At 30.8% G+C, this 72089-nt stretch overlaps 5 protein-coding genes and 1 pseudogene across 5 annotated transcripts; 4 read left to right on the plus strand and 2 right to left on the minus strand.

The window, feature by feature from the left end:
- Window positions 1-11244: 11244 nt before the first annotated feature.
- On the plus strand, window positions 11245-12853 carry LOC108840872 (GATA transcription factor 18). The gene is made up of 2 exons (XM_018613684.2): window positions 11245-11861; window positions 12280-12853. The coding sequence occupies exons 1-2, from the start codon at window positions 11370-11372 to the stop codon at window positions 12637-12639; spliced, it is 852 nt and encodes a 283-aa protein (XP_018469186.1). The 5' UTR covers window positions 11245-11369; the 3' UTR covers window positions 12640-12853.
- Window positions 12854-20306: 7453 nt separating this feature from the next.
- On the plus strand, window positions 20307-20991 carry LOC108840443 (uncharacterized). Its single transcript, XM_018613270.2, has one exon. It carries the CDS (start codon window positions 20525-20527, stop codon window positions 20849-20851), a length of 327 nt encoding a protein of 108 aa, XP_018468772.1. The 5' UTR covers window positions 20307-20524; the 3' UTR covers window positions 20852-20991.
- Window positions 20992-23784: 2793 nt separating this feature from the next.
- LOC108836171 (uncharacterized) lies at window positions 23785-25255 on the plus strand (annotated as a pseudogene).
- A 9784-nt stretch (window positions 25256-35039) lies between these two features.
- On the plus strand, window positions 35040-36332 carry LOC108840561 (uncharacterized). The gene has a single exon (XM_018613399.2). It carries the CDS (start codon window positions 35219-35221, stop codon window positions 36005-36007), a length of 789 nt encoding a protein of 262 aa, XP_018468901.1. The 5' UTR covers window positions 35040-35218; the 3' UTR covers window positions 36008-36332.
- A 6231-nt stretch (window positions 36333-42563) lies between these two features.
- On the minus strand, window positions 42564-44711 carry LOC108840290 (protein REVEILLE 1). The gene is made up of 6 exons (XM_018613124.2): window positions 44477-44711; window positions 44178-44261; window positions 43980-44091; window positions 43815-43876; window positions 43374-43688; window positions 42564-43291 (listed from the first exon to the last, which is right to left on the minus strand). The coding sequence occupies exons 1-6, from the start codon at window positions 44498-44500 to the stop codon at window positions 42752-42754; spliced, it is 1137 nt and encodes a 378-aa protein (XP_018468626.1). The 5' UTR covers window positions 44501-44711; the 3' UTR covers window positions 42564-42751.
- An 11305-nt stretch (window positions 44712-56016) lies between these two features.
- Window positions 56017-61305, minus strand: LOC130499187 (homeobox-leucine zipper protein HDG10-like). Its single transcript, XM_056993176.1, has 10 exons — window positions 61183-61305; window positions 60981-61098; window positions 60037-60228; window positions 59032-59520; window positions 58757-58855; window positions 58466-58669; window positions 57417-57597; window positions 57000-57268; window positions 56791-56880; window positions 56017-56548 (listed from the first exon to the last, which is right to left on the minus strand). Exons 1-10 carry the CDS (start codon window positions 61299-61301, stop codon window positions 56162-56164), a joined length of 2148 nt encoding a protein of 715 aa, XP_056849156.1. The 5' UTR covers window positions 61302-61305; the 3' UTR covers window positions 56017-56161.
- Window positions 61306-72089: the final 10784 nt, after the last annotated feature.

Genomic DNA, 72089 nt, shown 5'->3' on the forward strand with positions numbered 1-72089 from the left:
GAGTACTAAGTCGGGTCTCTTGTGTCGGAACTCGCAAAAACTTTTGGAAACTTTGTGGGTCCCGCCGGATCCACCGAAGAACATCATTATTTGCATATGCATCATTATAAAAATCGTGAAGTTTTGTTTCTCTCCTATTGATACTACGAGCCGGTCCTTTCCCCTTTTTTCTTTGTATAAATGCATATAGCCGTTTGATTTGTTCACACTAAAAAAAAATCTTAATAATACCTTGATTATATCCTAAATTCTAAATTAAATCTCAATAAGTTAGATTCTTTGGTTCAAACATTTTGATGTACTACCAAATGTTAGCAAAAAATTTTTTGTTGATGTACTCATAAAATTGTTATTTTAGGATAAAGATTTTGTTTTACTTTTATCCCTGATCTGAAATTGCACAATTTTTTTAAAACAATGCACAATTATAATTAACAAACACATATTTTCGAATCACTTTAACGGAGAATTTTATGTGATTTTCTATTAAAATGGAAAATCTACTGTTATTCAAACATGAATATTTAAAAACTCATTTAAAAAATCATTGTTATTGAATTTGATATTTCATAAAGTATTCTGAAGTCTGTTGTTATTGAAAATATTTTTAGTTTTCGAGTTTTAAAGTTTTCAGGTGATTTTAGGGTGTTTGTGTGAAATTTCTTAGTTAAAAAATAAAAACTCAAATCTCATGATTTTAGGTGATATTCTAGAGTAGTTTAACAAAATCACATAAATCTCTTGCAAATTATTAAAATCATCTAAAACCATATTAAAAATCAAATCACATTAAATATTAAATTGAATATACCACCTTTATATTAAAAAGAAACAAAAAAATACATATATAAACCAAAAAATATCAAAAAGATACAATTTCTAGAAAAAGGTAAAAATAAGCAATATTTCTGAACTGATTTAATCCTAGAAGAAAATAACAATAGTTAATAAGATGGAATCGAATATAATGGTATGAGAGACAGCCAGTCAGCTAAAGAATGATCAGACAACATATACAAATAGCATGAGCAGATTCCGAATCTTGCATCATATTCATTTTTTAGCTGTTATTAGACCATCTCTAATGGTTTATTCTATTTTAGAGTAGATTTCACTCTAAAATAGTGTTACTCTAAAATAGAGTTTTGTTTCTCTCCAATGATTTACTATATATTTCACACTAAAATAAATATTCTTATAAATATTCTTTTCTAATTTTATGACTAATAGCTTTTACTTACAACACTTACAAATTGAATCCTTACATTTTATTTTTCAAAAAGTTTTCATAAACTATTTATCTATATCAAACATTTACTATATTAATAATTACATTATACTAATAGCATAATACATTTTACCTTGAACATCTCTATTAGTGTATCTTTTTCGCAAATGATCATTAACGAATTTCAGATTGTGAAATGAGTTTTTTATCGTATAAAATTATTTTTAATTTTAGTGCTTGTTTTCTTTAGCTAATAATAATAAATTTTAAAAACATATATATAAATATATATATTAAACATAATTAGGTGTTGTTAGCATAATTAAACTAAATAAATAGTTACAAAATAAAAATATTGAAAGATAAAAGGACTAAAATATAAATAAAAAAGTTACACACTATAATAGAGTAAGAAATAAAGTTACTCTAAATATAGAGTAAAAAATAGAGTTACACTATTTTAGAGAGAAATATAGAATGGAGTTGGAGAAAATTTTACTCTATAATAGAGTTAGTGTAGAAAATAGAGTGGGGTTGGAGATGCCCTTAATCTAGAGAGCAAGAGTTAAATCACTCTCAATCACACTTATGCTACTAATGTCGATTAAGCATATATAAACTAGGCAGAAAACAAGTCACCTCAAAAATGACGGAAAAGCATTTGTACTGATAGAAAATGACACCTTCTAACAAAGTAACCGACTGACCACCTTGTTACTGGGAAATAGGATCAACAAAACATATACTATCTTTTAAAGAGTTTCATTTTTATTTAATAAAAGGATAAGAACTCATTTGAAATTTACAAAATATATATTGGAAATGTTTGATGAAATGTTAAATTAATAGTGCTTGGAATAAATAATAAGTAAGATTAAAATGTATGTATCGAAAAAATATATATAACAATTTTGAGTTATTTTTTTTGAAACAATAATTTTGAGTTATTGACAATAACTAGACAAGTGATAATGGACAAAAATTAAAAGATATTTGTGATATTTTATTTTATAATAAATGCGCAGTTAGTTAAAATTTTAAAATAATTTTTGATTTTTTCTTGTTGACAAAAATAAATTTTTTATTTTTTACTTTTTCTTAACTCTGATTAATATGTATCGAACAATTTATCTCGTGCCGTAGTTTGATTACAGGGTAGTTTATTTATGGGCATTAGCGAAATGCTTGTTTTATTCATCAGTACATATATAACAACTCGCCGATTTATGCCCGTGTGAAACTTTGGGGTTGAGTGAGAGCGTTTTGATAAAGGGTGGTTGAGTCGCGTGAGGTATAAGTTGCTTTGCATGTATATAGTGGCGATATGTAACGCTTTTCTGTCTCGAGTTTATGTATTATGTTTCGAGTTTAGCAAAATCACTAGTAGTATTAGGCTTGGGAATGGATCGGATATTCGGGTTTTTGAAAGTATTTGTGATTTGCTTTGAATGTTACGGATATCTAATTTTCCGATTTACTTTGTTTTGGAAAATAAGGATATTCGGAAAAATGGATATCCGGAAAATAAATAGATATTTGTGGATATTTGCGGATATTTACGGATGTTTCATTTGTTTTGATTAATACAAATAATCTTAAAATTCGATACATTTTTTTTTGTAAAATATTTTTTGCATGATATAAAAGATAAAAACTAAAAGATATAGTGAATCAAATTTACATATTTTATAAATTTTTAAACTTAGTTAACATATATAATAACACAAAACTTAAGAAAAAAAATAAAATTGTCATAAATGTTTTCTCTTCCTTTTATGTAATACTTTTTACATTAGTAATAATGTGAATAGAATCTGTCAAATCATATGTTAGAATAATAATTATATAATTCTATACATTTAAAACTTTAAATATAATCAAATATACATGTATTTATATATTGACGAATCAGATCGGATATTCGCTTTCCAAATTTTTAATATTTGTGATTTGCTTCGATTTTAACGGATATTAAATTTTATTATTTATTTTGCTTTGAAAACTTACGGATATCCGGAATTTTCAGATCGAATAACAACAGATAACGAATCGAATCAAATTTAACGGATAAAATGTCCGGCTTTAAGTATAAATGTTGATTACGTACAATAATTAGTTACAAATTAATATAGTATAAATATACACATTCGTGTTTCTCTCTCTATTTTCCTATAACCTCTCTCTAAACCAAAACTCAGCCATAAAACTCGATTCCGGCCGGCGGGTGGGCTCCCACAGCCACCGCCGGTCCGGCTTTAAGTTTTTTTCCCGTTTTTCCTTTTCTTTTTTCGGCTTCTTTAGATAGTTTGCATGTTTGTTTTTTGGGTTTTACTGTTCCGGTATCGCACCGTCTGGTGGATGACCGGCTTTGCCTCTGGGGGCGTGCCGTCTCCTTCGACGGTGATCGCCGGCTTCTGTTTCCGGGAACGAAGGCTTACCTAGATTCGCGTCTCCGGCGATTCTGGTTCTCTCAAGATGGGTAGTCACGGGACCGACGACTTGTTAAAGCTCCGGCGGTTTGGGGAGAGATCTCGACAACATCGATTGGAAGCTCTCCGACAGATGGAGATCGTTTTAGCAAAGGCGTGGTGCGTGATTTGATGTTTCCCGGATGAGATTTCGTTTTGACGATGGAAGCTCTCCGGTGAAAGATTTTCGGTGTTCGAGTGGGTGCAGTGATTTGTCGACGGTGTGTTCCGGCGAAATATCAGTCGTTTCGTTCTTTTCCGGCGAAAATCCCGACCTTTGGATGACGACGTTGTGGATGGCTGATGCGTGGCTCGCGAACGGTGGAGTTTAGCGCGTGACGGTCAGGGGAAGAGACCAGGACGCGTGGAAAGACGCGTGGTTAATGGTTTGGGCTTGCGGCCCGGTTTGATAGCCCTCATGTTGGGTTCTGTTTGTGTGTGTTTGGGCCTATATGGCTTTGTGTTTTTCGGTTCGGGCTAGATCATTTTTGAGCCTTAACCCTATACAATATATTAGACGGAAAAAAAAATATATACACGTTCGTCAGAGCATCTTTTGGGAAGTGGTGGCCATCCCATTAGTCGAATTAAGTTTCGGCAATCTCAAGACGATCTGACTTTAACCTTTTATATTTACATATTGTTTCAAATGTTTTCTTACATGTTGGAAACTGATAGGTAACTTTTTATTTTATAATTCGGAGATGTCTAGTGAGTCCACAGTCAATCCTTAATCTTCTGGAGGTCTGTTTATCGGCATTAGATAGACCCTGCATACATATGTCATCTGGCTACACAAACAGATAAATCTAAATTTGACAGGTTTCGAACCCTAAATGTTTAGCGTATGTCCAATCCCGTCATACCGCTCAACCACGTTTATGTGATTTTGATAGGTAACTTGCGAAGCAACAATATAGCTTAACACTCCATAGTATATAATATGAGTATATAGACCATTCAAAATCATGATTAATCTATAATTAAATTTCAGATCAACGGTCTGGGATGAAATAAATCTGCACTTTTAATTCGGAAAAAATACATTTACAATATTTATTTCATGTATATATAGCACGCACGAAGTCATAGTTCAGTGGACACCTGATGATATACGATAGTTCTCGTGAGGAAATAACAGGTTAACCTGAGTGTATATTATTAATAAATAAGTTTGTGTAACTTCGTATGTAAAAGTTGTGGTAGCAATTTTTTTTTTGGAAAAAGGGCTTAATGATAAGAAGGTTAAGTTCTTCTGATGAAAAGGTATTTTTAATGTTTTGAAAACCATATTCTATTGTATGTTGACTCGGCATTTTAGTTGGGTTATCGGTCGGACCGGTCCAATTTGCGGTTCTACTATAGTATATAGTGGTTCTACTATATATAAAAATTATTTGATACAACTTTATATCTTTATTAGAATCTAAAATGATATGAAAATGAAATGAAAAAATCAAAATAATACAAAATATGATAAAACTAATTTATTTAGATAGATATTACAAAATAATATAAATTTTAAGAAATCTTTATAAAATTTGAAGTTTTTAATTATAAACTTGAATTTGAGAAAATTGGGTTTGATGTCAAACTCGACCACCAGTTTTAGCAAATTTGATAGATTGTTAATCGAGTTTACCGGGTTTTAACCGGTTTAACTAAAATCCGGTTTTAAAACAACTCGGAACCGGATTGAAGAGCAAGTCGCGGTCCGACCAGTTCGACAGGCCGGTCCGGTCTGGTCCGGTTTTCAAAACAATGGAATATTTATATTAATCAGGTCAAAAGCTTATCAATAGTGAAGATTCAGTCAAGTATAGTTATGGAAAATCTTAAAAATTATGAACATGATCATATATTGAAGGACACTTGAAACAAACTTAACATGTTGCTGAGATTAAGAGTTTTCTCGGCTGCAGTCTGATTTTGATTCTTCGCAAACTCAACTGACATCCTTCAAAAATATTTTTGACTTTATGGCGCGGATGGAAACCCATAGATGAGCAATACTTCAGATTCTATATCCACCGATTCAATCTGCAGAACAGAGGCGACATATTGAAAGCGAATCAATGTCTAAGACTTCTTCCAGGATAAAAACGACATCTTTCTTTAGTTTTTTCTGTATAATAAATTTCAGTATTTTTATTTATGAAATTTTATTTCTAATATTAACTTCTACATTTTATTTCTAAATTTTAGAATTTATTTTGAAACATATTAATTTTAATTATTCTGAAATTAAACTAGTGTCTATTTATATATCATTAAAATCGTTAAATTTTGGTATAATTTTATCTTTTTAACATTATTTTACTGTAAATTAAATAAATTAATATTATTGGGTAAAAATAAAAAGGAACACACACTAGATAACCAATTATAATATAACATGTGTTATGTGTTAGAGTGAAGTCCAATTTATTTACTTTTAATTAGTTGAAAAGATTCAACATTTGTGAATCAAGGGTGATTTTTTTTATTCAACATCTACCTGATTTAAAAAGTTGAATAATATATATAAGATATGTCCATTGATCGTCTTACTCCCTGTTCAAAACTACGTTAGGTGTAGTCGGCGGGGAGTCCGGACCTAACGAGTTATCAAGAAATTAGAGAGTATTCAGAGACTACGCTAGTTTTAATATAATTTAATATATTTATAATATGTTTAGATAATTTAAACATGATTACACAAGTTTTTAAATATAATTATACAAATATTTTTATATAATTTTAAATAGTTTCATTTTGATTTGTCGAACATTTAGATTATGGTGTGTTTGGTACGAAAAATCTTTAAATACAGTATGTATGTGTTTGTTTTGGGTTTGATAGCTAATGTAATTATTTAGTAATGAATAATTATTCAAAATCTGTCAATAATGATTAATAATAATTAATCATGTTTTAGTTTTATGCGAACGAAAAAAAGCTTTGGTGGTCAACTCGGAAATTAGGTGGAATTAGACGGTTTTAGATGGGTCAACGTTTTTTTTGTCAATTATACGGTTTTACGGGTCAACGTTTAACTTCACCGATTTGGTTATATTCGCTGCAGTCAACCTCCAAACAACACTTAGGCGACTGCATTTTTGAAAGTGGTCTTGCTATTATTATGTATAATAAATTATTTAAGAAGTGGGTCCAATAGCTTTTTCTTTGTTTCTTTTCACTAGTTCAAGATCAAATTTATGAGTCGTATTATTAGGTCTTTGACATTTCCTTTTTAGAGAGTCATTTGACCCTTCAAGATTCTAGAGCCGAATCCCTCTCTTGCTAAGCTAAGATAACATGAAAAATGAAACAAACATACTAAAACTGTATAAAAGAGATATATAATTAATACATGTGTTTGCCTAGGGTATCGGTTTGATGATTGTAGGAAGGTACTTCACTTGAATAGAGGGGATTCTTCCCTTTATCTTTTGGGTTCTTCACAATCTAATCTATTAGCTTTTTCTTTTCATGCAAAATTTTCCTTGTTACTCTACAAACTCTCCAAATCTTTCTGGATATTCTCATGTCATTATGATTCTAAGTTTTTTTTTTGAAAAAGCATTATGATTCTAAGTTTGTATTCTCTTTATTAGAAAACCCACAAGGAATTGGATTCTCATAGGTTTCGATACGCTACTCAACCACATTACAACCATAAATCGTTCTCACATCAAATGAATTTATCGAACGTATCGTTATATGTATTTCACTAATGCTATTTTTTTCAATAATGCTATTTGAAGCTGTCTTGTATAGTAATGAATTGTATCTTAAAGTTCTGATCTAACATTTAAATTTGGAAAAATTGCTAAAAAGGAACAAAAAAACTAGATTGTTGTCTCTTTGGTATAAAACAATTTTTGTCCATATTTCTCCTTTTTATCCTTTGTATTTTTGCATGGTTTAATTTTACATCACAAAAATCGATTCAAAACCTTCTTACAATTGTAACATCCTTGTGGGTGACATAATAATTACTTTAAAAAACAGCAACAAATTCTTATTTTTTATTATCTGATTTTTCCGTTAATCACGAAAGAAAATATACTTTTGGAATATAAAATCGGGGAATGAAATTTAATCCCTAGAAACAAAGCTAACAAAGAATCTTTTTTGGAAACTAAGATTACAAACCAAACTAAAAGCCATAACTGATTTTAGTCCCAAATAAAAATAAACATGTTTGAAAGAAAGGAATTTTGAACATGAAACACAATCAATTAAACAAATTTACAAACAGAAAATAAAGACTTATCAAAAATGTTTCCGGCCAACAATCAATAAGTTTTCCTTCTGAAACCCTATATTTTGATTTCAAAGAATCGGAGCTTCACATTCCAGCAAGACAATGGCACAAGGTCTTCCAAAAGCAGGGAGTCTGCAATATGATTGCATACATAGGATGAAGCTTGAGAAAATATCACACCCATATACAAAAAGGTGCCATTAATGAGGAAATAATAGTGCAAGCAACAGCCTACATGGTATGGAGGGAAAGGAATGCAAGACGTCATGGGGAGCCACGAAGACCATCAAACTGTCTGATCCAAGAACTTGATAAACAGAGGATACGAAGGAAGTATGCAGATATGTCTTGCCACAAGGTGATAGAAAAAAATTGATTTTTCTTGTTCTGAATTAAGTTAAACAACTATGTTGTACAAAGCAGTTTATTTTCTTTTAAATTAATTTAACATTCATTCAAAAAGAGCAAATAATCAAATCCGGATGACATCAAATACAAGTATAACGCAGATGGGACGTTGGAGAGACCCAAAAATCGCGATTTCGAGGCGTTGGGTAACAAGCATGTTAAAGGAAGATATATTAAGGAAACATTTGCTCTTGTTGTCAAAATGACAACAATTCCGTGTTTATTAAGAGTAGTATCAGGGAAATACTGGATTGTGCATCAGATGGATGTACACAATGCAAGATCTTAGAGAAGATGTCTATATGAAGCTTCTGCATGGTTTTTAACACTCAGATCTGAAAAAAGTATGTAGATTGCATAAGGCGATATACATGTTATGACATGCACCTAGGTGCTGGTTCGCCAAGCTAATAGATGTACTTAATTTTTGTTTCCAGGATTCGTATGCAGACTACTCGTTTTTTGTCTACTTCATAGGAAACATGGAACTCATGGTACTCATCTGTGGATGACTCGATCATATGTTGGAATGACATGGATTTTTTACCAAGTTTAAAGATCACTTGCGAAGATGCTTTCATATGAAAGACTTAGGAAAACTAAAATATTTCATGGGTATAGAGTTTGAACCTGGAGAGGAAGGTTTCATGCTTACGCAGTGTAAATATACATTGTATTTGGTTTCAGACATTAGTCTACTTGGTTTGAAGCCGGTTGCTACTCCTATGGAACTGCATCACTAGTTAGAAATGGATTTGAGTAATTTCTTGCGCGATGCTGAGAAATACAGAAGGTTGGTTGGTCACTTGATCTACTTGTTATGCGATAAAACATATCTTTTCGGTGCATATCTTATCACAATTTATGCAAACACCATGAGAGGTGCAATGTGCAGCTTCTTTAAGGGTTGTGAAGTATCTGAAAGGAACGGCTGGATAATGTATAATGTTGGGATCTCAAGGTGATATAAGCTTATCAGTCTACTACAAAAGAAACTGGTCAATGTTTCCTACTACTAGAAGGTCGCTGAGTGCGTATGTGGTATTGATGATTTGCCGGTTTCTTGGAAGACCAAGAAGTAAGGAGTTGTATCTCACTCATCAGCAGTGTCTGAATACAAGTCTAAGGCGCTAGTAACAAGAGCGATAAAGTGGCTTCGCATACTGTTACATGACTTGGGATCTAAGCAAACGAAATCGGTAAAATTGTTTTGCGATACAATAGCTGTTAATCCGGTATTTCATGAATGGATTAATCAAATAGAATCTGATTGCCATTATAAGGGATCCGATTTAAGGACTGCTGGAGACTTTTCATCTGGCCACACCATGTCCTTTATTAACAACAAAATCTACCTATCTACTTGAACCGGATTTTAATCTCTAGTTTTTGGAAGCATGCAAATGAATGATTACATTTTAGTATATGTTACCAAATGTGTTCATCTTTGGTTAACCATCTATATCTGAGGCTGAGTTTAGAATTTACATCCGAAGATTGACATCCAGCGACCTGCGCATACTTTTGCCCAAGATGTATTGGCTGCTCTACATTCAATTTTATTTGCTTACTTGCAACTTTAAATATTTTCATTGCCATGGTTTATGCGTATTGTTGGAGAATGTCGAATAAAATTTACAATAATACTCAATACTAGTATGTAAAGAGCCGAGTATAAATGTTATTAAATTCGTATGCAGTAGCCAATTATGATTAGATTTGATATGTAATTCAAACCCTTTTTCTCGGGTGAACCATTCAACCACACTCGAACACAACTACAATATAAACTCAATAAATTAATAATGTTGAGACGTTAAAATTTTATTAGTTTACAGAGATATTAATTTACAAAGTTTGTTTATTTAAATTTTTATTTTAAGATATATTTATTTTAAGATAAAAATATTTGATTTTAGTATATAGACATTAATTGTTAGTTTTTGAAATTTGATATTTATATTAAATTTATTATATTATTTTGTGTATATAATATATATTTCATAGAACTTAAATGTGGTTTTAGATATAATATTACTAAATCACATCAAAAATATATTAAGTGTTAAAAATATAAAAATAATTCTCAATAATTCCATAGTGAATATAAAACAAACAATATAATAATAGGTTCTTACTTATATAAAATATGTATACATATAAATTATTAATTTATAATTTAATGTAACTATATATTTATACAGAATTTTCTAAAAAAATATTATCATATTATTTTATCGATATGAGTCAAACTTTGAATCGGTTCAAAGTGAGACCAGTAAAATTTATTAATTTATATAGATTATTATTTTATAGAGGTTCTATTGTATTTACAATTATTCTAATTATCTACTGGATATTTTTAATTTTTATAATGTATGTCATGTCATCTCTCTATCTGGTCGTTCTTTATCTAAAGGCTAATCACCTATTTTAGGAAAGTCATTACTTTTAAGCTAAATATAGGATTAACATAAGCTAATCAACTTGAAATATGTCTATTTGATTTAATTGATTATCAACACAATCACACAGAAAAAAAACACAATCACACAGATTATCCATAGGACCATAGAGTAAGCATGTGCTATGTAAGAGGAAAATAGTCAAAATATTTTCTTAAACTTGGCTATTCAATAAACTTGAAAGTACTGGACAATCGTATATATATCGTATTCGTATGTAATAAAAATTAAAAGAGCAAGCGAACCCCATTTGATTTTCTTATTTTGGTAACAGGTGTGGTGAACCCCATTTGATTAAATGGGATAATTTAATACTATTACATCGTAAAAAGCTGCGTCCCCACATATTCTATTGATTTTAAATAGTCGTTTTACTAAAAATCTGCATCTGCACTTCTGATTCTATATATTGGTGTTAGACCCTCTTCTCCATTCTTCACTTCACTCCAACGTAAAAACTTGCTACTTCGATTTTTCTCTTCATAATTTATTTAACTTCTCTTAATTTGCTATTAAGGTTTTTAAAGGGGGAGAAAGGTAAAGAGAAAAAGATGATGCAGACACCGTCCAATACTTCAACGCCGGGGCAATACTGTCATTCTTGTGGAGTGTTCCACCACCATAGCCAAAGCTGTTGCTACAACAACAACTCAAACACCGGCTCTTCCTCGATGGTGTTTTCCATGCAAAATGGCGGCGTTTTTGAGCAGAACAGCGAGGATTATTACTCTTCCTCCGTCGTTGATTGTACCCTCTCTCTTGGAACTCCTTCCACACGTCTTTGCGAGGAGGATAAGAATCGCAGACGCTCTACCTCCTCCGCTGCTTCCTCTTGCATCTCCAACTTCTTGGACTTGCTTCACACTAAAAACAACAACTCCAAAACGATGCCGTGTAGTAACGTCCCTTCTTTTTCCACTGCTAATTCCATGAAGCCAACACGCGGTTGCTCCGGCGGTGGCGACTCTCTCCTCTCTAGACGGTGTGCCAACTGTGACACCACTTCGACTCCACTATGGAGAAATGGTCCTCGAGGCCCTAAGGTAATTAAACTATATGTTTATCATAGAAAAATTCGATCTAATCAATAAATAAAACAATAATTGCAAAAAGGAAGACATTTCATCCCTTTTTAAATTATGTTTTCTTCTCTTTAGCCGATATTCTACTAAAATACCATTAAATGGTATGATTTGATAGTTATATAAGATTATAAGGTGATTAACTTCCATTAAATTTAGTATTTTGAAAATAAATTGCAGTCTCATAAATTAGGTAAATAGATAACCAATCCCTTTTTTGTAACACAAATAAATTATCAATGAAAAGAGGTTTTCAAAAGAAGAGCATCCCTTTTTTTTTGAATATTTCCGTTTGTAGCTTTATTTATTGAAAACAGCATTAGATAGTGATATACTGATATTGATGGTTAAATGATATGGATGGTTTTGGAATTTACAGTCCCTATGCAACGCATGCGGTATTCGTTTCAAGAAGGAAGAGAGAAGAACCACGGAGGCTTCAGGGAATGCCATCGTCAGAGCTGCACCGGTAGCAACCGATCAGTACGTACATCACAACGCTGTCTACAACAGTTACAATATTGCAACTGGTAACAGCAATAATGGTAATTCGTGGGCTTATCACACTACGCCGAGGGTCCCGTGCAATTATCCGGCAAATGAGATCAGGTTCATGGATGATTACGGCGGCGCCATAGGTAACAACGGTGACCCTGCCGGTGGTCACGGTAGCGTTCCGTTTCTTTCGTGGATAAATGTGGCAGATAGGGCAAGTCTTGTCCATGACTTTACCAGATGAAAAAAGAAAAAGAAATTGACGTTAGATTCTTGAAATTTCCATGTGGTTTAGTTTTATTAATTATGTCTAGTTTATGAAAAAGAAAACGTGTTTGAAAAAAAAACAGAAGCGTTGTCTCTAGAGACGATGCTAGTGATATTGATAGAGACGGTCTAACTTATTGTTTTATCTATATAGTACTACTCTTGTCAATCTATAAAATCAGCTTTCTATTTTCATTTTCCAAAATTTAACCTTCCTTATGGAAACTTTTCTCTGCTTTTAGAGCACCTCCGATGATAGTATTATTAGGGTATCTTAAAAAAACAAAAAGATAAAAGAGAGATAGGAGAGACACACTAGTAAATTTAATATTTTGATTTATTTAAATAAATAAATGTTAATAGATTATTGGTTTTAGTTTGAAATGAATAAATGGTCAATTTGAATATTACACATCAAATACATGGAGTGATGTAATCAATCATGAGAAAAAAGTTGTAACATAAAAAAAGAAAGCAGACCAATAATATGGACATGGGTCATAACCTTTTAATGTATACCGTTTCTATCATTGAACGGAGAAATTTCAGTTCCACCTCAGTCTCTGAATTTCACAACTGAGACTTTAACTATTATTGTGCTTAATTTTTGTAATTGGTTAAAACAAGAAAAATTAAATGAAATAAAATAGATTAGATTCTGATCGTACCAATGGGGCTTTACTCATGTCTGTGGTACTGTTGTGTTTCAGTTTGGACCAGAGCATTGTAGTGATTTAATAAATTTATTTTGTCGTACTATGCTCTGTTTTTTTGTTCTCTCCTGTATATTTTTGACCGTCGTTTTGTCCCTTTCTATTTACTTCTTGACCTTTTGTTCGTGTCAATATGCGCTCAACAGAATAATTTCATTTTTTGTCTTCCTTTTTATTATTAGTTGAACCGATTCTGCAACAATGTTTGTACTAAATCTACCAGCTTTTTAATCTACTCTGCACGATCACACAAAAAAATTAGCTATTATCTTATGTTTTTCTATCCAGTCGTCGTCGACTAATATTCAACTGTATTCAATCTCCACCAAGAAATGATATTTTACTTCCATTATGTCATGTGCGACCATAAGTTTTCAGTGTAACTGTGCTAAAGATGGTAACAATTAAGAATTCAGTTGGGCTTAACGTGACAACACCCATGAGGAGCCGACAAAATTGTTATTTGGGCTTATTAGGGGCCGATTGATAAATCGCCTTGGTCAGGCTTAAGGCGAGAGATAAATCGACAGTTTGATAAAGTGGTTGACAATCAATGTTTTAAATATTGCTCTAGACAATAAATAGGTCATAAGCAGTGTTTTTAAAATCTGACATGACCGTTCCAACCTTGACTAGTTAAAAACACCAAATTCGGTTCAATTTAAAATCAAATTTGAAAAAAATCGGTAAAACCGGTAATCTGGATCAACTTCAAAATTCGGTTCTAAAAAATCTACATATAATTTAATTTGTTTTTAATTATTATTACAAATTTAATATTTCATGATCAATATTTCACTATTAATATTTAATTGGTTCTTCATTTAGTTATTTTTTCTTAAGAAAAATTGTATGTTTTCATTTTAAATATAAACATATTAATTTTAAATTTTAACAAATCTGTTTGAAAAGATTTTAACAAATCTTAGTTCTCAAAAACTATATTTAAATATTTTAGTTAATTTCGAAATTAGTTTTGAAATTATTATTATACATTAATATATTAATTTATTGTTTGTAAACAGAAAAATTAAAATTCTATCATATTTTTATCTACTTTAACATATCTAAACATTAAATATCTTACACTTTTTATATATAATAATATATTATCTAAAATGAATAATCATAAAAATATTGGTAAAAAGAAATTCAGTTTTGAAGGGTTGATCAGAATTTAACATAAATTTAAGACAAAATATTTTTTAAATATATTTTTCATGCATATATAGATTTTTTTAATAACTAAATGCAAATACAATAAGATAAACATATAATAAGAAGTAGCAAATACATGTGACGGTTTTAAACAAGTGATAAATTATAACATATTAATTATAAAATTATTGTATTTCAAATAGTTATATAAGCAATTAAGTATATGATTATATACCACTAAAGATCCAATATATATATATATATATATATATTTATTTATATCTGAAAACAAACATCCGCGCGGTTGTGCGGATCAAGATCTAATTTAATTTATAAGCGATAAATAAGTCTGTGCATCCCACTATAATTGTTAGTTGAGGAACGAAGAAGCGACCATTGTAACCTTACGAAGGGTATAATTCCATTTAAAAAGCCAATGACAAAATCTATATAATAATAAGACAGTTTTCTCACCTGTTGCGGTTTCAGCATCAGGTGGGTCTCACTTTAAAAGTGTGAAAAAATGTCAAACCCATGATTCGAACACAGGTTATTAAGATATAAACACTAACATTTATTTATACTACTAAACTAAAGGATAACTTATGCATTGATGGCCATTGGCCAAAATTAATATATATTTATGAAGGCTGTAAGGCTTTGCTTCTTTGGCTTCCTCTAAGGATTGGGTCTGCAACTGTATTATGAGTTTCATTTATAAATAGACTTCATCACGTTATATGAAGAAAATGTTCAAGTTTACAACAGTTATAGTTTTCTCATATTGTAAACTAGCGTTGTTTAACATGAGTTAGGATTATTTTCATCATCATTTCAGACATGTCTGATTTGCAGAGCTGCGCAGTGTGTCTGTTCGTAATCTATTTTTTTCACCGGTGAACTCTTCATCTCTCCATCTTACATCGCTTTATCATAAATTTTCCTGATTTGTGACCCCCTCTATACCCTATATATATGATTTTCATTTTTGATGGACCTAACCTGCATCTCCACAAAACTCATTGATTCCTCTTAGTTTTAACCATTTTCTAGAAAGTGTCTTTCTCTGCTTCTCCAGTTCCTCAAACCGGCGTCATAGGCATCCGTCACTCAACCGACGAGTCTCTCCGTTATGGTTGTAGTAGTCAGATTATAGTCACCGCCTCCTCCGCTTTTAGGATTCGCTGAACTTCAAGAAAGGCAGTGAGTTTATGGGAATCACGGTTCTCTTCCTTGATGAAAAGGTAAGTTAATCTTCGATCTATAACACTTATTTGACATAATTTTCTTTAGTTTATTTCATGATTCTTTGTTGAATAATATTATTTTCAGATTCCGTGATTCATGGGTTGATTCCCGCCAGATGTGCTAATCATTACATGCCATCTTTGAAAACCGGTTCTATTGTGAAAGTCGATCGTTTTGAGATTGCTAGGTGCTCAATCAGGTACAACATAACTGATCATCCATTCCTCATTCATTTCATCCCACCAACCATTATTGATAAAATCATCACGAGTGCTCCTAAGATCGATTTCCAGTCATGATTAGGCTAGTCGACAATCTCCAAGTGCTTGTGAACACAAACCTATAACTCCCAAGTATATTATCATATTGCAGTTGGGTTTATATGATGTCATAACTGATATTTAAACTCGCAGACGTGGTTGCGAAAATCCATTCTGTCCAGGGCTCTGACCTCACCAAAGAAACAACTCGAATCGGTGTATGTGTCTTCATTGACCCATAAGAAACAATCAAGACACAATTCCCTTCATATTACTATCTATATGGTGCTAACATCAATGATTAAAAAACATTTCCTACCCAATATTTGTGGTCGTCTATTTATCTCTCTTACTTATCAAACTAATTTCACACAAACATTTATTTTACACCTTAAAAGAGACCACAACAACCCACATAATAAAAAACACCACAACTAAAAATCCCAAAAATACGAATCATTAATGATCACCTCTCTTTTTTTGTCAAATCTTACAAATAAAATTCAAAACAAATATACCAAACCAATCACCTCAACTAAAACTCAACGACACATACATCGAGTCAGCTAAACAAATACAAACTACACGTCCAAATATTTAAAATTTTACAAATTTATTTTTGCAGATGATTACGAAGAAGAAGAAGACGAAGACGGCGACCAAGATCAGTGAAATCATCTAAACAAGAAAGCAAAGTAAGTTACGAACTCTGATAAATACAACTAACAATGGTTAATTTCTGTTTACATATTACCCATCAAATAAAAAAGACACAAACACAAGCACACCAAAAGATACAAGAGACAATCTCGACAGCCACAAAGGCAACAACAACATCTCCACCTGCTCAGTGCTCACTCTCTTTTCTTATGAACATAGTTAACATGTCCAATGTCAACATGTCAATGCATAAATTCGTTTAAAACCCATTAAGGTTCAAATACTCTGAATTGTCACTCATTTTATAGTTATTTCTACAAATCTTCATGTATTTGTTTTTAAGGTCCAGTAAAAGGACAAATTTAGAAATAAAAAAATATAACAAAAATAATAAGTAACAAAAATCATTTCTTAATACACACAACTAAACTGAAAAATATATATTCAGAAACAAAATGTACTCTCCACAATCTCAATATAATTTTTGTACTCTTAAGAGTACAAGAAAAAAAAAGATAAACAAACAATAAGTCTCAGTGACACAACAAGCAACACCACGAAATATAACAATTACAATACTAAAATAGTTTAATCATTCATAAGTGAAGAACAATACATATACAGTTAGTCATCACATCTCTAACCCCATAACAATAAAAACTTGAAAAACATTGATCAACCCAAAACGCAAACTTCACAATTACAGTTACCCAAGAAAATACTGAAATGAAACAAGAACTCTGTCTACGACCCCGTGCGCGGGGGCAATGCCCCTAGTAAATAATATGCCATGAAGGGTAATAAATAATAATATGATCTTTTTAAAAAATATTGATATGGCAGGAGTTCAATCTGTATTATATTTGATAAATGTTTACATTTTTATAAAATGTTGCAAGAAACTGTAATTGTAAATCATAATATATAATTCACTGTACCATATAATCAAATAATATTAATGTTAATCAAATTTAATTGTATTTATCGAATTCAATTATATTCAGTTATATTATAATATTTTAATTTATATATTATATTTAAACATAAAATTATTTATTATTTTAAATATCTTATTTTAATATTTTGCATTAATAAATTGAAGTATGTTGTAAACTGTATGAATATATATATGTTATTTGTATATGTAATTCTTTTAATTTATAACTTATAAGACAGTCAGTAAATAAATTAAGTTATATTATATATTATTTACTGTAATAATTTAATAATGAATTATGTATAGATGAATATTATAGAAAATGTTACATTTATTCGATAAATCAAAATGAATCAATATTCATATGTAATAAATTAAAAATAATTACGAATCTTAATTACTTAAAATAAATATTAAAACAATAAATATCTATATTTTAAACAAAAGATATTAAAATATTTTGTTAAAATGCAATTTTAGAAAAGTTACTCAACATTATATTTTGATCTTATTTTGAAAATATTTAAATAATATGTTAAGATCCTGTGTATATTTAATAACAAATTAGTTTGTTGTATGCAAAATTATGAAAATTAAATAAATAAAATGGTCTAACCTAGACTATTTCTAAATAGATAAAACTTATTTCTATTTTAATACTCCCTCCGTTTCAAATTATATGTCGTTCTAGAGGAATTTTTTTGTTTCAAAATAAATGTCGTTTTCGGTTTTCAATGCAAAATTTATTGACAATATTCTCTTTTCCATTTTTTATTGGTTGATACATAGTTAGGTGTATTGGTAATAGTGTTTTTATTTTGGAAATATGTAAAATTAAATGTTTTCTTAATCTGTGTGCATAAGGTTAAAACGACATGTAATATGAAACGGAGGGAATAGTATTGATATATTAGTGGTTTCCAAGTTTGACCAAACTTTATGGTTAAAAATTTGAGAAAAAGTATTGACATGAAAAAATGAAGAGAGAAGAAAAAAGAAATAGGAACAAAATAGTCTTCACAAAATTTCATGAGAGCTCAAAAAACTTCACAAGACTTCAGAAAACTTTACAAGAATTAGGAGGAGTTCACAAGACTTCATAAAAGTTGAGGGTTAAACACAGATTTGAATTTTGGATTCAAATCTGATATAGTTGAGATTGATATAAGCTTTTGTCTATTGCGGTACTTCAATCATTCTTTCTCTCTTTTATGTTTATATATGTGTTTGTATGTAGAAGCTAAAGAATTTAGAGGAATAAGAATCCTTCTTCTCTCTCTCTCTCTCTCTCTCTCTCTCTCTCTCTCTCTCTCTCTCTCTCTCTCTCTCTCTCTCTCTCTCTCTCTCTCTCTCTCTCTCTCTCTCTCTCTCTCTCTCTCTCTCTCTCTCTCTCTCTCTCGTTCTTGAGACTTCATTTTCTGTTCTTGATAAAAAATATACTCTCAATCTCCAATCCTAGCTAATAAGATGACAAAATACAAATAGATAGATATAGGATCAGGTCTAGTTTTTATGGGTTTTCGACAACATAGAAAAGGATGTAGGACCAAGTCCAAATTCAAAAAATGTTATAAACAAGAATAGTATGATTATATGATCAATTCAGTCGGTCAGCCCATGCCCATCTAGACTATACGTGGATTTGAAAACAAGTACTTCAGATATTTATTTGCAGAGGGTTTCTGAAAGGTCTCCTTTGATCTTGCAAGTTTTTTTCTTTGACAACGTTGCAGTATTTTCTCTTCATTCTAATAGTGTTAATAACTTCTTGAAGGAGACAAAGAAAGTTAGTTTTGTACACAACAAGAAAAGTTAGTCTAAACTCTTGGGCCATAGTCTGTTTGAATTGTCTAAAAGATGTAAACGTAATATTTAGTAGGAATGGGCGTTCGGATATCCGTTTAGGTTCAGAGGTGTTTCGGATTTTCGGGTATTTCGGTATAGGGTTATAGAATTCATTCGGGTATTTCTATATTTTGGGTCGGGTTCGGATATTTTTAGTTCGGATTCAGATATTTCGGGCCGGGTTCAGATATTTAGATTTTGAAAGAAAAAAAATTAAAATTTTCGTTGTTCAATTTTTTGTTTTCAAAAATATACATTTAACTTAATTAATTATTTAATTTTTAATAGATTAAATGATTAATAGATTAGGGGATAACATTTGAAACATTTGAAAACCATTGACGGAAAAAAAAAGATTGGGGGATAACATTTGAAACTAAAAAAGACACTAATTTAGTTATTGTTTTGAAATTTTGAATATAATTTTTGCTAATGCAGAAAACAAGAAGCTTGACATATGTTTCAAGAAAGTACTAATCCATAGTTATATGTATATATTTTCTAATAAACTATGTGCAGTATCAATATAAATATTTTGAACAAAATGAGAGAAGTAAATTAGAAATATAAGGTAAACTAGAAATATAAGGTTAAGCATGCATATATTCGGTTATCTTCGGATATCCATTCGGATTTGGGTATTGCTCATTCGGATTCGGATATTCAATATCTCCTAATTTGATATCTGTTCGAGTATTTTGCTATTTCGTTTGGGTTTAGTTCAGATTTTTTGAGTCGGGTCCGGGTGGAGCTTCGGATATTGGGTAAAGTGACAGGCGTTATAGTCAGCATAAAACCCACTTGACCGGCGATTAAATAGGTACTAGATGTATACATCATGTTGGTGTAACATTGTCACATGGTTTTCATTAAATTATACACATATTTAATTTAGTTAGTTGGCGAGATCTACACAAATATCAAAATCAGTCGATCTACTATTTTTTCCTAATACCTGGCCTACTTACTTAAATAAACACCACCATCAAGAGAAAGATCCAAGAACACACCTAACCAAAAAATACGATCATTTTTGGAGCCATGAGCACTAGGAAGATCCACGGGGGCTACGAAAAGCTCGGGGAAGAAGAAACTAGTTTGAAGAGTGTCTGGAGCGTTCCGGGTAGTGTTTCTGGTAATTCAAGAAACCCGATTCAAGAGGTGAAGAAGGCGCCGATAGTGACACAAACCGGTGGTTCTGTTCATCCTTTGCTAAGTTTCTTGGACGTTCATTTCCAAAAGAAGAAGAAGAAGACAAAGAAGAACTTGGCGACGGCAAAACCTGAGTTTGCTAGGTATATGGAGTATTTGAAGGAAGGAGGTGTATGGGATCCTAATTCTAACGCACCTGTGATTCATTACAAATAGTTTGGGTGAATGAAGATGAATAAAGACGTTTGCATATTTTTTGAATAATCTATGAGGAAACAAATAACAACTAGTGATCGGATTTAAAAGGGATCAAACTATGAATTTGTCATGTATGACGAGTTATTTTCTTAAGAGCATCTCGAAGTCAATTTCAAATCCACAAATTTTGAAACTTTTTTCATTCTAATCTAAATTCAAATCTTCAAATTTTGAGATTTTGAATAATGAAGGTTCTTTATTGAAAACCTCAAAACTACTCGATTTTCTTTTTAGTCTTTACAACTATTTTATTTCACAAACACATCTACTAACTTTATTTAGAATAACTTAAATACATCAAAATAAAATAAAATAAATATTACATAACAATAAAATAAAATTCATATAAATAGAAAAATACATTAAATAAAATCTTCCACAAAATAAAAATACATTAACAAACTTAACATAAATTAAAGTATTACGGAAATAATGCTTCAGTAGTTATTATTTTATATGTAATTTTTTGAAATTTGTGTGTATAAGTTTTGTTTTATTATATATGTAATTTATATTATTTTTATTAAATAATATTGTAATATTGTGTGTTGTATAATATATTAAAGTATGTTTTATATGTATTTGTGAAGTTTTATCATTATTAGTAATTTTTTTAATATCAAAAACTATAATGCAAATGAATAAATTTTTAAGGACCTTTTTGAGGATTCATAGTTGGAGTAATCAATCTTTAAATCCTCATTTGGTCTTTTTAAGTTTAAAATAAGGTCTTTAGCTGGAGATGTTTTTTTTTTGAATTATACAGGGGTATTCTAACCCACGTGTTACTTTGTTGATAAAAAAAAAAGCCACGTGTTACTCGTGTCGTTCTCCTATCTCTGACAATGTTGAAATGATAAATCGGGACTCGAACTCTGGTGGCTTCGCCGTATTGAATTTTTGTTCTCAAGTTAATCGCCATCATACTACGAGCCAAATAATGAGTTCTCAAGAATAAGATAACGGTAAGAACAATGATTAATAACTTGTTTCTCTGTGACAAAAAGAAAAGATTAATAACTTGTTTTTCTTTAATAAAGATATGTTAATGATAATGGAATTAATTCGTAATTGCTAATATAGGAGGTCCACTTAAATACATGTGTATTCTTCATGGATTTCATACCTTGAGTTTTTGTCTCTAAAAATTAAAATAAAAGGACAAAAGTTTCAAATAGCAAATGTATTTGAATTTTTCTTCTCAACAAATAGCAGTAAAGTTTAGGAAGAAATATAATAAAAATGAGTAAGATATTTTCCTTTCTCTTGTTTAAAAGACCATATTTTAAAAAGAATAATGTGATCATCAAATCTTGAAGACTCTCGTAAGCGTGTTCACATGGGTCACGTTTAGGAATTTGCTCTTAAGAAAATATTAAATTCCAAATTAGAATACATTAAATTGAACCCTGGGAAGTAAAAAAAAAACAGACACTAAAATATATTTTACTTTTGAAATGGGCTGTACAGATACATAAAGAGACAAAATGGGCCATGGTTCGGAAACAAAAATTTGCATTTAGGACCTAATGTTCAGACTTCGGCATTTCAGATATCAGTTCGGTTCGGTTAGGGTATTTTGGATTTTGGATAGTTCGGATAGGGGTTAATCCACTGAGTACTTGATTTATTTTTCGCTTCGGTTTGGTTCGGATGGTTTCGGGTTCGGTTTTGTTCGGACAGTAAAATTAGAAACCGTAAAATACCCAAAATAATTTTGGTTCTCATTTGGTTCCGGTTCAGGTTTGGATAATTCGGTAATTCAAATAGTTCGGATAAAATATTGGTCATTTAAGATAAAATATCAAATAATTATGATGATTTAGATAAAAAGTTTGAATATTTTGGATTACTTTGGATATTTCGGATAAAATTATCTGGATACTTTTCGATAGTTCGTGTAGTTCGGATATTTTATAATAATGTAGTTATCTTCAAATATTTTTAGATTCTTTTAAAAAGATTTTTAGTTATAAATATATATTTAGTTATGTTATATTTGTATATAATTAATATTTGTATATATTCGGGTACCCGTTTGGTTCTTGGTTCGGTTATTTCGGATATAAAAATATAAGAACCATGCGGGTACTTGAGGGTCCTCGGTTTGGTTCTGTCTCGGATATTTCGGTTCAGTTCCGGTTCGGTTATTTAGTTCCGTTTTTTTTTGCCCAGACCACATCATCGTGTAATGACGTAATTGAATATTCAAGATAACCCACTTAACAAGATCCTTCTTACCAGCTTTCGAACTATTTTACACAAATTACCCCTTCTTTATTGCGCCGACTTTGCTTATAAGTCATACAATCGGAGGATAAATTTTTATTTTCAAATATTTATAGAAGACATGTTTTGTCTAAAATATTTGATGACAAATCGTAGATGATTGATTAAAGATAAAAAATAAATAAATAACGAGTGTTGGGTCGTTAGGAAGCAAAGAGAGAAAGAGCGTTTGCGATAAAAAACCTTGGAAAAGAGGTCTTCTTCTTCTTCCATCCTTCTTTGCATCTCCTATAAGATGTCGTATCACGACACTTCTTCTTCTTCTACCAATCTTCGCTTCCGTTTAATCAGAATCTACTATTGAATTTCCCGTTCAGATTCTTTCGTGATGTAGCTGTTCTTTCATATCTTGTGATTATGTTTCTGTTAAGTATTTATCGGTTGAAAAGTTTGTTGGCGTAGGTTTGAATCTTAGGTGTTCTTAATGTTTTGCTTTGTGAGATTCGATTGACTTTTTTGTTAGCTTCTTCTTCGATTTGAGATTTTCGTAATCCTTTCGAATCTCTGTTGAATTCGGTTAGGTTAGTATCGTTTGAGCACGAAGTCTTAGTATTAATGTATTTTCTCACATACTCCTTGTTAATTGCATTCCGTGCAGATCCATGCATACTTTCTTAGCTATTGCTTTGGATGGAATGCTGGAGCTAGAGACTACTTCCACATCTGCTGAGACTGTTCCAAGTACAAGGTCAAAGCCACTACTAATATCTAAGTAGGGGAAAGGCAAAGACATTTGCCATCGGATGTCACCAGCTCTATATGCCACTCTTGATGCAATTCCACTCCCAAACTCGTCATCATCCTTCCACCCTCGCCTTATGTCATCAACCACAAATCATGCCAGGGCCTCATCTTTTGAAAAGCTCTTCTCAAGCTAACATGGCTTCTTCTCAACAGAAGACCCTAGAAGATGCAGGTGTACAGGCTTCACTGACGAAGAAGTCCACTTCCTTCTCGTTTCTATAAGTGAGGCTACGAGAAGAGGATTATTTCAACTTTTATTTCGATGGAGTTGTTGATGATCCTGTTGGGAATTAGAGTCCATTTGATGGGAATATTGGTAATGGAATGTCGGAGTTGGATAACACTGCTGCCAATGGTCTAGAATGGGAGAACAATCTGCCGGAGAGTGAGTCTGAGGATTTCTATGACTCAGGTGAGTCAGCAAGCTACCAGATGCAGGGGAGGAAGCTTCACACAGACTTGCTACTCATGCGGGAGAGTTTTATGATGCTTGGGAATGTACTGTTTCTAACTTTCTTTTTATTTGTGAGATGGCTGTGAATTTTTAGGATCCTGAGAGTCATGAGTCAGATTAGTATGAAAGCAAATTTGTTTTCCCATGTATTTACAAAAGATCATTATACTATTAAAAGGTTTAAGTCAACTTTAACCTTGAAACTCTCATTTCTTGGTTTTCCAGAACTATCAATGGACAGCGGAATGCAGAGTTCAGTTAACAACAATGAATCTGAACTAAAGGTGATAAGGCTGAGTTTTTGAATGTAAATCGAAAAGATAAAAAAACAGAGGAGGCGCTTGAGCAGATGAAAATACACTGGCAGAAACTCCGTGAGCAGGTGGTCCAGATGGATGTGTTCATTCCTATCGATCCCACCACCTCCACCAAAAACACGAAACTATCAGAATAATTACGTTGCCAACTCGAGGTTGCTAGATTTGTCTCTGACTATCTAAGCAGAGGTATGGCCAAAGCAGAAGTAGACATGGAGATGGAATCTATGCTCGAAACTAAGAACTTTGAAATCACACGGTTGGCTGATCGCGTGCAGCACTACGAAGCCGTGAACAGAAAAATTTCCCAACGAAACCAAGAGGCCATAGGTAAAAGAAAACCAGATTATTGTTTTGTAATCTCTGTCAGTCTTGGTCGTATGTATCTAATCTCCAACTCTGTTGATACGAGAGAGGCATAAGAGAAAGAAGAGGCAGAGATGAATATGGGGATCAATCGCAGCAACCATTACACTAGGAAGCACGGCGTTGGCATGGTCTTACATTCCTGCATCCAGACCATTATCCGAAGCATCACAATCTCTCAAGGATAATTAAGTGAACCTGTTGTCTCCATAATAGGTGTTTGATATGAGCAAGAGAAATAAGATATAGAACATTTAGCACGCCTTGTGAATTGGAAATATATACACGTTTGGTTATTGTTTTAACCGTTCAAGAGAGATATATAGCTTGGAGTAGCTGCAACACATATGCTTCTTTTTTTTCCAATGGCGGAGTGGCAGCCACATTCACTAATATTTGGTTCATAGATAGTCTAAACAAATAGAAGTTGATCGACTATTGCTTATGTTGAGTTCTCATATATCTTGCATGCATGCTTAGTATATGCACTTCTATAATCCTGATTTCCTGAATAGAAAACCTAGACTTAACTCTTTATCATTATTGTCTAAACCGTAATCCAATCAACCGAACAATTACTTGTACATCACTGCTTGTTTCAATTAATTGCAATCAACCTAGCTTAATCACTGCTGATTAAGATTTTTTTTGTGCCCTACCTCTGTGGATAATTGATCCTCTTATTTGAGAGAGTAATTCACTCCTTAGGATAATCTGAGTGAAATCACACTCTTTCAAGGAGATGGTATTTTTCCTGCACCGATTTTTACTTAACCACCAATCTCCATCCTGCAACTCGTCTGCTACCACTGAATTTATAGACAATCCAGTAACTGTAGACCCCCTACCTCCCATGAGCTCAATCAAAGGACCCAGTGTTGTCCAGCTATCATGCCAAAACCAAGCTGTTATTCCCATTCCCACTTCACACACCAGCATAGGCCGAGCTATATGTCTCAGTTTGCACAAACTCTTCTAGATCCAACTATATAATAATTAAATAAAATTTAACATTTTAAAAATTAAAATTTATTTATAAGAAATATTATTTATAAATATAATTAATTGATATACAGTTTTATTTGTCTCCACTCCCCACTATTTCATCATTTAAATACACTTTGATAACTTTTTATAAATATGATTATATTCATTATTTATTTTTCTAATAAATATCCCCATATTTATAAAAAATTAAAATAGTAATAACATCATAAATTTTCTTGTCATAGAAATATTGAGTAAAGTTTTGCATGTTAAATTGTTAATTAAAGATGTTATAATAATTTACCATCAATAATCAACCAACATATATAAATAAACTAAAAAATATTATGAAAAGTGAAACAAGAAAAAGTTTTCACTTCACTGGCGTAATTATCCACTAGAAAGTGTTTCACAAATATTTGTTCTTGTAATGAACCACGTGCTGTTCAAAACTATAAATTTAATATATTTAATGTAAGAACATAATTGTAGTTTTTTTTTTTTGGAAACCAAGAACATCTATCTTATTAAAACAGAAACATTCTATTGGACCTAACATTTATTTTGTAAATTTTTAAATTAAATACACATTTATACTTTATATACTTTATAGTTAAACTTACATTAAATCATTAATGTTTCTTTCTTTATACTACTATCTATGTTTCCAAACAATATATTTATTTTTTATACTACTATCAATGTTTCCAAACAATATATTTTTTATACTACTATCAATGTTTCCAAACAATACAATAATTAATCTTAGTTATGTTATATCTATCATTTTCTTTTTAAAATTTTGTAGAAACGTCATAATTTCATAAATCGTAAAATAATGAACTTTAAAATTTGGAGTATAAGATTACAAATTATGAAATTATTACAATTTAAATCAAATTAGATTACATATCGGTCATCCAACAGTTCAATCGGTTAATCTCGGGTTTTAGTAATTTTTTTAATATGAATATTTTAAAAACCTAAATTGAATTGTTAGATCTTCGAATTAACCGGTATAATCACAACCGGGTTGAATTTAAAAACGCTGATTTAAATGCAAAAATATTTTAAATACACACTTTTAAAAATTACCAAAATATTTGTTAAGTTATTAGTGAAATTTTTTATCGTAAAATATTCTGCGCTTCCAAAGCGCGGGTCAAAATCTAGTCTATCTTATTAAATAGAAACATTACAACTTCTTCTAAGTGGATTTTAAAGTTGGACCTTATGTAATTAATGCTATAAACATAACTTTTTATAAATAATTAATATCAACCATTACCATAGTTTTTCACTTCTTACCTTTATTATTATATCTACTACTCATGTTTCCTTATATTGCATATATTTTGCTATAAATTAGATACATCCACTAGCATATTATACTATAAGATAGATTATTAATAACACATCTACTTACGTATAATACTATACGACAGATTACTAATAATACAATATATTATATGTATTTATTAACTTACATCTATCAATATTAACAATACTATGAAGACGACTAACTCTATACTTTGAACCTATAAACCATGATATACTAATTTATAACAAAAATGATATTACTGTTACAAATTACCTTTTATAAAAATTATTTATAGTAGCAATTTGTTATATAAGATAAATTTAATTAAGACCCAAATTTTTTTTTCCTGTTCAGAAAAAAAGAAACCTATGAATATATTAAGTTAGCCAAAAATATTTCGAATAAATAGTAAATCTCACCAATCCAAAAAAATGAAATTAAAATATAAAAAAATATATTATGTTTGAAATTTAGCTCACTGGATCGGGTATAAATCTGTTCATTTCAGGTATGAGTTCTTCGAGTTCTCAACATTTGGGTCTAAGTAGGTATTTGATTTTTTTTTGTCCGGTCGATTTTTTTTTGGTTCCGGATCATTCCAACTTTTTTATATTATAAATCTTAAATAATATACAACATGTATATAAAATATGTGAATCAAAAGATAAACCCGCGCAGGCGCGGAGATCATGATCTAGTAATCGTAGTTAAAACAAGTTAATGAAATTTTCGACCGGTCGTTCCACTATGCGTCACATGCGTGTACTGACAATTGTTTTCTCTACTTCTATTCCGAGCCTAAAGCAAAATAATCAAAAGTAGAGCAATACAAGACAATAGGTCGGCCAATCTTTACTATCCACTAACTATTTTCCATTTTATCAGTGTGGGCTTCTAATTATAATTTGAAGTTACTTAAATCATTCTTTGAAACTTTTAGCCGAACATCATTGTATTCGACCACACATAATATATTAATTCATGCCCACCAACGGAAAGAGTGCGCCTTATTCTCTTTGTTATATGATGTGTGTGTGTGTTTATTAATTTGTATATGTTAGTAATGTTATGCTGTATATGACAATCCAACGTGCTAATATAAGTAGATTGCAAAAGAAAACAGTGTGAAAAGATACAAACTAAAGTATTAGAAGCGCATAAATTCGGACATGAACAATTTCCCATGTGTTACAACTTCGGTGTTCCATGTACTTTATTCCGTAGTTTATACTTTTTTTTTTTGAGAACTGTAGTTTATACTTCAGTGAGTGTATTTCAGTAAATACTATATAACTTGATACAGTAATGTATCACATATACTTTGAGATATTTCGAAGGAAGTAAAAAAAAAATCAATTTAAATGGAACGGAGAGAAGAATTTGGACAATGGGGGGGGTTTGAGACAAAGTCCGTAGATATCTCTACGATACATGGTATGATGATTAATGTCAGTTTAATTATCTGTAAAATATTTCTTGGACCATGTGATCGTATTAAATGGGATATTACGTGTAAACTAATCACAAAATCATAGTATTAATTTTATTTGTATAAGATCGTTCTTAGTTTCATGCACACGTGATTAGTTTCAACGTATGAGAATAGGACAATCTGCATGTATCAGAAAATTTTGTTTAAACAAACATGTTTAATAAATCCGTCAGTCATTGATAACTCCTAGACTTGTTTTCTGAGTAAAATTTAGAACAATATTTTTTTTCTTTTTTTTTGACATCGAAATCGAAATGCTATTATATTACTCAAATTTAAGTTGGCCTCGATAACTAGACCGGAATAGAACAACCAATAAAATAAAAAAACCTATGAAACGATCTCGCAATCCTAAGTAAGGAGTCTGAAATCTGATTTTGTGCATGTGGGATATAAGAAATCTTGAAATCCGGGAAACATATATTCAATGTCTCTATCCTCTCCAGTTCTGTTACAAAGCTTGACCAAGCATAAGGCTTCCACTACAAGAAACACACCTGTTGCAAGGGAAAAAACCATTGCAATTCCCTTGCAAATCGCAATTTGCAAGGAAATTGCAACGGGAAAATATTCCTCGCAAATCCTTTGTCGCAAATAGAAAACGCTTGCAATTTCTTCGCAAATTTGCAACGGATAACGGTTCCTCGCAAATTTGCAACGGAGGACGGTTCCTTGCAAATTTTCAACGGAGTATATTTCCTCGCAAATTTGCAACAGAATATATTCCTCACAAATTTGCAACCGAATATATTTCCTCGCAAATTTGCAACGGAAACACAATTTCCTCGCAATATTTTTAAAAAATATTAAAATAGAAAACACAAATAAATGTGTATATATATATATTTGGTTTATAATTAAAATCGGGTTATTAGTTGAAATGGTTTATTAATTAAACCAGTTTACAAAATTTAAATTTTACCAAATGAATTTTATTTATAAATCAAAATTGGTTTATTACAGTTACAATACATTTACAAATTTAAACCAAACAAAAAAAACAAAAAAACAAAAAGTAAACCTAAATCTATGGATCTTCCTAAACAGGTTTTCATAACCAAATCTAACCAAAACTTAGAAAAAAAACCAAACCTAGATTTAAAAAAAACTAAGCCTAATCTTCTTAGCCGCCTCCTCCTTCTCTGTCTCTTCCGTCTCTGGTCACGCTTTCTGCCTGCCTCGCCATGCCTCTTCCAACCCTAAAACAAAGAAATCAGTTCAAAACAGAGAGAATAGATAGACAGAGAGAGATAGAGAGGTCGAACCGTGGTAGTGTTGAGTGGTGGGACGGTGAGAGTCAAAGTTAAGGCTGTAGAACTCGTTTCTTGGTGATAGATGAGGAGATTTGTACCTTCTCCGGTGAGAACACGACGACTCTTCGATACAATGATTCATGAACTTAAGATGATTAGGCGAAAAAAGAGGAACACACAAGATAAAGAAAGAAGATTAGCTAGGTTGTGAACCAAAAAAAAAGAAAGAAGATTAGTTGAAAAAATGAAATAGAAGAGAGTGAGTTTCGTCAGATGAGAGCAAAAAAGAGAAGATATTTGTCAGACGAGAGGAGAAGTAAAAGAATATTCAAGAGAAAAAAAGAGATGAGATTTTAAGAGAGAGAGAGAGGAGATGAGAGTGTCGGAAAGAAGAATAATGGAGAAGTTGAGATGTGTCGAGAAAAATAAGAAACACAAAACTAAGTAATCTTGACCTTTGATTTCTTGTTATTAGTGGTTCAGATTTTCAACCCATGCACTCTTCTTTTCAGCCAATGAAAAACTAGCAAAGATACTTTATTTTTCTTTTCTTTTTTTCTGAACAGCAAAGATATTATTAATTAAGTTTTTCTGTTTGTTTAAGTTTTAAAAGTACAGATAGAGGAGAATAGAAGTGTTATATAATAGTGTTTAAGATTAATGGTTGTATGTGTAATTTAAATTTGAAGATTACAATCTTAAAATGAAAGGCTTAGTATTTATGATATAAGGTTTAGTGTTAAGAGTATAGGGTTTAGGGAATTATATTTATGATTTTCTATTTGAAAGTTATAACATGAGTTAGATATTTGTTTAGTAACAGTCTAGCATTTAGTTTTTTTTTTCTATATTAAAAAGTGTTTTTATCAAAAATTAGAAGTAAGTGTTGATATTTTAAGGTTTTAAGTGTGTGGTTTAAAGCATAATACTTGAAATTAAATTTTGAAAAGATTTAGAGTTTTACAATTTGTATATAGGATTAGGGTTTGAAATTCAATTTATGGTTTAAAATTCAACTTATGTCTAACTTTGAAAGTATTAGATTTAGTGTCTAGATTAGTGAGTTGGGATATAGAGTATATATATATAGAGATTTTAGGGTTTGAGTTAGATTAGTGATTTTGTTTTTGTGTTGTTTAGTGTTTTTTGAAATGTATAATGTAAAAATTTTAATTTTGTATATAGTTTTAGATATATTATATATATATATATATATATATATTATATATATATATTATATATAAAATTCAGATTTTATTTAAAGTTTGAGTTGGGAAAAATGATTTTGTAAGGAAAGTAGTTTTGCAACGGAATTGCAACGGAATGCTCGCAAGTCCCTCGCAAATTGCGACGGAACTTAATCCCTTGCAAATTTGCAAGAGATTTGCGAGGGAACCATTGCAATTTCCTTGCAAATTTATGGTTAAAGTGTTTTAGGGTTTTGTTATGTTTTCTATACATTAATATGTTTCTTTATATTTACTTTTTGAAATTTACTCTATAAGCAATTTAAAATTTGAAGTTAAATAATAAAAAATATTAGTTTTAAGATTTTAGTTAGAGTTTATGGTATTGGTTAATTTGGAGTATAATATATATAGGGTTTAAGGGTTAAAAGTTTGGGGTATTGATTTAAGATTTTAAGCTAAAGTTTGAAAATAAATTTGAATATATTTTAAGAATTATAATTATGTTGGAAATTTTTTTATTTAGAGTTTAGATTTAAAGTTATGAATTTAGAATAGAGGTTAAGTATAGGGTTAAAGGTTTAGAGTATTGAGATTTGAGATTGATTTTTGAAAAAGAAATAATTTTTGAGTTTATATTTAATATTTTAAGTTAAATTTAAGATTTGATGTTAGAATATTAAAGTTTGGAGTTTGTGTTTAGATTTTAGGGTTTAAAATTCATTTAGGGTTTAGGGATTTAAAAAGATAAACTAAAGCTTGAAAACATGGATTTGCAAGGAAATTGCAACGAGCCTCTTGCAAAACCCTTGCAAATTTGCAAGGGAAATTAGATTCTCTCGCAAATTAGCAAATGAATTGTGAGGGATCCTTTTCAAATTCCTTGTAAACTCTTTGCAAATCAATAACTTTAAGATTTTATTTAGGGGTTTGGTATAATTTTGGTGGACTACTGTGTATTCTGTATTTATAATTTATACAATAGATACACATCAAGTAAATTTACTTGATGTGTATCTATTGTATAAATTATAAAGTTTTGATATTTAATACTTACTAATATTAGTTCAAGTTTTGAATTGTGAGAAAACAAAATAGACATATAAAGTTCTTGCAAATCCCTTGCAAATTTGCGAGAGAATTTTTTTCTTGCAAATTTGCAAGGGATTTGCGAGAATGTTTTAATCTACCCTCGCAAATCTCTTGCAAATTTGCGAGAGAAATATTTTCCTCGCAAATATCTTGCAAATTTGCAAGCGAAACGTTTCTCTCGCAAATTTGCAAGAGACTTGCGAGGATTATATTTTTTCTTGCAATTTCGTTGCAAATACGTCGCAAATTTGCGAGGAAAATTTCCCCTTGCAAATTTCCATTGCAATAGGCCTGTTTTCTTGTAGTGTTCTTAATCATTACAATCAAATCCTTGCAGTCCGTTTTAAAGTTTTGGCATGTTGAATGCTGAAGTATACTCCCCATTGCCCATCTCAGTGATTCCACCTCTGAATGCAAAGCAGATTCTTCGAGCGTGATTCTGTGTCCCCAAAAGTGTACATTTCCCAGGCTATTGAGCCAGACACATCCACACCCACTGAACTGGGCAGTAAGATGTCCATGATCCATCTATCATGTAGATATTTCCAAAGCTTAAGACTGGAGGTTCTTTAATACTAGGTCTTGTGCAACTGGTGGTATTATCTCATTTGCATTAAACAAGGCTTGACACTCACTTTCTGCATATCGAACTAGTTGCAAAAGATCTCTATTCCCTTAAAGGGTTTACCATTCCTAGCCTTCCATAGATACCAAATTATCCAGGAATAAGGATCTCTGTCTAATTCTGGCTCAACGATGTTGTTCTTTCTCCAGAAGAGATAATCCATATTAGCATAGATGATTGGGAGTGGAAAGACATCTCTTGACTTGTTGGCGTCGCTGAAAGAGACCATACTTGTAAACTTGATGGACATTTAAAAATTACATGAGTCACAGATTTTCAAGCTCTCCACATCATGGAAAATAGTTATCACATCTCATATTTTGCCGAACCAGATTTTTCGTTACTGCCTTGTAACCAGTAATCAGTTGCCATATAAGATGACTAATCTTTTGTGGAATTTTTATCTTTCAAACAAAGGCCTTGAGCTTAAGTATGCTAGGTTTCAGTACTTCCTTTTCTTCATCAGTCTACAGTAAATTTCGAGATATCCAATATCCTAACTTGACTATATATTGTCCATTTTTTGTATAGTTCCAGCAAAATGTATTATGTCGATGAATTGTGTTTATGGTCACATTTCTTATATAAGGTATATCAGTTGAGGTTACATAGTTCTTCAGTAATCCAACATCACATTTCTTGAAATTCTGATTGATGAGATCTGACTCTCATCAATCATGTGATTTATGTTGTTTAATATAAAGCATGCGATTTATTTAGAACAGTATAAAGCATGTGATTTATGTTGTTTAATAGTATCTCTTTTGCTATACGATTAAAAGTGTGCAAATATCTGGAATTGTTTTTTTTAAATTGTAACGTGTCTTTTTGGTGAAACTAATACCCAACCAGTAAAACATCAAATATTGGTTATTTAAAATAAAATAGAAAATAAAAATTAATGTGAACAATTTGAAGTGGTAAAAGGAGCGGTGGTTATACGGATTCCATACGGCTCACGTGAAAACCAATTGCCCGGTCCAATTTTTCTCATAAGTAACAGCTGTAATTCGTCCAAACGTTTTTATTTTCTTTATTTCTTTTTTTTTTTGAGCAAAATTTTCTTTATTTCATACCAGTTCTATCAAGCATTTTATTTTCTTTATTTTATACATGATATATCTTATTTGTCAACTATACATGATATATCTCTTCCCTTCAATGTACGAGTCGTTTTACATTCTCTCTGTTCTCAAATTGATTCTAAACTAATATTAATTTAATAAAAAATATATATTATTAATATTAATCTTCATAATATTTAAAAAGATTTCTATTAAAACAGAAGAAATATTATTTTATTATTCTTAAAATGGTTACTTCAGAGCATAGCTGATTATTGATCTAAAATATTAGAATTCCATAAAAAGAATCAACAATTATAGTTAGACCTGGGCATAATAACCGAAATCTAAACCCGAACCCGGACCCGACCCAAATAAAAGTATCGGATCGGTTTCGGATCTAGCTAAAAACCCGATCGGATTTATTTTTTGATACTTCGGATTTCGGGTTTTAACCGATATCCGAAGAATAACCCGAACTACCCGAACATATATAGCATACAATATAAAAAGATGACAAATCCCCAAAAAAGTGAAGAGGACGAGTTTCGAACCCAAGAACTATCATACCAATCACTAGGCCACATTAACTACTTCGTTCATTTCATTACGTCATTTTATTACAATTCAAATACAAGGTATCTTAATTTTAGGTTTTAAATTATGTCAATTACTTCGATATAACCCGAACCAAACCGAAAAAATCCGAAACCGAATGATATATGATTACTTTACTGGTTTTACGATGCAATATAAAATACCCGAAGTGTTATTACTCGAATCCTACCCGTACTAATAAATTTTTAGTATGGAACCTTTTAGCATAAATTCGAAAATCCGAAAACTCGAAAAACCCGACCCGAATCCGAACCGATACCTGAACGCCCTTAGTAATCAAATTTCAGATTATACATCTAAGATTAGACCTCCAAGAAAAAAAAGCAATTAGAAAGGTGAAAGGAAAAAAAAGGTTCAATTTTCTTTTTTTGAACAACAAGAAGGGGTTCAATTATGCGAGGAAAAAGAAAAATAAAAGGTCTATAAAAAGAGACGCTTCGGAGTCATGGGTCCACTCCCTTCTTCTCCGATTCTTTTTTTCCGAACTTTTCCTGAAAACTACTTCTCTCTCACAAAATGGTTTCCACCGATTACGACAACGTTAAATCAGAGAAAGCCAAGGCGCTACATCGTTTCCACAGCATTGGCTTCCTCTTCCGCATCACTGAGATCTGCGTCGCTCTTCTCTTACTCTGTTGGATATTCACTTCCCTTCCTTTCGCCTTTCAAATCTCCGTCGTGTTTCTACGCCGTATCACTTCCGTCGTCTCCACTCCTCTCTTCATGTTCCTTCTCGGAAACTCCATCGTCGTCGCTCTTCTCACCACCAAATCCGCCGTCTTCTCCGCCGCTAGTACCATCGACGGCGGAACAGAGACTGATATCTACGACGCGTTTATCCGAACCGGAGAAAACCGCGTCGTTTCTTCCGACGTTGGAGATCTAACGGAAGAGATCATCGACGATAAACAGATCATCGAAACTGAAACGGACTCAAATTCAAATCCCACGGTGGCGCGTGAAGATAACGCGGCAGTGGAACCGGAGAAGAACTCGGTTTCCGTCACCGATTCAACGGAGGATCATCCTGTTACGAGAGTCTATCGAAGGAGCAAATCGGAAATCTCTGCGAAACAGTGTCCAGTGACGGTGGCGAAACCTTTGCTCCGGCGATCGGAGACGGAGAAGTGCCGGGAAACAGTCGAGTCGTGCGGAGAAGTTCCGTTTCCGGAGGATGGTCTGACGAACGAAGAGTTTCAGAAAACGATCGAAGCATTCATCGCTAAACAGTTGATATTCCGTCGCCGGGAATCACTCGCCGTCGTTATCCATAAGGACCATAACCAACAAACAAACTTTTGTTAGGAAGAACATCAAAGAGATCGGTTCCATCTCGTGTGTTCCTTTCGTTGTTGGATTAAATACGTATAGTTATTATAAGAATGTGCGAATCAAAGATTTGTCGAAAGATTCGGACGCATTTTGAACTCGATTTACATGAACAGTGTGTATGTTTTCTCGATATTATTTTGTCCTTTCTTTTCTTCTGTTGGTTCAGCCAAGTGTCACTTCCCTGAAGTGATAATAATACAAACTTGAAGTAGAAACTATGTTTCGTGTAATTATGGCATTACCAAAGTACTTTTGCTTTTTAGTGCAATCCAAGAGAAGAGACCATGTTTCGTTTTTCTATTGGGCTTTTTTGGAGTCAAATCTGTGAGTATATATTTTGAACTTAGTAATTAATCATTTGGCTGAGAATTAATGTCTACTCAAAATCCCCTTAGTATTAAAAGAGAAGCAAAAAATAAGAGTAACCTTCAAAGAGTAACATATTTTCGGAATTGCCATTATTGACGACGTGTCGGCACGAGGTTCCTTCTCAGCCTTTTTTTGAAAAAAGGCTTAAGTATCTAAGGATATTACGGTTTATGCCATTGGACAAACATGCATATTCGTATAAGTATGATTCATAGTTTCATGTCGGCATGTGTATATAAGGAAATAATTAAGTTTCGTGATTCTAGCATTTATGTTTACGTAATTTTTGCATTCATTCTCACCTTCTATATTTGTCCTGATTTTTAATGAGATTTATATTGTTCTTTTGTATATGGAAACCCAATTATTAGTCCTATTAAATAGAGAGTGGAAAGTGCTTATTTTTTGGCAATGAGAATCGAACTATTAGAGATGATACTGAATTTAGAATATGAATAATAATTGAGTAATTTATGTTTTGAAGAAAATCACAGAAAAGCGGTTGACAAGTCGTTTTTTTTCAATATCTATTACTCTCTGTCTTATCCCCTTAGTATTAAAATGGAAGCAAAAAAAGAGAATAACCTTTAAAGAGTAATATATTTTCGAGATTGCCATTTTGACGACGTGTCGGCACAAGGTTACTTCTCAGACCTTTTATGAAAGAAGGCTTACTCACCTTAGGATATTACGGCTATTGCCATTGGACAGACATGCATATTCGTATGAAAATGATACATAGTTTCATGTCCGCATATGTATAAAAGGAAAGAAGTTAATTTCGTGATTCGAGTCTATTGTCCACGTGATTTTTGCATTCATTCCCACTTTCTATATTTGTAATGATCTTTAAGAAGATGAAATAATTTTATTTTGCATATGGAAACCAAATTATGACGCATATTAAATAGAGAGTGGAAAGAGCTTCTTTTTTTGGCAATGGAAATCGAATTATTACTCATATGGAAATCGAATTATGACTCATATTAAAAAGAGAGTGAATTATGATCTTTTTATTTCGAAATCGAATTTTGATTAATCGATTTCCTTTCCACTTTCCATTTTTTGAAATTATCTTTACGAAGATTTTGCAAATTTGTTTTGCATATGGAAACTAAATCAAATCAAATATTAAATATTGAGTGAATTAGGAACTAAGATGATTCGTTTTTCAATGATTTGCATACGAAATTTACTGCATTATTTTCACTTTCTATATATTTTGTTACAAGATCAGTCATCGATATGACATATTTTGCCTATCATAATCTAATATTTACTTGCTATTACCACGGTAAATACGCATTAACTATTATATGTATGTTCTATTCACTATATAAACAAGTTTATATTAGCATTTTATAAAACATGCTCAGTTTTTACATTTTTACTGGAACTCAACCAATGCTCATGTTGTCCTATGTGTGTTACAGTTCTGGCAAATTGTTTGGGGGTGTTGGTAACTTATATTCTAATCCTATCAGCCCTGAATTTGTTAAATATCTTAAACGTTTATTATGATCGATGTTCACTTTTTTTGATCATGATCAGGTGTGCTCAACCAAGTGAGAACAATTGATGGATTTTCGAGAATTTTATTCGAGCCTGACGATGTTCCAGAGATCCAGTTTTTCAGAAAGAGGTAATACCATTTGATAGTGAGATAGACATTACATAATATACTAACTTAAATTATATTGTTTTAATATGATTCCATTCTATAACTACTAAGGAATTTGACATGGATGTTCTACTTACGATCTTGGATTTTATTTTGTCTCATTAAATCTGTTTTGTTGTTTCCCATTATGAGTTCACACTTTCTTATTTTGGTGTTTTTTTCATTCTGTTATCTTTTAATTTTAAACTTTAATCTATAATATCTTTTTCCCCATAATTACTTTTTAAATCAAATAAACCTGAAATTATATATATATATATTTCAATAACATTTATAATTGACCGAACAAGTATAACATTCATAATCATAAAAACAATGGAAGTATACCGTGTTATATTAGAGGCTATTATCCAATTAAGTGTAACATGATTTTTTTTACATTGAAAAAAATATTTATTCATAATTTTAGACATTTGTGAATTAAGTCACAATAAAACATAATTAAGATATAGATCAATATCTTCTAAATATAAACCAATATATACAAGAATGACAATAATGGCAATAAGGCCAAATATATCATGTATATAGATTATATTCCATTTTCTAAAAATATGTATTTCTAAATTCTAGATAATTCCCTATAATATATTCAGAACAGGAAAATAACATTTTATATTTCCAAAAAATAAATCCAATATCTTATGTACTGTCTGTTTATATTACATTTATTAGAATTTAATATTTCTACAATGTATTCTTTTAATTTTATAAAATACATAATGTTGGAAAATAAAATTTCAAACTTTAAGTTTTTTAAAAAAATGCTTATCTCACTCCGCGCAGGGCGCGGATCTCACCCTAGTTTAAGAGTATTATCTGTGCGATCTTGTTAAGTCCGTCGTCATCATGTAACTTAGCTGTAAGCATTTGTAATATCTTTATAAGAAAATAAAGCAAATTTCTATAGAATTCAATGTCGGAGTGTAAATTCTGACCTATAAATTTAAGCCTAAAATATGAATCAAAGACCTAAAATGAGGTGGAAGTCATTATCGAATTGGGAAGAAACCCGACAGAATCAGATATACTCATATACATGGAATAAACAATACGATTTTTACACGGTGAACGATAAACTTATTTAAAAAAAAAACACTTTGACTTGTGGTGTACAGAAAGAAAAACACTTTGACTTGTAATATTAAGATCTACAGAAATAAATATCATTATATATCAAATTATCATGTAAAATTAATAAAAATAAATTACGATTCTAGTTATAAAACAATATAAATGATACTCTATGTCTTTCATAAAAAATATCACATTTTCATTTTTTTTCTTGTTATAAAAATGTCATTTTAAAATTCCAATACATTTTATACTTATTTTCAGCTTAATATTAATTGTAAATACACTAATTTTATAAGTAAAATTTATTTATCTCCAATACTATTGATTAAATAGGTATAACTAATACAAATATATGTATAAACCAAGTAGTGGTAGCCTAGTGTCAATCTCTTGAGGTTTTATGTGTATCCACATTAGTAGTTTTAGTTTTAGTTTTTGTTTTTTGGATTTTGATTTTAAAATTTAGTCTTTAGTTTTTAATTTTTAGGTTTTTGTTTTTGATTTACAGTTTTTGTGTTTTGGTTTTTAGTTTTTAGATTTTGGTTTTTTTGTATCTTTAGTTTTTTTTCTGTAAAAAAATCAATACATTGTTTTAAAATATAAAAAAATAGCAATAAAATATTTAAAATTTACCATTAAGATTTATCAAAATATAGTGGTTGTTATTTAAAATTAAAAACGTGGTAATGTTTTTAAATCATTTTATTTTTAAATAGTATACTAAAATATAAATAATAAAATATCTATAATTATAAAAATTTAAGATATTAAAAATTTGAAACTATTTATAAATTTTGTTAAGTAAAATATTTTTCATTTCTTAAAACTTGAATGGTTATTTTGAAGTTAATATAATATATTGTACTAATAAAATATTTAAGTTTTTTTAATTTTTAGCTGTTGTTTAGCGTGTCTAATAATTATTAAAATTATTCAATAATTTTATTTACGTAAATTAATAAACAATTGTTTACATTTAATATTAAATATCTATACTTATATAACATATACGAAAAACGAACAATTATTTTGCATTAATGTTTAAATGATTAAAAAATTTACGGGAATTTTATCTTCATGACAATATTATATATTTAATTAAAATATATTATTTTATACAACATAAATAAATTCATTTTTGTATTGAAAACCCACAAAAGTTGATTTTTAGTTTTTCAGCACAAATTGGTTGAAATTTTGGAAAACCTGTTTCCCTACATTTTAGGAAATCTATTTGTCAAAAAAAACTTGAGTGGCAAATCAAATGGTTTTTATGAAAATAAAAACTAAAAACTAAAATTTGTAAACTCTGTCAAGAATCGAACATCCGATGTTGGTGGCTCTGTTAGCATTGGAACCAATTGTTCTCCTCTTTTATGTCTTGTGATTTATTGCTTCTTGCTTTGGGTGCTTTATTTTAGGTTTTGATATTGGATTTGATGGCATCTAGGATGGGAGAGATATCTTCGGCCACAGAATTGTGTTTCTTCATTCCTGCTTCGGATTTGGAGTGTGTGTTTTAAGTTCTTGTCAAGTTAAGATTTACTTTATTTTTGAGTTGTGGTGCTTTTGTTTTCTCTCTGGTCGCTTGTAGTCATGGTCGACTTGTTTTCACATGTTTCTAGCTTTTTGGTTTCATCGGTGTGAGTTGCATTTGTTGTGGATATATCTACTAGACCTCTTCTTTATCCACCATGTATTGGATGAGTGTTTCTAGACAAAGCAGTAGGTTTGATTTGCAGGTTTTCTCTTGCAAGGAGGGTGACCAGTTTAGCTTTGTAAATCAATATTCTGCCTGAAGAATGTCCGCGCGTAAGACCTGTAAATCTTTACCGGTATTTTTCCCTGCAGCGTTTCAAGGTCGTAGGTCTTTGAGTGTATGTGTTTTGTTTTGATTTGGTTCTGCATTACCACCGGTTTTTACAGTCTATGATGTTGATGTAAGTTTATCCTCGCTCATGCTTTTATCGATGTTGTGCATGTTTTGGCTAGGTGGTGTACTCTTCAGGGTTGGGTTTTCTTAAGTCAATGGTTCTTGGATTATCTTCGGACTCATGTTTTTCAAGAGTGTCTGCGAGTTATGGTCAGTCCATCAGTTCAAGCTTTATTACCTATAGTTCTCTAATGCTCATTGTTAACTTTTGTCTCCCTCTTTTGGACTATTATTTCGAGAAATATCCATATTTTATGCTGGTTTTTATAACTCATGATGTGTTTCATTACGAATGATTTAATAATTTTCTAGTTAAAAAAGCTAAACTTGATTAGATGAAAAATAATTTTTAGCAAAACAAAAGCTACAAACAATCATCACCTTAATTGGCAAATCAAATAGTTTTTAAAAAAACAAAAACTAAAAATAAGTACAAAAACTATAAACTATCATCACCTTAATTGGCAAATCAAATGGTTTAAAACAAAAACAAAAACTAAAAGGTAAAACTTGATTGGATGAAAAATGGTTTTTAGAAAGAAAAAAAAACTACAAACAATCATCACTTTAGAATATCTTCAAAACCTTCCTTAAAACTTCAAATATAAGATATTATGCACTTCAAAAACAAGCTTTAGAGCATCTCTACAAACCCTTTTGAGCATCTCAAAAAACCCCCTTATTTTATGGTTTAGCATAACCCCAACTTTAAGGTTATGTTGTTTCTCTACAAAAACAAAAACTTTATAATGAACCTTAAAAGTTTTATAATTTATACTTTAGTCCTTACTATTGATTTAAATTAGTTAACCTCACACAACTTTTATGAATATATATAAAATCTACAGTTAAATACTGTTTCGTAATAATTATTTAAAGAATTTATTTAAACATAACGTAATAATATGGATAACGTTTTGGAGAATTTGTGATTTTAAATCACATTTTACATAATTTTTAGTAGTTTAAATACTTTAACTTTATATATGATAGTAAAATTGTAAAATAAATGTTTAAGAAAATATATAAGAAATTATTAAGGATTAAAAATGATAAAAGAAAAAAGATTAGATAAGACTATTTGAAAAAAACATAAATGTAAAGACTTAAGAAGTAAGTAACCTCAAATATGAGTTTTTGTACAGTGAAACTTTATATTTAAGATTTCACAGTAGAAAAACATAAAATTTAAGGTTTTAAAGTTGTTTTTGGAGTGTAATAAAACTTTATATCTGTGTAACAAACAAAAAAGATTATAATGACACTTATTATAAAATAGAAAGATATTACAAAACAGTAGGAGTATTACTTATGCGGACAAGGTACTTAATTATGACAATTTCAAATTTTTAGGGAATAAAGTGTTCTTTTGAGAACAACAATTTATGTTCCCCCAAACCAATTGCAATTTCTTGCAAACGAACTGAATTTTATGTTGAGAACAAGTTGTTCTGAACAACAATAACAAAGAGCTCATAATCACTATTTAAATTAAAACAAACAAAAACAAATCTTACAAGTGTTTTACAGTTACAAAATTATGCAGAAACTTTAGCCTAAACAACAAACAGCTCGAAGAAAACTATGAAAAAGGGAACACTTTGATGAACATTAAGAAGTTGAATGACTACGGAACTTTACCTGAGAAATGTCCTAGTTATAAGCAGAGGCGAATCTCTTGTTGGTCTTGTTCTTCCTCTGCTTCTGTACCCATCTTTCTCTTCTTGTAGGGACCAAATCCTCTCGAGTTCGACTCAGAGTTTGCTCTTCTGAGCTCAGAAAATGCAGACCTCTCGCTAGGTTTAAACTCCCTTTGGCATACCATTGTTTCGGGTTCCGAGCTCTTCTCCGTGTGTCCTGTATCATCCAGCGAACCAGTGTTTGATCCAGTCGATGATCCTTCATTTTGAACGCCCTTTTCTGAATCTAAGCATCTATTTTCCAACTCTTCTTTCTTAGGAGGGACTTGTATCCAACAGCTCAAGAGTTCTTCCTGAGGGATAGTTACCATGGAGAGTTTTCGTGGTAATGGCTGAATCGGTAACTTGCAGTAAGTTGTTGAAGTTGTCAGAGAAGAGGACATGTCTAGATCAGATACCAAAACTGTCTTCCCGAAGAGTTTGAGGCTTTGCTTCGTCGGTTCCTTGATCGAGCTCTCTCTCTTAAACAGTCTCTCTGATGGAAACAACTCCAGCTTCTGTACAAATTCATCATACAAAAGGACATTAGAAATTAAGTCTCTAACGGTTCCATGATGGGTTTCTGTTTTTGACACCTACCAGAGGCTCAAGCTCTTCAGGCGCAGTAGTTGCCTGAGCAGCCTGAGGTGATGCAGAGGAAACAGGGGACAAGCTTCGATTGTGTGAATATGAATCCGAGGAACCCATGGCTTCTGATCCAGTAGTGGACAAGGACAAGACGGATGTTGGAGATCTGTTGTCTCGTTCTGAAGGAGAAACCGATCTACGTGTTTGATCTCCCTCGTTCCCCAGCTTACGTGGGTAAGGATGCATTGGTTTCCTCTTGGGACGAGGAGGCGGTATCACAACTGGCTCCAACGAGTTCCCATTACCTCCAGATGCTTCTCGGGCAACCTGTGTAAAGCACAACAAAAACAAACCCAAGTCAGAACACACATGTCTCCAAACAAAACAATGATCCTTTGTTTAAGCGGTTCTTGGTACTTTTTATTATAAATTATTGCAAAGAAGTTAATAGACCTTAGAGAAAAACTTCTGAGCATGGCTTCGAATCTGAACTGCAGTCTTTGTGCCCACATGCTCTGTTAGTGAAACAAAACATTTTTTTTTCTTTTTAAAAAGTGGTTCAGGTACACATAACTCAACTGATACTATTACTCGGATCATTCAATTTTTTTTTTAAACCTTGTATTTTTCTCCATGCTCGCCCATATAGTTTCAAGGCCTCAACAAACTTTTCGTGTTCTTCATCAGTCCATCTCTCTCTTTCTTTAGTTATGGTGTATGGCTTCCGTACCTAATATGAAAAGATAAAAATGAGCCAAAGATGTACACACACTTTCACATAACAATATTCATTAGAAGTCAAAAAAGAAGTAAAACCTTGGGTGCATAGTCAAAAACTTGGTCACTGAGTTTTTGTATCTGCTGCTTATCTTCAGTGTCTTCTTCAACTCTATTGGCACCCTGAAACCATCCATCACCAAGTGGGCATTGGATCAGTTAGTTTCTGTTTTTTTTAGTTGCTCTCAATGTAACATTCATTCACAAAACAGCTCCTAAGAAACTAATATGAAGTTATAAAAACAACAACTCTCTCTCTACTTTGAAGCTTTCTATCTCTCTAAAGCTCATAGATTCATTAAACTAAGCTGAATAGAGCAAGCTATGAATTTTCAAACCTTAACATTCGCAGTCAACGTCATAGCTTCTCGGATTGTAAGATCTCGCCGGACAAAACAAAAAGGAACAATTCGAAGAAAAACGACGTCGTAAATCAACCTACTCGGCCAGAGTATTTGACGGTCCTGTTTCGCCCGAAGAAGGAAAAGAGCAAACGAAGAAGAAAGAAAAAAATGTTTGGGGGTCTGTCTGTGGATGAGAAAGGGGGAGCGAAAAAATAGCAAGTCAGAGGAGGGGTGCCACGTCAGCTTCTGGTATTTGCGCTTTTTCTCAATTTTCATTATTTTATTGGTTTTCCATAGAACGCTCTAGACACAGATGAAATCTTGTGGCTCACCTTCAAAGACCTTCGTTGACACGTGTCGCTTGTGCCCGTGGTGACTTTCTCAAAATAAATTAGGCCAAATAAATTATCTTCTAGATATTATAGTTGTTTCCACAAAATTAAATATTTCATATCGCTGGACGGAGAAATATGAGCCACTAGTAGATTCATAAAGAAAGAAACTCGCAGTTATGTTAGCTTGGTCATGTTCATTGGTTTCCACTTTAAGAGCTTTTTTTTTTTGAGAAAAACTAATAGTATAGCACTATTGTTACTATTGTGAGTTACCTAACAATTTTTTTTCCCCTAACAAAATTGTATGTTCAGATTTAGGAGGGCTTGTCCATATAAAATTTTACTATTGATTATGTTCTTATATTGACTGATTGTGGTGATTCAGTGACAATATTTTCTGTACAAATCATTATTTTTATGTATATTATGAACAGGTTTTGGTAATGTTTATATTTTACATAAGATTTTTTTTTTGGTGTAAGACATCTATTTTTTAGAATTTATGTAACACATCAAGCATATGTTTAATAAAAAGTTGGACGGACCTCCAGATAATCTATAACGTCATAATTCAGTTTAATACCAACTTTTGAAATGAGACTTAAGTAAAAATCCAAAACTATATGGTATTTTGTGGTTTGCTGAATTTGTCTTTTTGTACAGATTCACACGAAAATAAACGAAAAATATCAAGTTAAACATCTTCCACCTCAAAAAAATAGAGAAAATTGGTTTCTATACCTCTAATGAAGGCTTCAATTTAAGACTTACCACACTTGATGATTCACTGTTTTCATTGACCAAAACATCCCTACCATCTACTTGCAGGACTAGAAGTAGATATATCAATCATCACTGTTGAAAGATGATTAAACCATTCTGATTCCTGTGGCTCAGTTTTTTTTTTTTTTTTTTTCTTATTTCTCTTTCGTCTTCTTTTCTAACTATTTTTTATTTTCTTATGTTTTTTTCCCTCTTATATCACTTATGAACAATATGCTATCTATTTTCTTACCAAAGTATTCAGATTAAATTATATTGTTTCTTTTGATTGTTTTTTATTTTTTTCTTAGTCTCATTAAAACTTTTTTTTTATTTTCTTGTGTTTGATCCTTTAGATTTGTGTTTACAAATTATGAATTGAATGTATAAGTCACACAAATTCATGACTATGCTTCTGGTAAGTTTTTCATCATGATTGTCTAAATTTAAAATAAGTTTATGCATTTTATAGTTGATGTTATTTTAATATTAACAAATTTTGTATCATGCTACGAAATTTGTTAATTCACTAACATATTTCGTAACATGTTAACAAATTTTGTATCTTGTTACAATTTTTATTAACTCGCTAACATATTTTATAAAATATTGGTGGTCAAATTATTGATGAGTTATAATGTAGTTCTATTATAAACCTAGTAAAAGTTGATGTTATTTTAATGTTAACAAATTGTGTATCATGTTAGCGAGACTATAGTTGATGTTATTTTAATACTAACATATTTTGTATCATGTTACAAAATTTGTTAACCCGTTAACATATGTTGTAAAATGATCGACGGTCAAATTATTGATGAGTTATAATGTAGTTCTATCATAAATTCAATAAAAATTGATATTATTTTAATGTTAACGAATTTTGTATCATGTTAGCGATACTTTAGTTGATGTTATTTTAATGTTAACAAATTTTGTATCATGTTACAAAATTTGTTAATTCGCTAACCTATTTTGTAACATGTTAACAAATTTTGTATCTTGTTACAAATTTTGTTAAATCACTAACATATTTTGTTAATTCTTAAACATATTTTATATAAATTGGAAAATAAAAGTTTAAATCTGAGTTTTAAAAAAAGTTTGAATGAAAAATGGAAATGATGAAAAAAAAACTCAATTTCTACCAAGATGAGAAAAAAATCCATAAAATTAATTTAAAAACTCAAAGGAAAAAAACATATGAAAGAGAAACATGCAGACATATGACCTCGATCACTCTTCCCCAAACCTGATATTCTCTGCTCTTAGTCTATTTGTTGCCTAAAGTGTATGAGCAAAGTCACTAATGTCAATCAATGGATACTTAACTAATCTGGGTGGTTGTTATGGGTAGTTAACCAATTCCCCCTAAAAAAATACACGGTGTGGGTCGCTTCATTAAGAAAGTCTAGACACACCATTATATATATATATAAACTTGTAATATCTTATAATTATTTACAACTTTTCCTTATTAATATGTGTATCCACGGTCCATGTCGTAAATCAATCTTCTAAAATTTGTAAGATAATTTATCTATACTATTAAAGCAGGATCCTATTAGCTTTTTTACTAAAAATACCCATTTCTTTAATAACATTGCATATTTCATTAAGGACAATCAAGTAATATTAATAACAAATCTATAGTGGGTCATTTTTTTTTAAATCCAGCCCATTGCCCACATCATCTCTTTTGGGCCATTTGGGCCGATTAACAAATCAGATTCAATTTTTATTTTTTTCGGATTGGGTTCGAGTCGGATTTTTCCGGGTCCGGGTGGGTTCGGTTTTCATGCATAAGAACCTGAAAAATAACCAAATAACCAAAATATCTAAAATGGGTTCGGTTATTTATACTCAGAGTAACCAAAGTATCCGATTCGGTTCAATTTTTTGTATCCAAATTACTCAAAAGTAACCAAAAGTAACCAAAAATATCCATTCTATACTGTTTTTTTGGATAAACTTTTATCCAAACTATCATATTTTATCCAAAAATACTCAAAAGTACTAAAAATGACTACTATAGTTAACTTGTGATATTAATTTAAAATATTAAAATAATTAGAAATATAATTATAACATATATTTTTAGATATATATTCACATTTCGGGTATCTTCGGGTACTCATTTGATTCTCGGTTCGGATCGGGTTCGGATCGGTTCTTCGGATATAGCAATTTAGAATACATTCGGATATTTATCCCGGGTCTGATCGGGTTCGGGACCCTGATTTTTGGGTTGGTTTTGGGTTGGTTCTTCGGATCCGGATATTGTGATCAGGCCTATACTCATTTAAAATAAAACACGATAAAGAAAGATAAAAAGCTTAAGTCTTTTATAAAAAAAACAAATATATAAAAATATGACATTTATTAAATATTTGTCAATTTAAAAAAAAAATGAAAATAAACCCGCGCTTTAAAAGCGCGGGTCAAAATCTAGTTAAATCATAAGCATCTTTCTAAAAGTATCAATGTTGAGTATATAGGAGATTTAATATTAATTTATAAAAATCATTTCGGTTGGAAGTGAAAGTTATTTATACTTTAATCCAAACTAGAACTCGACCCGCACAACCGTGCGGGTTTTATTTTCTATAATAAATAATTTTAGTTTATAAAAAAAATTTATCAGTAAATTAGTATAGGATAGAATATTTATTTTTCATCTTGTAACGATAACTTAATATATTAGTGTATAATAATATTTCAAAACTAATCACGAAATTAGTTAAAATATTTACATATAATCTTTGAAAATTAATTTCTGCTAAAGTCTTTTAAACAGATTTTTTTGAATTTTTATTATATATGTGATTTAAATATAAGTTTGACTCAATATATTATTACTCTTATTTATGAAATCCCTAAAATATTGGAAAGTTATTGATGTTAATTAATTAAGCTTTTTATTGTTAGCTTAAAATAAAATGTATAGTTGAATAAATAATATATCTATTTAAAGTTATAATTTTCTAAGGAAGGGTCCAAATTAAAAAATCACACATGAAAGAAGTTATGATTTCTCTTTTAACATAATAAATTATATTTTCAGTGCAGTTTTCTACATGTCACTGATTGTACATTTAACAGACTGTTCTACAGAATATAGACACGTGGAAAGAGATTAAAGAGAGTTATAGGCCACATATTATCAAAGAGGTGGGTCTGGGCACGGATAAAATATCCGGGTTTTTGAAAATATTTGTGATTTGTCTCGTATGATCCGTATATCTAATTTTTTATTTACTTTGCTTCGGAAAAATACAGATATTCAAAAAACAGATATCCAGAAAATAAATATATATTTGCGAATATTTATGTATACTTACGGATATCTAATTTGTTTCAATTACTACAAATAATCTTAAAAATTCGATATAAATTTGCTTTGCAAAGTATTTTTTGCATGATATATAAGATAAAAATTAAAAGAAGCAGTGAATCTATATATTTTGTAAAAAAATTAAACTTAGTTAACAATTATAATAACACAAAACTTAAGAAAAAAAATATAATTGTCATAAATATTTTTTCTTTCTTTTATGTAATACTTTTATATAAATAATCATATGTTAGAATAATAATTATATAATTTTATACGTTTAAAACTTTAAATATAATAAAGAAATACATGTATTTATATATTGCCGGATCGGATCAGATATTCTCTTTCCAAAATTTTAATATTTGTGATTTACTTCGATTTTAATGGATATTGAGTTTTAGTATCTATACTATTAAAACAGAAGTACACATATAGAAATACCCTTAGTTTTCAAATTTAATTACACTTTCATGCCACTGAGAATTAAATTGAGTTTCCTATTTTAATGCTTGTCTTTTTCAGTTAGATAAATGTGTTTTCCAAAATTAAATACACAATTAAATAATACTTCCTATTTTAATGCTTTGTCTTTTCCACTTAGATTAATATGTTTTCCAAAATTAAATTTGAATTAAATACATTTCATTTACTTATCCATTAAATCAATGTCAAATTAAAAAAAAAAGACATTTTTATTGGACAAATAATTCATGAAAATTATAATATTAAATATTCATTTAAAAAATCTGAACGAAAAAAGTATTACCAAATTTAAACCGGAACTAGATAATATCTAAACGGATTTACCATTTTGGTATCTAGAGAATCATAACCAAACCTTATCCGAACGAAATATTTCAGATATTTAAATGTACCTAAATCATATTTATATACTTCAATATGTTAGCTATTTTTTGAGTTAATATCCAAGATATAAGCTATTTTAAGTTCTTTAAAATATTTGAAATATAAAAAATAATTAAAACACCAAAAATACTTAAAATATATATTTATTCTTCATCCAAATATTCAAGTTAAACTTATTTTTAATTTTTAATTTAGGGACTTTGGCTTACATTACTCAAATTTACATGTTATATTATTTTTATTTTTAGATTTAGGGAAATTTAAAGATATATAAATTTTGAAAAATTAAAAATAGTTTAAACGGGTTATCAAACCCGCAAATATCCAAATCAGACTGAAACCAAAATCTATAAATAACTGAATAGAGCTAGAATTTTTAAACTCGAAAATCTTAAACCCGAATAGATTTTAGCCGAGTTCGAGTGGGTATCCAAATACCCACCTCGAACTTAGTCAATATAAAATGATCAAATATTACAAATATACTATTTAATATAAATAAATAAAAACCAAAACTGAAAATTAATAGCCGTGCGGTCGCACGGGTCAAGATCTAGTTTATTTTGTTTTGAAAGCATACAGATATCCGGAATTTTCGGATCAAATCAGAAAAATAATGAATCAAATCAAGTTTCACGGATAAAATGTCCAACCGCTGTTGTCTGCTGAAAGTATTTTTTTTTTCTTTAAAAAAAAAAATGGGAAATCGTCTTTGATTGCAATAAAGTCTAACCTGTAGCGGAAGTCATATTTCTCTAATATGACAATCATCAGTTAGAAGAAGATCCAAAAATATTAAAAGGTGAGATACCGTGAATCGGTAATGTGTCATAAAGTCATATTTTTTCAGGACAATAGGTCCAATATACCCAATACAAGCCCAAATTAGCCAAATGCACATGGATTTGGATAAGGGTAAAAGTAGTATCCTTTTGATAGCAAAGTGACGAAATTACCCTTACTTTATGTAAAAACAGATGCGCCATTCCAAGCGTGCGTGTTCAGACTGCAGAAAATTCTGCGATTTGATGGAGAGTTGTTCTGAGGAGCAGGGATGATGGCAGGAAGCGCTGCAGAAGCCGATCTATTGGATAAAGAAAGGCTTCGTACTAGATGTGATTCCTCCAAAAGGAATCCCTTTAAGAGGTAAAGTTTGGCCTTTAACTTTATGTTTTTATGGTAATATGCAAGGTTAACGATTAGCTATGGATGTTGCTTTCAGATTTTCGTAGGAACTCTCTCAATCTCACGAGAAATGATACTATCCAGCCTCTTGTTCAATCTGAAACGGACTCATCTGATGAAATAGATGTTTTTACTACAACAAGAGATGGGATAATCAGGTTTGAGGAAGTGGCTAGAGAACCTCCACATCAAACAAGTTTCACGTTAGCCTTAGGTATGCTGCTGGATGTTTTTAAAATAAATACAAGTTCTTATGATAATTGAAGTTGTAGGCGATAAATAACATGTTACCGTTTACCTGTCTGTTTGACTGCTACTGATGGAAGTGCTGGAAGGCGTTTAGAGTCAACTAACAAGGAAAAGGAAGAAGACACAGATTCAATAACTGGTGGAAGTCAGTTCTTGAATTTGTGTCTAGAGAACCAAATTTAACACATACACAGACAATGATTTAAATATCTTGCGAAGCTATTTGTGGCTAGAGAACCTCTACATCAAACTAGTCTCACATTAGCCTCAGGTATGCTGCCGGATATTTTTAAAATAAATACAAATTCTTGTGATAATTGAAGTTGTAGGCGATAAATAAATGGTTACCGGTTACCTGTCTGTTTAGTTGCTACTGATGAAACTGTTACAAGGAGTTTGGAGTCAACTAACAAGAGAAAGGAAAAAGACACAGATCCAATAACTGGTGAAGTCAGTTCTTGAATTTGCAGATAAGTTTCTGGTTCTATGGATCAAGGCTTGGGTAGGGCTGACATGGGGCCAAATATTAGTGAGACTGAGGATTGTGTGATACTTGGTAAAAAATCACTTAGTTGCTATGTTTAATAATATCAGCTAGTAGTTACATTTAGACTGTTAGACATCATTTAGTTGATATGTTTAGTAATATCAGCTAGATCATAACCTGTGTATATATCTCGTGGAGCATCTCGTCGCATCTTTTTAAAAGTAGAAAAAGAAGTCAAACTGTAAGACATGACTTAGTTGCTACGTTTAGTAATATCAGCTACTTATGTATGTGGATGTTAAAAATATATTATGCAGTGACCATTTAATTAAGTTTGTTATTTCAGATGGTGGTGACATGAGCAAGGTCACGTAGCACTTCATTAACATCACGCAAAACTTATTTAATATGACTGTCAGATTGACGGTTCATCCCTCCGTCGCCATCAGCCGTCTGGTCCGCACTCCCTTCGCTATGTTTTGATTTATCTATCATATCAGTAAACTCCTCAAGCACTATGGTTTGCATATTCTTCAGGTTGTCAACTACAACACTAACTAGCTTCCTCTCAATCTCCTGGAGGCTTTGCGTAACATTGGACGACAATGGAGCTACCTGGTACGCATGATTACCTAAATCGACGAGTTTCTCTATACTCTTGTCCATCGACTGATCTAGGCACTTCTCCAGTGAGCTAATGTCCTCACTTAACCTCTACAATAATATTTACCAGTTAATACATGAAGTTAACATTTAACATTATATGTAACCTCAAAATGCAACTAAATCGATTATATGTCTGTAAGAAAAGTTATAACGTATAATATTTTTTGGTGATCACTACCTAATATTTACGCTGTCGTATACTATTTATCAGTCGACAAACTAAATTTAACATTTAACAAAAAAACATCTAAAAAAATAAATAGTCAATTAGGTGCTAATGAAACATATAGCGTGTAAGATATCCTATAACAACTAAGGATTTCGTTGTAACCTGCAATTATGATTTAGTGATTTAGGGTTCTAAAATCCATTCGAATTCTCTGGGATTTTGTGGACGAGAGAAGAAGAATAAAACAAAAAAAAAGAGGAATGAAAAACGGTGGTGGTTGGAAGAATACAAATAAATGTGTCTTATCTGATGGTTGCCAATTAAACAGAGAAAAGCAAAGAACCATTGCATTGTCTAATGGTTACAAGAGCACTTCTGACACGCAACAGAGAGTTTGGTCGTCATAGAGAGAGAAAGCATACATGGGCAAAACGGTCAGACAAATTCTATAGAAAGATGCTAGGGCATTTGACAAAATAGATGAGCTTTTAGATGTACTGCAGCCAATTTCTCTATTTTTTCCAAAAATGTTCAAAAATGTCAAGGAATCAGCGGGCATAAGAAAAAAAATAAAAAAATAATGCATAAAATAAATTGTATCATATTTTTGCTACTAACGAAGAACAATGGATTTGTTGAATTACATTTTCAACTGTTGAATGGTTGCAAGGGGATAGCTAGTTGAGAAACCAAAACAAAATTGATGTGGATTTACTGTTGTTGAAAAAATCAAATGGTGTTTTAACTGAGTACGATCAGAAACAAGTGAGAAATACATAATTCGTCGATAGATTAGTTTAAAGATGTTTTACTAGATTGGAAAATATTTAAGTACAAACGAAAAAAGAATTATCGGAAAGTAAGCCAGTGCTCGGAGAGCTAGTTGAAAAAGTACAAATCGGTGTAAATACAAAAGAGTAAAACCTTAGTTTCTAGCCGTCTGATGTGTGTGTGAATGTTTGGATCCCCGTTTCTGTCGGTCCCTCCTTCCTTTATATAGGTGAATTCCTTCCCATGTCCAGCCCTAGGCCGAGCAGTAGAGCCAAGCGATATACCTCCAAGCCGAGTTAAAGTACTTTCTTCGCAAATCCGAGTAAAGCAGATGCCTCGAGTCCTAGTCACACCACTTGATCAGGAGCCATTCAGTTAAGCCGGCATCTTGGGCCGGTTCGGCAAGTCAGATTCTATATTTTATGGTACTTATGGAAGGATGCAATCCATCTCCTACAAATGGGTTGAATCCTTATAAGTGGGATCCACTTTTAACATTTTTCTTTTTCTTTTATCTCATCTTACATATTTAACATAATTATTTTATAATAAATTATGTCTTTTGTAGAAAAAGTTATAAATGAAAATTTATCATTTTTGTTTTCTTTAAATAGAGACTTGATTCATTTGATTTAGATTTTAAAAATATATATTTGCAACAAACAAATGGTAAATTAGGGTATTGAGTTTTTTATTAAACAGAACCATTGTAAAATAAAGTACTGAAAGAATGTTGAATTAACAGATAAAAGAAATAGAAGAGGATCTGTATTATTAAAATGTGTAAAATAGAGTGTTGAATTAATTTTCTATTATACATAGAGAGGAGCTAGGATGGATAGAAAAATTGGGTGTTGAATTAATTTTCCATTGTGGATAGAGAGGAGCTAGGATGGGTAGAAAAGGCTGAGTAAAATGACCTGTCCTCTCAAGAGGGGTAGGGGCTTAGGGGCTGACAGTGGCGGACCCAAGAATTATTTAATGGGGTGTCAAAATTTTGAGTACGAAAATAAGTTGTCATATTGGTATCGAACTTGGGTTAATGGGGTGTCAAAACATGAATTTTACCATAAGTGTCAGTGACATTTTGCTAATTTTACACACAAAGAAGTATCTGATGAGATTTAAGGGGTGTCAGGTGCAACTCCATTGTATTGAATGGATCCGCCTCTGGATACTCTAGTGAAAGACATCTAACCTTATTCGATATGAAATCTCTAACTGTTTAATGTTTCTAGCCGCTAAGCACACACCAATTATCTCTATTCCAGTACACGGGAAACGATGCCTCGTCGCCAAGTTCAACATGTAGATTGGATATAAGGACTTTTATGTTTCAACATGTGAACATTTACATGCAAATTTTAAAATAGAGCAAAGAACGATGGTACCTCATATAGACGACTATAAACAGGTACACCAGCTCTCTTCTCTTGGACCTTATATAGAGTAGAAGACACAAAAGCTTCTGAAAGAGTTTCAATTGACTGCTTATTTGAGTTAGAAATAGAAGAAAACCTGCTGACCGGCGGTGGGGTGTCTAGTGGGCCCGATGAGAAACTTGATGCTGTCCTGTCGAATCCGCTGTGCTGAACCAGCTCATGTTCTTTTAAATCACATTAATCAGACCGATATATATATCTCAAAATCAGCGAGGCAAGCGATACGGGTTTTTGCTTCTGTACCTTGATTTTGCGCCTGAAGTTTTGCTTGCTCTCAGCCTGAGAGTCGATCAAAGACTAAAACTGCCTTAGCAAGAGCTTCGAATAGTTCTTTTTTTTTTTGATTAACCAGGGGGTGATCCAAAGGCTTTCTAGGCCCAAGACTAATCCCCCTGAGGCCGACGGCAACCCACGTATTCTTGCGATTTAACGCTAGCCCCGGTGGCCAAGTGGAATCGAACCCAGGGCGGAAGCTCCAGCCGGAGCCCCTTTACCACTAGGCCAAGACAAAAAAAAAAGAGCTTCGAATAGTTCTCCTTCTTCTCCCATATCATACTCAGATATGTGATGACTCATAGAAAGCGTTGTGCTGAAACCAAAAAAAAATCACAATCAGAATCAAAGACAACAAACAAAATAGAACATAGTAGTTCAGTTATTTGAGACAACAAAGCACATATTTTTGAGATTTTCGGGAGTAGATTTGTTCACGAAAGGGTATGTAGAATATTTTTCTTGAGAACGAAGCGGTTTATGAAGGAGAAATAGGAATGTGAAACGAATTCATTAAAAGTGAGTAAAGAACACAATTGATTGTTGATGGCAGAGGAGACTTCGTAACAGAGATTGCATGAAGAGGAAACGGAGAAAACGAAGTTGACGGATCGAGGAGATCGACGATTCTAAGGCTCTAAAGTGGGCTTGAGGTAAGCCATATCCGCCTACATGCAGAAAGCCTGCAACATGACTTAACATGGGCTGTAACATAATCTGAAGTAGGTTTCAATATGACTTACCTGTGCTGACGTGGTAGAATGAAGAATCCCTATTGGACAATTTTAATAAATGAGGTGGACACCTTAAGAGTTGAGCTTATTCTCTTTTTAATACTTGTTTGATATATTTGTTTGATATATTTAAAGGCAACCTCAACCATTATTGTAGGGGTCTAACTTCTAAGTTTCTAACCAACCAAAAAAATATTAAAAGGTTTGAGTATAATTCTTTTTTTTTTGGGTCTGAGTATAATTCATTAGAATCATCTGGTAACTCTTATTATTCAAGGAAAAAAAAAACAGAATCGTCTGAGAATTCACTCAAAACATTATTTTATAATAATATAGTAATAAAAACCGAATAGTTTTTTTTTGTAAAAGAAAAATGAATAGTTTGTTAACTGTGAAACGGGTGGGTTAAACTTTATCATCATAGCAATTAAGCATGACTTTGATCTTTTGAAGGGTGGAGGTAATCAAAGTATTGACTGTGGCGGTAGATTCTTCAATTTGGAGACCTCCAGAAAGAGTAGGGCCAGAGACGAGGATCTGGAAAGCCACAGTAAGAAGCGTCGTACTATAGTCGTTGCCATCTTCGAGCTCAGAAGAGGTGGAACGATGGCCGCCATGGGAGATGATAAAACCAGAAGGAAGGATTGGAATGGCTAAAGGATTGACTTGTCCAGAAACGGCAGCGTATGCAGTTTTCAGGTCCACTGGAGCATAGACCACCATACCTCCTAATGCATCTATGAAGCTATCTTGTATTATCATCATATCAGCATTCTCCGTTGCACTCCTAGGCTAAATAATATAATACATATACAAATAAACCAATATTAGTTAACTTTTAGTTCAAATGAATCAAAGCTAATGCAAAGACTAGTGCCGGTCTGACATTTTTACAAAATTCATAATGTCCTATATTAATATATAAATGTCCACTTATTTTTATATAAATGTTTGAGTTCATGATGTCCTAAGCAATCAGTTCATTTACCTGTCCCAACCGGCCGGGCAAAAGATATTGTGTTTGAGTAAAATACCTGGAGGATGTTCACACGATTCTTATCGTCTGTTCCAGTGACGAAGCCAGTGACCTCAGCAGCGGGATTCCCAAGGCAGAGAACGTCCCACTTTTGCCATCCAAAAATTAGTTTTGTAGTTAATTACCCAAATTAACAACGATGTACATTAACGACACTTAAACAGTAGTAGCATATTAAATTTGGACTTGTCTAATCAACCTATATACCTGGTGACGAATCTCGAGATTTGTAAGGAAATTGTAGACTTGGAGAGGAGAGAGAGGGAGACATAAAGATGAAGCGGCGCAGACAATGAGACCCGTCGGTTGACCAGCCTCTGAGTTTACCCGCACCGAAACCCTGACTCCGCTACTGTTGGTTTCAGACAATTGAGAAAAGTCGTAATTTCCAGACATTTTTAGTATCCACGCAAAGTTCTTCAACATTCTTTCTCCTAAGTTCACGACGCTCCTTCTTCCTTCTATAGTTTTCACAACTATAATAAAAAAAGACGAGAAAAGTATCTTAGAGTGTACTTAAATCATATATATTATATATACTAAGAGTTCAAAAACTAGCTAGCACTTGTCACACACTAAGTAAGCATTTGTTTGTTTTTAATATATAGTTATGTATGAGAGTACCTCCGGCGTAGTCGGTGGTGAGGAAGACGGAAATGGAGGATAGAGAGAGCCTCTCACACATTCTTTCAAGAGTAACGGTCCAACGGCGAGCTCCGTAGCCAAACCCGCCGCATAAGAGGTCTCTGTAAATCCGATGTGTCCGCACTTTATCATTTACTTCCACATGCTCCATCCACGTAACCTGCTCATTTGTATGTCAGAGTTATAGTTTTAGGGTACTGCAAAAAGGCTTAGAATGTAGTACATGTTTTGATTAATTATCAATAAATTTGACATGTTTTCTTTCTAATTAAACTCACTAGCAATATGAGTAAAACAATAGAGCATATGAACTATAATATGTCATGCTTTAAAGATATGAGTAAACCATTCCCCACAATCAAATGTTTTTCTACTTGGATCGTTTTTTGATACTGGTTATATATGTCTAGTTCAATGTGTTAATCAGTATTCATGGATAAATTGATAAAAATATACTAGTGAAACAAATATTGAGGGGTAAATCACTTTTTGTCAAAAAAAATCTCTGAAAAAATCCAAATAGTCTTTGTTTGATCAAAAGAACTCATAAGAGTAAAATGACTAAAACACATTTCACTAAAGTGGTAAATAAAAATTATACACTTACTCTATAAATATATAAAAATAAATATTTAAATAACTAATAATAAATAAATAAAAAAAATTCAATTCAAAACGTTTTTTATTTTAAAAATTTGAAAGAATTATATCAAAATCCGAAAATCTTTTTAACAATTATACACTTACTCAATAAATATATATATATATATATATATATATATATCTTTTAAAATATCATAAACCCCACACCCCAAACATCACCTCTAAATCTAAATCTAAGTTTAGATTAATTAACTTTTTTAGATTAATTAACTCTAATGATATAAATGTCTGTATCTCTCTAATGAAATCTACTTTGCTTATTTTGAATATTGTGGGTTAAATTTGTAATAAAAAACTTATTGCTATCCTAAGGTATTTCTCAATATTGAAACTATATACATAAATAAAAGAGAAAAGAGAGTGACCTTAGAGAGACCATTGGGCAAGGCTTGGATGAGACAACCAGACGGACGTTTGGAGCAAGTCGGACTCTCAAAGTCAATGTTTACATGATGACACGAGACGTCAGCAATCACCCAGAGATCTTCTTCAATTTGTTGGCAACATCTTAGGATCATAAACTCTCTCGGCGGTACTAATGGCGACAATATATGCAGTTGCTCATACATCTATTTTACACATATCAGCCCATTTTTGTTTCATCAGATACTTAAATTTATTAAGTTAAAACATAGAACTGGAACGTTTTAAGATACCAGTTGCGAGAAGTTTTGTCTTTGTGTGTCCATGGGTTCCAGCACGTGAATCGTTTTAGCTTCGTTCACAATTGTTGAGAAAAGCCTCGCCCACTTCTCCTGAAATATTTTATATGCTAGATTGTAAATTTAATTTGTGAAAAGAATTTCCTAGATTTTTCATATTAGCATGACAAACATTATTTATTTATAAAAAGCATAGCACAAATAAGACTATTATAGCTTCCATAAGATAGCATAGTACTTTAGATACATATAATTTATAAGATACTTACCGTATCTAAGAACATGTCCACCAAATTTCTTGCATCCATCGGAACCACCACGACTTCCTTAGAAGACTCAATACGAGTGCTTGGGCTCTTCAAATGGCTAATCTTTGTAAATGACTTCTCATAGTTCTCTTGATCAATGACGAGTCTATCATCAATAGACGACTTGATCCACATCGGTTCTTTGGTATGAATCAGTCTTATAATTTCTGTCACGGCACTTACCATCATTTCAGACATTATCATTTTCTCCATTTGAGATAGCGGCTGGAAATGCTGAGGCTGTTGGGCGATGTTGAGGTGTTCACGGGTATATGGTTCTCTTTCCAAGCTTGGTGGCTGGACGGGATGGTTCGAAGAGGTTCCGTAGGAGACATGAGGATTACTGGAAGTTGATGCGTACGATGATGGACCTTGGCGATAGGCTAAGGAATTGACGCTAGGTATTGAGTGGCCTCCGTTATTGTTTACGAAGTCTAAGATTTGTTCACGCTGATATCCATATTTTGATCAAGAAAAAACAAATTAGTGGTTTTATTGGTAATGTAGATACCATTTTTGAATGTATATAGTACAATTTCAATTAATTTTGTTTACATAACTTTTATGTATCCATTTTACATTTAAGTTTATATATAGTTGAACAGTTTTAAATATATATTATTATATATTAAATATATTAAATGAAAGGTGAACCAGAATCTAATCTATATTGCATGTTTAACAAGTCATACTTTTCTTATAAAAGATGTTTAACAAGTCAAACTAAAAAAAAAAAACCAAAAACAATTATTTGTAGTTTTGACTAAAACAATCACTCATTTAAGAAAAGAATTTTAGTTGAAAGAGCTTGTATATAAATGTATAATTTGGATATTTGTATTGCTACTCATAAGGATATTAAATTGAATATTAACCAATATTTTTTCTTATTTTAGGAATTCATTTGATAAAAATCAAATGATAAATTTAAAATAATTTAAAGTAAAATTATAGGTGAAAATAAACCTGTCCTTTAAGATATGCGTTATGTGCATGCAGTTTTTGGAGATAGAGTTGGCGTTCTTCTTTCCCAAGACGAGGACCGCCACATGGAGGGCAAGTCACCGTTTTTAGTGCCTCTTGCATTACTTCGTTTTCACGTCTTATTCTTATGTTCTCTGCTCTAAGTGATGTGTTGATTGCTTTCTCAATTTGAGTCTATAATTTCACAAAAAACAAACTGTGATTGAAACAACTTCAAGGCCAATCTCATTATTTCTTTTAGGAAAATAAATGTATTGTTGCGGAAAAATATCTAATCATGCATCCATCGAAAACCAAAACTGATTTTGACGAAAACCAAAGTATTTATTTGTTCGTCAAATTGTTAATCTAAGAACATTTCTAACCCACAGATATTTTTGACTTCAAATACTATAATGGAGAAAAACTCATTCCACCCCATCTCAATTTCTTCATTTAAAATGGAGATTGTTATTTTCACTTTATATATAGAGAAATAAATAGCATTCCCCAATAATAGAGACATATTTATTTATTAACAAAATAATATTTTGTAATAGTTATAACCAAAAATAAATAGTTATAACCAAAAACAAATGTTTTTGGTGAAATACACTATTTATATAAATATAATCATGCTTTTTTGTTACATAATAGTTTTAAAAGAATTTTTTAGTTTAAATAGTATCATAATTTTATGAAATGTTAAAATGAATTGGGTTAATTTCAGTTTCCACAAATAAAATGTATTATTTGTAAAATTAAAAGAATATAGCAAGAATATTCTTTTTAGAGGAAAAATAAAGAAATACATTAGAAATCTATCTCTATTATAGAGTTTTTGAATAAAAAATAGATAAATATATTGGAGATGGTCAAAGTCATTTGATATCATGTACTAAATTATAATATGTGGAATAGAAATACTAAAAATTACAAAATATTACTTTGGCTTGCGTTCTTTTGTTTTGAAACCAAAATTTGATTTGTTTTGGTTTAAGTTTCAGTTCTTCACCCAATTTATGCCGCTGTGAATCATCTGGATGAGGACATTCCTTGAAATACCTTAAGTCAATTCACAAATTAATTATTAATTAAGAAACTCTAATAATCAAAGAGAAACTAACATAAACTACTACAAAATCTTACGCTTCAAGCCTTTGGATTTGATAAGTAGAGTGGCGATGGTAAATCTTATTATCCCCGTTGGTTGTGTTCATTGAAGTTTCCAGTCCATTGCTTGAACTGCTATCATGATTAAATTCCATTTTTCTCACCCAAATGATCTACATAATATATTAACCACTTAAAGGCTATTTATACAGAAAAAAAAAATAATAGGCATCTATGGTTTCATATTTTTCAACGATATATAAGTTTATTTTATGGCCTTAAGATTTTATTAATGATAAATGGAACAGGTAGGTGAAGCCTAAAAACAAAACAAACAAAACCATTTATGAAAGAAATCTCGTTACAGATTTTCTCTTTTGAGGTACGTTACTTCAAAGGGTACAATGAAATGTTTTTATATTATTTTCAGCAAAAACAATTATTATATTCTGTTATATTTTGGATTTATAACCTTTTTCCACTGAGCCCACATTAAATAAGGATTGGCCACACAGAAAATATATACAATACTAGGATATGACCCGCGCCTTGCGCGGGGTGAAAGAAATAATAAATAATTTTACGTATGTAGTATTTTTTTTATTATTAGTCTACATATATATTATGCATGTGAAAAATATGATAAAAGTGAAAAATGATAACACGGATACAAATAACAAACATCATGCCTTATGTTTTTTTTTTTTTTTGAAACTGTCATGCCTTATGTTGAAAAGTTGATGATCAACATATTGGTTTAACATAAGATTACATTATGGGTTTGTATTTGTTTCAAAATAAAAGAATCTAATAATTTTTTTTTAAAAAGATGGCATACAGACGCGTAGTGCCTGTTTAGTTTTGGTAATTATATATTTACAGTCAATTGTAGCCATTTACCAATATTGAAAACCTAACAATTTTTTTTTCTTTTGGCTTTGATTACACAGAAGCAAAGCAAAGTCTTCTAACCTTTCTTGTAAAATCGGGTTTCTGCCTGTTTTGAATGCATTGTCAAAAAATGTAAATAAGTAATGTTCACCAAAGAAGTTTTCCAGTGAAACACAATCGGAGGGTGACAGAAGAAATGTAAGTAATGTTGACGTGTTCAATTTATAAACTTGATATAAAGATTTTTTTTTGGATAAATATAGAAATTTGATCTAAGAAGGCAAATAAATAATACAGGAATAGTCGAATAGAACATACAATTTATTTTACAAAAATGAAATAAAGTATAAAATATACAATAAATGGTTTAAGAAAGAGCTGCGTGTTGCCCAGCCATGTTTATGTGTGTTTCATGGATGATAATTTTTTTGGTTAATTAGCATCCGCCTCTGGAGACCCTGACATGAGGCCGAAAATTCAAAGTGAAAATGTTTCCGTTGTTAGTTTACAAAAAAGAATAAGATGTTTCCGTTGTTCTTGTTGGAAAGTGTTCAAGTAGAACACTATACAAAAGGTGATTTTAAACCACAGATTTAGTGGAGATGTGAGGAAAAATGGTATATTTTCTTCCTCATGTAATCTCTTTGATGTTTAAGCATAACATCTTCGTTGTAATATAAACCAATATCTTCATTTCCCTATTTCTCAGAATGAATTACCTGATTTTTTTTTAATTTTAAGCTTTTATGTCGTGGAACTCTGCAAGAAAAAACAACTTTGATGTTACTCATTTGTTCAAGTTAAGCATGTTACCACATACAATCATAACCTACCAAACCAAATAAAGTAAGGTTCAACAGATAAATCACCAAAGTTTCCACTTACCCAATTGAGCTAAAGACACATGTGATCTTCAAAGAAGCAATTTTTAAGATATGGTTATTTGTACAATGACTTCAAAGCAAAGACCCAAAATGCAGCAATCTTGTGCTGGTCAGAGTAGGTAATAAGAACTGTCATGTTGAATATAGAGAGAATTGAAAAAGTTAGTGTTAAACCTTAAAATCATATCTAAAAGCTACAAAGAAGTAAATCAGTACCTGCAGTATTTAACGATGCTGAAAAGTCCATGTAGAAACCATGATCATTTTATCAAGCTTCAAAGCCTCAAGCTCATCCAGATCCAACTCGCTAACGATGACCCGTTTGAGAAAAATGTTGGCAAGGCGTCATCGTTAGCGAGGCGTCTCACTTCTATCTTCAAACGATCATCAACTTCAACCTTAAGGTATGTCGATGCAAACTCCAATTTCTCTTATGTCTTCAATCGACCTTCAACCTCGGTATGTCGGAACCGTAAGCGGAAGTAACTTAATAACAAACGCCCGCCATTAAAAAACTGTATGCGCAACGACTGTCTCTCATTGCGTTTCAATTACATTGTTCTTCTAGAAAGTCCATGGTTGATTTCTTCCAGTTCGTTGATTTCTTCAAGTTCGTTCAAGGAAAATCTGCGGAAAGTCATCGGGTTGGAAGTTTGATTTTTTTTTGAAAGAGAATTCGTTAACCGTATCGGTTAATTTCTCTGATGATGATAAGGACTTGACATAGTCTTCTCATATGCCGTCTCCAACTAAGGTACAATTATTGTCCTATTTTATGAAAGGGTAATGTAATGTTGTATCCATTAATTAAAAATGTGTGGTCCGTACCGATGGCATCAAATGTAAATATCCTAGTGATTAGAAGGGTATTAACTTAATTGGCTAAAGAGAACTGTCAGCTCGCCACATCAGCAATAATAGCAAAATTGTTATTAATCTACTAAATTAAGGTTACTTATAATGGCAAAATTGTCTTATATCGAGTTTTGTTACATATTTTAAAAACAAATTTTGTAATATAAGAGCCTTGTTTTGTTACATATTTTAAAAACAAATTTTGTAATATAAGAGCCTTGCATGGGGTGAGTTTTTTAATTTGATGTATTTAAATTTATAAACAATATTTATTTTGTTATCAGTTAACTTTTTTACATTTGATTAAGGGAGAATTTTTGTATCATTTAGTTCGGTTTAGTTATGTTTAGTTTAGATCTTTGTGGAACGTTCGGTTTGGATTTTTGCGGGTTCGGTTTGGATTCCGATAACCTATTTATTTTTTTGTATCATTTAGTTCTAATTTCTCAATATCTAAAAATAAAAATAATGTATAACATATAAATTTGAATAAAGTACTTAAACTTAACATAAAAATTGGTTTAGTTTAAATATTTAGATAGAAAACCAATCGATATTTTAAGTATTTTTGGCATTTTGAGTATAATTTAGCTATTTTAAACATGTACTTTATTTGAATATATTTCTAAGTATTTTGGACAACTTGAAAACGTCTTATATGTTTTATATATTTTTTAGATATTAAATTTAAATATATAAATCTGGTTCGAATATACTCGAAAATCCAAAATTTTGATTCAAATCGGATTCAGTTTTGGTTCTCTAAATACCAAAATTTTGAACACGTTTGTATATTTAACCAATTTTGGTTAAAGTTCAGTAACCAAAATTCAGCACTACTTTTCAGATTATATATGGTTCGGTTTTTTGGATTCAGATTTTGCCCAACCCTATATTTTTCATTGAAACAAAATCTTAAACGAAAGTGATGATGGTTCATATTTATTTTGGGTAAGAATAATTTTTAAACCAAGACACATTTTACTATGTACGTGGCTCATTTAGTTAATCACTAAAATTTATTGTAGGCCCATTCAAGAAAAACGATGGGTTGGACTAAGAAAAAGTTACTATTTTAGATTGTCAAAATCGACACTTCCAAATTATTCTTTGTCGGTGTTATGACGAAGAGAAAGTGGGTTAAGATTAGAAAAATAAATTTATTACACAATCCATATTTTCGTTAGGTGATTTCAATAGCTTATAAATAATTCTCTGATGTATTGATCTCTTGTAAGATTTTTGAAAAATATTAGTTAATAAGATCTTATATTTGCTAAAGTAATCAATTGTTTCTTAATTAATATATATGATTAGATAATCACATAAATAAGTAAAAACCTCTTATTTATTTACAATATTTTTATGATAAGTAAATCAAAATAAAATTTTATTTATTTTATATGATATATCATTAAATTTTACTGATATTGACATAAGTATATAATATATAATATTTCAATATAAATATAAATATTTGTTATCATATGTTTTTATTAAAACTTGTATATCTGCTATAATAAAAAATTAAACTATAAATCCCAAAATTTAAACCATTAATAAAAAGTTTGATTGAGTTAGTATTCTCTATTGTTAAGCTAAATATTTCATGCATATATATGATGAGGAAATTGTTCATAACAGTGAAAAATTATTCACATCTTAGTATGTATACAATGTTAAAGACCCACTATGTTGTCATCTAGTAATAGCATAGAACTTAACTACCGTTTATGAACCTCTATTCTATGAGTATTTCGTAATAATATTTTTTTCTGTAAATATGTAATGAATGGCAATTGATGTAATTAATCTAGTAAATTAAGGATTAATCAATATAAAGGCTGGGGAGAATTATGAGAAAAATACCTATGCAAAATGGCAACATGGTAATAATTTTACTCTTTTAAGGTTGTTCTTATTATTTACTCATTGATTAATAATAAAGGGATGTTCTGGTTTTATAGCAAAATGTTTGGTTGGCTTTGAATATTTTAAGAAAATATTAGTCCAATTATTTTCAGAAAATTTGCAGTCCAAAATATTCATTTAGTCTATGTAAATTGAAAATATTGATTAAGGTTATTATTTATATAAAATTTCCAAAATTTCACGGAAAATTTGATTAAATCATGCAGTAAATAGAAAATATTGTGACAGTGTAACTGTTAGCTATGATTGCGTGATTAAGTGTGGTTAGCAAGATTTTTTGAAAATCACTGGATATTAGGAAACTAATTAGCAAATAATTATTAACGTATATAATCCTATATAACAATTGATTCATAAAGAAATAATTTTTGGTAACCACTTATAATAGGAAAGAAAAACATTCTCTTAGCTTGAACAAAGAAACAATAAAACCGAATATTCTTCACATTAATCAATACATATCCCATAAAGAAAACAAAAGAAAAATTCCCAAAATCTGAGTTACACCGGAAAAAAAATATATATTTACAAAGTTCAATGCAAATGCGTAAGATGAAATATATATTCTAATTAATCTGAATAAATTTAAATTATAGATCACAAATTTTTTAATGTGAGACTTTAACAGTTTTCGTAATTTATAATCATTTTCAAAAATTTAAAATATAACATATACAAAAAATCTAATTTTTATTTATGGTTAATATGAATGCTTAATTTCTTTTAATATTATTTCGAAAGACTGCACAGTCTTCATCTGTATCTTCCACATCGATTTGAAAGGCTTCAAATCAGACACAAAATTACGACCGGCCATTTGAAACTATTAATTCAATAAAACAATTCGAAGACTGATTTTTCTCTCTGGCATGCAAGGTGTATACATATCAGTTTGACTAATATGTTAGATGCTCTCCAGTTTTAATCACGAACCAACTAAAAGGAAAGTTGTATGTTAAAATTATTGCAAAATAAAAGTATACCAATTATGGTAGATTCGCAGAGAATTAGGGCTATAGACACGCAAATCACATCGAATTTGATTCAGTTATGCAGTAATTAGTAAATAAATAATTACAAAGTTTGTCACTCAAGCATATTGTTCCAAATTGTATTTCAATCATATATAGAACCAAGCTAATTTAGGAAACATGTAAAACTTCCTGGTCAATCAAATCTAGAAATTTCATTAGGAGAGATTAAGGTTAATCAATCGTTTTTGAATTATATAACCGTGTCCGTCATAAATAATTTTGGCTGAAATATTGTTACATACGTATAGACAAACTTACATTTGGAATAATTTTATTGTTACGAATCATGATTTTAAAACAATCTAAGGATTATCCCATCCCATAACAATTATAATAACAAAATATATTGACGGGTGCGACAGAGTTACATAATATATTTTTTTTTTGAACTAAGAGTTACATAATATTTTCAATGTGTAAGATAATACATTCAATGGATCGGTTTGATGCTCTATAATGAAACTCAAAAACGCAATATATTTCGTAACAAATATAAACACAAAATACTACAATGTTCATGTACGTGAAATATAGCACAGAAAGTAGACTATAACAATTTATGCAAAGTGTAACACATTTGTAATATTATATGATTAGTATTTGGGTCGAGCAATGTACTTGTAACATACAAATTAGACAAACTAATTTATGCAGCATACATCACATTTGTAATACTATAATACTATACGATTGGTATTATAACTGGGTCTCAATGTACTTGAAAATTACATCAAACAATATATTATAATATATATTTGAATCTTGCGTATAAGTGTCACACTATAATTAATCGGACTCCAACAGATGTAGTTACAACCATTTTTGTCAATATGTAATGAAATGAAATATTCTATAGTATTACCAATGACCCAAAGTGTAATTAATCTAGTATTTTGAGGATAGTTTTAATAAGGGGATGAGGCTGCATGATAGATTGACACATCATCAAAATGGCAACATAGTAAATAGTTTACTCAACTAAGGTTATTTTTTCTAATTGCTTCCTTTTTAATAATAAGGGGATATTGTCTAGCTACTAAATCAAGGTGAGGTGTTGAAAAAGAAATGTTAAAGTGGGATACTGGATTTTAACATTAACTTTTGAGAAAAAAACAAAAATTTACTTAAGTTTGGAAATCAAATTCTGATAATAAACATGAGTTCATTCTTAATGATTTAAGTTAAACTAAATCTTGATCCACACGATTTTACGGGTTTTCTCTAATACTAAAATATTTTAGATTATGCAATAAAATATATCAATAAAATACAATTTGGTGTTATATATTATCTAATTTTATACTATTTTTTGTGGCTTATAACATTACTCCTATAAAATTTATAGATTTTTATTTTTACAACAAAATTTATTTTGAAAACTATTATTATGTAATACTGATTTACATAATTTTAATCTAATCTATTAAAACTGAAGTACAATTAAACTATAACCCTAACTTTTGCTAAATATTTACAATCAATTGCCACTGGCCTTATTTATTAAGATCCTATTGAGATCTAATTTTTTTTTATGCGTTGATTTAGTTAGCAAACTAAATGGGCCATTTTATAGTTAAACAGTCCACAAGTCTCACATTATATCAATAGTTAAGCCCAATAAATTCCAATTATATTTATTTAAACAGATTCGTTCTTTTTCAATTAATCGTTAATATAATAAGATATACATATGTATTTAAAAGTATATATAGTTCTCATGTTGCTATAATTATCTATGTTACTTGGAAACAGAAGCGGGTAAGTAAAGACGGAGAGTATAAAAACATGGAAACGAATTTTTAAAAAAAATTAGAATAATATATGTCAGAATACCTAAATTTAACATGTAAAATACTATTAATTATATGTTTTTTTTTGTTTTTAAAGAAAAAAATAGATTGTGAATTAGGAGTGGGCGTTCGGGTACCCATTTAGGTTCGGTCCGGGTCTGTTTCGGGTTTCCAGGGTCGAAGATTTCAGTCCCATTCGGATATTTCTAAATTTTGGTTTGAATTCAATTCAGATCTTTGCGGATTCTTTTGGGTTCAGATAACCCATTTAAATTATTTTCAAAATTCATTATATACTTTAAATTTCTCAAAATCTATAATCAAAATAATATATTACATATAAATTTGAATAATATATGTCAGAATACATAAACTTAACATATAAATTGGTTTGATATAAATATTTGGATAGAAAATCAATAATTTTTAAAGTACTTTTGAATTTTAAGTATACTATAACTATTTTAAAATATTTACATTTGACTATTTATATATATTTTCAATAAATTAAACCAACTTAAAAGTATCATCATATATATCATATATATTATGGATATTTTTATATACAAAAATCTAAAAATAATATATATATATAAGTATATAAATCTATTTCAAATACATTCGGGTATCCGAAATACTTCGGATCGGATTCGGTTTCAGATCTGTAAATACTAAAATTTTGAATAATTTGGATATTTAATCGATTTTGGTTCGGGTTTGGTATTTTTTTGGATAGGGATCTGTTCGATTTTTTGGATTTGAGTTTTTTCCCAACTTTAATATTGACATGAAAAACAAATAGCAACATAATTTATAAAAGAAAATACACCCGCACGGGCGTGCGGGTCAAAACCTAGTTTATTTTTAAATTTGAAAAATATATATATATGGTAGTTAAATTAGTTGAACCTACATAATAGAGAATTTGGTATACAGTGGTTAATTAAACCAATTTATTATAGATGTTTAACTAATAAACCAAATTGGTTTTTAAAAGATTTTGTATTTTTGTAACAAAAATTATTTTGAAAACATTATTACGTAACAATACTGATTTACATTTTTTTGTATTAATTTGAAATATATATGGAAATTAAATTAAATTAAACTTACATAATATATAATTTGGTATATATTGATTAATTAAACTACTTTAGTATAAATGTTTAAATAATACACCGAATTGGTTTTTAATTCAGGAAAATACATAAACGTTAATAACAATAGACTAAAGTCTTATATATATGATATGAATAAATATCAAATGTTTCATCTATGAACGGAGGTTTAAATCATTTTTTTACATGGTAAAAGCATTTAAATATATGACTTCTAAGTGGTCAAAATTAAAAAGAATCACATATGAAATAAGTCATAATTTATGTGCTAAATAGATAAGATATTTTTATTTTTAAATTAGAAATAGAAATGAGTATTTCTTTTTAAAAACATCTTTTAAAATGTTTCTTAATTTTATTTGAAAATTAAATCAATTTAAAATTGTTCTTATCATTAAAATATTAATAAAAGTATTTTATATAGTTATTAAATTTTGCTTACAATCAAAACTAAACTTAGTTTCTAATTATGCTTTGTGATAATTAAAATTTCAATTAGCTTATGTCGAAAATATATTTTTAAAAGATTCGAAAAGATATTTAAAAGATTTTGTTAGGCGTTTATTTAAGATATTAATTAGTATTTCAAATAAAAATAAAGATACTAAAAGATATTATAAATGTCTTTTCCCTTTTTAATAAAATTTAATAAAATTTCTAGGAATGGTCCAAATAAAAAAAAATCACACATGAAAGAAGTCATAAACGGTCACTAGGCCACCACTCCCTTAAGTAGAACGTGTGACTCTTCTATTTAAATATCCTTCTTGCCTCAGATTTGCTCCCAACGGCTCCCTTGACTTCTGATGGCAAGTTTGAACACTTACTTCTCAAATCTGGACAGACTTACTTCTGAAGTCTTGAGTATGCTTCTCAAGTTTGGACAGACTTACTTCTCAAGTTTGGACAGACTTACTTCTCAAGTCTTGTATTTTTTCCTCAAGTCTTGTACATATCATACTGGTTCAAAGTCCTTTCATATCTTTATGTCAATACTCTCCCTCAAACTTAACCACAAGGTATGGTTGAACTTGGAACCCATGAAGACATCTCTCATTAAAATATTTTTTGTGAAAAATCCAATGAAAGAAAAACACACAAGAGGAAAAAGAGTTGATGCTTAATGGCTTAAGAAGATCATGATCTAGACAAGTCTATGAATCCCAATCTTGGAAGAATGAACTCACAGACTTTGGTGCTTGCTCATATGGTGAAGATATCAGCTAGCTGGTCTTCACTTCTAGTGTAGCAATGTAGAATGATCTTCTGTTCCACAACTTGTCTAACCTTGTGACAATCCACTTCGATATGTTTTGTTCGCTCATAAAACACTGAGTTTGAAGCTATATGAATGGCTGTCTGGTTATCAAAGTGCATTGTGATTGGTATTTTGTCTCTATACCCAAGTCCCTTAGCAAGTTTCTGATCCAAATGAGCTCACTGGTCAGCTTTCTCATTGCTCTATACTCTGCCTCAGCACTTGAACATGATGATACCACCTTTTGCTTCTTGCTCTTCCAAGTAACAAGATAGCCTCCTATGAAGGTGAAATAGCCTGTAGTAGACCTCATGTCCACTATATCACCAGCCCAATCTGCATCACAATATCCCACAATCTATGTGCTCTTGTTGCAACTCATCCAAACACCTTGACTAGGAGCCTCCCTTAGATATCTCATGATCCTCTCCACCATATTCCAATGGTGAACCTATGGTGCTTGCATATATTGGCTGACTTGATTCACAGTAAAGCAGATGTATAGTCTTGTGATGGTGAGATAGATCAGCTTCCCCACCATTCTTCTATAGAGCTTGAAGTCACCAAAAGGAGTGTCCTCAATCTCCCCCTCACGCAAAACCTTGTAATCTTCTTCAAGTGGTGTCTTAGCTACTCTTGATCCAAGCTTTCCTGCCTTATTTAAAAGATCATGTGTACACTTTCTTTGAGATAAGAAAAGCCCCTCTTTAGAGCTGTATATTTCTATCCGTAGAAAGTACTTGAGCTCACTCAAATCTTTAATATCAAAGCTAGACTTAAGGAAAGCTTTAGTAGAGATGATACCTTCCTTGTTGCTTCATGTGATGATGATATCATCCACATAGATTAGAATCGCCACAATTCTTTGCTTGCTCGTGAGGGTAAAGATAGTGTGATCAGCTGCTGATTTTACAAACCTTCTTCCATTGAGAGTTGTACTCAACTTGTGATACCAGGCTCTTGGTGACTGTTTTAATCCATAGATGGCTTTTTTCCTGCCTTATTTAAAAGATCAAGTGTGTACTTTCTTTGAGATAAGAAAAGCTCCTCTTTAAAGCGGTATATTTCTATCCCTAAAAAGTACTTGAGCTCACTCAAATCTTTAATATCAAAGCTAGACTTAAGGAAAGCTTTAGTAGAGATGATACCTTCGTTGTTGCTTCATGTGATGATGATATCAT

The sequence above is a fragment of the Raphanus sativus genome, chromosome 2, assembly GCF_000801105.2.
Source record: "Raphanus sativus cultivar WK10039 chromosome 2, ASM80110v3, whole genome shotgun sequence".
In the NCBI taxonomy this organism is placed as follows: domain Eukaryota; kingdom Viridiplantae; phylum Streptophyta; class Magnoliopsida; order Brassicales; family Brassicaceae; genus Raphanus; species Raphanus sativus.

Excerpts from the sequence above, each read along its gene's own strand:
- LOC130499187 (XM_056993176.1), bottom strand. The coding sequence starts at position 61,301 with ATGGAATTTAATCATGATAGCAGTTCAAGCAATGGACTGGAAACTTCA. Across the intron at positions 58,670-58,756 it reads GACAAAACTTCTCGCAACTG|ATGTATGAGCAACTGCATAT; the intron begins GTATCTTAAAAC and ends TGTGTAAAATAG. Across the intron at positions 57,598-58,465 it reads TGCCCAATGGTCTCTCTAAG|GTTACGTGGATGGAGCATGT; the intron begins GTCACTCTCTTT and ends ACAAATGAGCAG.
- LOC108840561 (XM_018613399.2), top strand. The coding sequence starts at position 35,219 with ATGGTTTCCACCGATTACGACAACGTTAAATCAGAGAAAGCCAAGGCG.
- LOC108840872 (XM_018613684.2), top strand. The coding sequence starts at position 11,370 with ATGATGCAGACACCGTCCAATACTTCAACGCCGGGGCAATACTGTCAT. Across the intron at positions 11,862-12,279 it reads ATGGTCCTCGAGGCCCTAAG|TCCCTATGCAACGCATGCGG; the intron begins GTAATTAAACTA and ends TGGAATTTACAG.
- LOC108840290 (XM_018613124.2), bottom strand. The coding sequence starts at position 44,500 with ATGACGTTGACTGCGAATGTTAAG. Across the intron at positions 44,092-44,177 it reads TTTTTGACTATGCACCCAAG|GTACGGAAGCCATACACCAT; the intron begins GTTTTACTTCTT and ends TTTTCATATTAG. Across the intron at positions 43,877-43,979 it reads AGCATGGAGAAAAATACAAG|AGCATGTGGGCACAAAGACT; the intron begins GTTTAAAAAAAA and ends TTTCACTAACAG.
- LOC108840443 (XM_018613270.2), top strand. The coding sequence starts at position 20,525 with ATGAGCACTAGGAAGATCCACGGGGGCTACGAAAAGCTCGGGGAAGAA.